This window comes from Dermacentor silvarum, chromosome 3 (genome assembly GCF_013339745.2).
Source record: "Dermacentor silvarum isolate Dsil-2018 chromosome 3, BIME_Dsil_1.4, whole genome shotgun sequence".
In the NCBI taxonomy this organism is placed as follows: domain Eukaryota; kingdom Metazoa; phylum Arthropoda; class Arachnida; order Ixodida; family Ixodidae; genus Dermacentor; species Dermacentor silvarum.
The window spans coordinates 6,906,579-6,978,667 of NC_051156.1; the positions used below are offsets into that span (position 1 = coordinate 6,906,579).

The following is a 72,089-nucleotide window of genomic DNA, read 5'->3' on the forward strand; positions in this document are numbered from 1 at the left end:
GATCAAGTGGTGACGTCATGTGGCAATGTCACGTGACAGGTACGTCGATAAAGTCGACACGCCTAGAATTCTTTCACACTCAATGCACGTAAGAATCCTTAAGTGCCTCTAACTCGTTTGTTGCGTCCTACTGTTCGAGCTTTTGAGGTAGTTGTCCAATTACGGTACGAAACTTCAATTGGTCTAAATTGCCACGAATAGTTAACTATAGCACATTTTGTGCGACCTGTTCAAAAGGCTCAACAACGGCAGCGTGGCTTTGGATGTGAAAAATGAGACTACCTTCCCCCATCTTTCACCCAATAATATGAACCAACTCGCCCTGCAAACAACGTCATTAAGTTACTTTTGTCACTTGAAGTGGAGGTCGTGGTTACAAGGTATCGAAAAAAACTGAATGATGTGCCAGTCGGCCAAGTGATTTGGTTGAAGAATGATCATGTCGCCGAAGCTGCTGTATTCTACGCTAAAGGGGAGCACGCTTTCATCGCCCATCGAGTGCTGGTGGGCTAAGCTTTCGGTAGCACAGCCGTAGTGTATGTGTACGCTTCAGTGATGCCTAGTACCGTGATGCTGCTACATCAGGTTTCGGTGGCGCGAATAGTCTACTTTTCCACGTCCGAAACCACGCTCCGCTTGGCACGTGTGTTTGGAACTGGTCGCATTTAAAGTGCAGCGCAATTATTTACTGGAAGCGTTCTCGGGGAATTGAGATTTTAGAGCGTAATTACTGGGTTGGCAGTTACCCAATAAATAAATAGGACAAAGCGTTTCTGTAAATGGCCCTTTAAAAATGATGATTCTTTTTCTGCATACCAACTCAGACGTAATGGGCAAACTAGGTCAGGCATCTGAGAGCCATGTCTTTCTGGCTTATTGAGAATGAGCGAGTTGCCAGGGCCGTCCCCTCCGTCATTTTTAATGCTAAGATTGAATCCTGTGATTCGCGATGTGTGACGCAGGTTGTAGTTGTCACTCTGAGCAACAATAAAAAATGCATCACACCATCACCACCAGAAATGTTACACAAAGTTGATGAAGTCCAATGTAGTCAAAAATGTTATGCTCACTTAGTAACGATAAAGTTGCATCAATGCCCTCCGTTTTATTGTGTAAATTTCAAAACTTTGTTTTTTTTTTGTTTTTTTTTTTTCGTTTTTTTTTCACCATGGGGACAAACGGGAAAAAAAGCTTATTGCTTTTTCTCTGCCTTTTTTGGGCCGTCACATCGCTACGTGTTGGTTTTATCCCGTGCACTATCGAAGAAGAACGTAAACTTTATTATCAAATCAATCAGATTTGAGTCCGGCGTATTTTTAGTGGGTCTGGGCACCCGCCGCGGACGCGGTTCGAGACCTTGTCTCGAAGCGGCTTCTTCGGCTCGCTGGACGGCCCAGAGTTGTACTGTCATGTTCGACCTGAGCAGTGCGGTCTTCCAACGCGAGCGGAGGCTGGTGGTGGAAGAGACGGAGGTGTCGGCACTGCCCGAATTGTTTATTTTGTCCTGACATTCCCATAACATGTCATTAAGCGTGGAAACCTGGCCACAGGATGTGCATCTGTTTGTAGTGTGCATGTCGGGATACATGGCGTGCATGAGTCTGGGGTTTATGTAAGCATCAGTTTGTAATTGCCTGTAGTGTACTGCTTGCGCCCTGTCTACCCTAGCTTGAGGGAATGGGTATACGCGTCTCTGTAACTGGTAGTGTGTCGTAATGTCGTGGAACCTGGTCAAACGATCCTCCCACGCCCAGACGTTTGCACTACCCCGCGGGTGCTCTTCCTCCGATGATGCTCGGTGAGTGAGGCCTCGAGCAACGCGGTGAGCCGCTTCGTTGGGGGTGCTCAGTCCAGTGTGTGCCGGGATCCATAGCAAGTGCCTTCGGTTATCGACGTCGGCCTCTCCCTGGTGTATGGGATGCCGCTTGAGTATGTGATACGCCTCTTGCGATATGCGCCCATTTGCAAAATTGTGAATTGCCATTTGCGAATCGCAGATCACGTATGTAGCCTTGGTTTGTGTGAGGGCCAGTGCTATGGCCGCTTTCTCTGCCACTTGGCATATGCCGTGTTCACGGTGACGCTCATGAGGTGGTTACCTCGGTGGCTAGTAACTGCCGCCACGAAACTCTTCCTGTCTCGATAACGGGCTGCGTCGGTGAAGACTGCCTCCTTGTCGTTGGAGTAACTTTTGTTCATGTGTTGTGCCCTGGCTTTACGTCTCCACGTGCGGTGTTGCGGGTGCAAGTTGCGAGGCAATGGGGGCACGTATAGTTGCTCGCGCATGGTTCTTGGAATTTCCACTTTGATGCCGTGCTGCGTGTAGTATGTGATTCCGAACTTTTCGAGCACGGGCCTGCCCGGGCGGGTCTTGTATAGGGGCTCGAGTTGGGACACCTGTTACGCCTCCACGATTTCCTCGAGCGTGTTGTGCTAGCCTAGTTCTAGGAGCTTGGTGGTCCTCACTCCGGGCGCAAGTCCCAACGCAAATTTGTACGCCTTGCATATGAGGGCGTTGAGCTTGTTTCTTTCTGCAACCATCCATTTGTGAAACGCTGCCGTGTACGTTATTTGAGAAATAACGAAGGCTGGTATAAGTCGTATGACGTTGCCTTCGCGCATGCCCGCGTGTTTGTTGGTGATGCGTCGGATGAGCTGCATCGTGCTGGTGGCCTCTGCTGTTATCTTGCGAAGTGCTTCGCCATTGCCGCCCTTGTGTTCAATCATCGTTCCTAGTACCCGGATCTTGTCTACCATCGGGATGGGTAGGCCGTTTGATGTAGTTAATTGGATCTCTTCCTTTTCTGGGGGGGGGGGGGGGGTGTAGCCTTTAGGTGGGCGCCCCTTTCTGACCGGTCTATATAGCAGCAGTTCGGATTTTTCGGCTGAGCAGGTGAGTCCCGTGCCCACCAGGTAGTTTTCCACGCACTGGATGGCCTGCTGTCAACGTTGCTCGATCGCTCCGTCGCTGCCCGTTGTCGTCCAGATCGTAATATCATCCGCGTATAGCGTGTGGTGTAGTCCTTCGATTTGTAGCAATTGGTCGGGTAACCCCAGCAGGACGAGCTTGAAGAGCACCGGCGAGATGACCGAGCCCTGCGGGGTGCCCTATCGAGAACCCGCGCCTGTAACGACACAGCCATCATTCCACATGGCACGAACCCTCTGAGACGCCTTGGAAACTACCAGGGTGCTGTTCATAGCTGCTTCCAGTCGCACCTTTCGTGCTGCGTCGCGCGATGTCCACGTGCTGTCGGAAGCTGAAAACACCGTGCGACCAACTTGAACGCCATGCTTAACCTTTCTATCGCTTACAGTGCGTCGCCTTCGGGAGAAATTGGCGATCTTTTGACTGCGTAATTATACGAACGGGATGGTTATTATGACTTCTGTCTAAGGAGAAATCTCACACATAATATAAACACGCCCAATAAAGTATGTAGAAATCCAGGTCCTGTATTCACCAAAATGCCTTGAGCTATAATTATTTTAAGACAAACATTCTGCCAGTCATGATGTTTGACACGACAATATTGAAGCCAGCTGACTAATGGCAAAGAGCAGTTACTAACGAAAGACTTGGCGAATTCTGCCCCATTACTTAAGCAGGATTCACACGACGTACCAAATTCCGCGGGCTGCGTGGCTTAGTGCCGCCCAATTGCGCCGCACACAAAGACGAAGCAGATAAGCTGCTGGCGGAACAATGTGTTGTTGCTTAACCATACGTCATGCTTGTCTACGGAGCTTGGTCCGTCGTGTGTATCCAGCTTTAGAAAATAAGAGCTCTTTTATACGTTTCTTCTCCAAATTTTCGACTCACGACAGCATCAAGGTGGGAAACATCATTGCCCGACAAACGAACAAGATGAACATTAGGGAGTGTAGATCGAAAATTTGAACATGATTATATTCATTCAGCTTTCTATTCGCAGTTCTGTCGATCATTGAGCAGGCCCCACGATAATACTACTCGCTGCGGTAGCGCAGTAGCGATGGCGTTGCGGTGCTAAGCTTGAGGTACTAGGATTCGCTCACGGCCTTGGAATCCGCATTGAAATTTGGACGAATCGCGAAAACGCTCGTGTGCCAGATTTTGATACACGTTAAAGGACTCCAGGTAGTGAAAATTATTCCGGAGAGCCTCATAACCATATTGTGGCTTTCCCTAGCTTCTATATCCACGAAGACAGCACCTGGAAACCTGCAGTAATTAGCGCAAACAGAGAGCGAGAAAACAAGTGTTGATAGTTTTACAGAGGACGTGTTTCTTGACGAGATGCCCAATTTTTAAAGCATGGAGTGTGGGTGTTTCCAGCCTCTTTCGTGGGCCGATCTTGGAGTTACTGCCGTCTAAACACTCGCGCAACTGTGGACAATGGGTATGTAATGACGATGATGTTTGTGAATATGATTACGATAAGTGATGACGAAAAATGGGAAGGTGATCGATTTACCCTCTTTAGGTAACGTCGTTGAAACTGTCGCTCCAGTGCGCCTCTCTTAATAAATAATATGGTTCATGCATCCCATTCTCAACCACAACTCACTCGGGAAAATTTTGTCTCTCATCATTGTAAACTAGAGGCTGAATTGCCATCATTTTTTTAACTTTTGAACGTAACGCCCAGGGCTAGGATTTGTTACCTTTGTTTTGTTTTTCTTTGTTGGGGTGATGTGGGATGAATAACATGACTTTGACCTGTTTCCTTTATTTCTTCTTGTTTTCAGTTCAAGTCGATCGACTGACAACCGGATTTGAAGAAAACGATATATTTGTCTGTAGTTCAAGGTCTTTTAGGTGAACACCTAAACTTATACTGTGAGGATAAAGTATACTGTAAGCATGAAGCACAGTGCTATATGTGGAAGCAGGCTTTATTTGCCCATTTATATATTTATTGAATCGAAGCTTTTTTTGCTGCCTAGCCCACCACGGTTTTCATCTCTCGGTATCTCGCAGGATATACGTACATGTACACTATGACTACTTTAAATTCTTATGTTTGGCCTACCCCAATTGTTGATTTACTGCTTATGTGCCACTACGTATATGCCCATTCCTGGCCATTCCCCCAGAACGGATATATGCCAGTGCGACACAGGAGTTATAGAAGCTTTAATTGCGCTTATATATCTGCACTGTGACATAACGGGTACATATTACACAGGTGTCGTTCATTACTCTGTATAAACCTCTCCACACCATTAAACCCACGACAAGGATCAAACAACGCGGACGTCTCACACGCTACATCCGCCTCTTCTGGTAGGAGCCCAATTTCAGCAAAGCTTGTGAACAGTGACGATGATGATTTGTGAATTTCATTGGTGCAAGTTGTGAACAGCTGGGCGCGTAAACGTAAACATTGCATGACATCACAGTTATGACATGGCCAGTGCATAAACATTGCATGAAATGACATGTTGCATCAATTGATAACAACGACAATCGTGTGCATTTAGTTGTATGTAATTTTGATTACCCGCTTCACGATAGCTTCGCTTCATATAGATTACAACGAGCCCGTTGGATTTGGAGTTTTCTCTGCTATTTATTTATTTATTTGTTTATTTTCAGTGCGATGTAGACGCAATCGCAATCAACACATGGTATCATGTAAACAGTGCCAGGATACCCTTCTTTCGGCAGCTTGTCCTTCAAACTCACGAGTGTGTGCCTCAGTTTTCGCACAGGAACGTGAGCAACCTCAACGTCATATCAACGCAGCACGTGTGGTAAGGTCACGCTTATCCCGGGCACGTAAGGAATGTGAGCGCGTTTCTTCCGATGGGCACTGGCAGGCTGGAAAGACCAACGGCGTTCCACAGCATTCAAGAACTCGGGGTGAGAACCGCTCGTCGAAAGATCCTTGGCGATTGTCTGCACATCGAAATTCAGGTGTACAGATTTCGTGTAAATGCTGCTCGCACGGCCCAACAGGGAGGCAACTATATTCACCTCCTGTGAGTGTCACGATAAAGAGAGGTGAAGGTTAGGCACCTGCCAGTGCCTGTATTTTTTCTGAAAACGTTGAAAGAAAACGCACCATTGCTATTCTTTTACCAACTCATCCAAAAAAGGCAGTTTATGGCTTTCCTCCATCTCCGCCGTGAACTGAATGGAATCCGCTTGATTGTTTAGACGCGTGGTGAAAGCTTCCAAAGCACAGCGCTTGATCACGCAAAATGAATCGTCAAGTAGCGAAGCACGCGCGCGACTTTCCAGCCACTCCTAGTCATATTCGCAGCGGTCACCGAGACAGAGGCACCCATTCGCGTGCCGTGGGGTTGCCGTGGGGTTGCTTGCCTGATCAAAACCGAAGTAGGTGCTGCCCAAGCAAAAACTGAGGAGCCTCTTCAAGTCGGCGACATCAAATGGCGTCCTTTCCGGTAGAACCGGATCGGCGTCAAGAGCAGCAGCACACGCATCCACAGTCATGTTAGTGGGAATGGAAGTAAACAGAGACACAGCGTCAAAGGAAACCATCAGCTCTTCGTCGTCGAGGACCAGACCGCGAACTCTTTCAACAGAATCGGTGGAGTTGCGGACGTGCGTGATGCCTTTTCCGACGAGACGAGACAATATTCGGTGCAGAAAGTCGGACTTTGTACAGGGGGGAACATGTAAAGTCCACTATGGGCCGCAGAAAGACAACAGCTTCATGAATCTTCGGTAAGGCATAAAGCTCAGGGGGCGCACCAATATGACATAGAAGCGAGTAATAGATGGACTTGTGCTCAGGAGAAACAAGGTGGAACGCATCCGGTAGGAGTTTGTGTACTTGTTTCTGTACCTTCAAGGTAGGTATGCCCACATCAGAGCGATGTGGATAACAAAAGAGTAGTGTCAAATGCTTACGCACAGCACTTAGCAACGACTGATCGCGCAATATAGACGGGTGAACTCCAGTCGAACCAGCCAGGAAAGAAACTGGAAGTCACGCCTGTACATGGAGTCCATCGATATGCAATCCACAGGACACACGCAAAATCGAAACGAAAGGAACCTTCCCTCCCCCCTCTTACGCGTGGTGCTTGCGTCAAATGCTAATACCAACTTAAAGAGGTTTTTCTACTTTTTTGCCCCATTGTGAACAAGGCTTCCGAAGGGAAGCCGAAACGTCTTGCTTTTAAAGCTTTATTAGGTCGGCGTACGCCTGTCTTCGCAGGTATCTTTAGTAATGGATCAAACATGTCGGGACGCGCAAAGTGAATGTCAGAGCATGAGACATCCACAACTTGAACATTTCACTGTCACAGGTCTATAGGACGCTACCACAGCAATGGGCGATCAGGTATACGACTGCTGAAGGAAACAGAAAGCTAGAAAGTCCAACAACAGACTGCACTCGTTCTCTAGGCAATGATTGTAATGACATAATATCTAAGAGTCGCGACATAAATTTCAGGTTTATTAAAGCTACCAAGAACTATTAGTATATCCTTGCTATCGGAGATTTCCTCATGGAATGAGAAAGAGCAGATATTATGTGGTTCATAGTAATTTCCAAATAACAATTTTTCAAAGCGGGCTAGGCTCATTTCTAGCCGACTCGACTCCTGTAAAGTCTCACTGTGTTTACGTCGAACACATCTCAGTGAGCTCTTAACAGCAGTCAGTGCACAGCTATATTTTTGTATAGATCCACTGCAGTCTCGGCAACTGCGGCCGACGTTGTGGTGCGCGCAACAAAGTCTCAGAATTGAAATATAATAACGATAGTTATTATATAAATAAATACATAAACCACTTAACTAAACAAACACACGTTTAATATAGGCCCTAGGAGCAGCTAACAAACCTTTGTACAGGTGCACTTACAGAATATCATCATTATCATCGTCATCGTCATCATCAGCGTATATTTATGTTCACTGCAGGACGAAGGCCTTTCCCGGCGATCTCCAATTACCCCTGTCTTGCGCTAGCTGATTCCAACTTGCACCTGCAAATTTCCTAACTTAACTGCTACTGCGGGTTCCGAAGGGCCTCCAATAAAGTTTTTCCATTCCATCACCCAACCTAGTTTTCTCATGGTATCCATTTTGTAACTGTAGTGGTCCACCAGTTATCCATCCTACGCATTATATGGCCTGCCAAGCTCCATTTTTCTCGCCTAATGTCAACTAGAATATCGGCTATTCCCGTTTGTCCTCTGATCCACACCGCTTTCTTCCTGTCTCTTAATGTTAGGCCTACCATTTTTCATTCCATTGCTCTTTGTGCGGTCTTTAACTTGTTTTCAAGATTCTTTGTTAACCTCCAAGTTTCTGCCCCATATGCCAGCACCGGCAGAATGCAGTGTACACTTTTCTTTTCAATAACGACAGTGGTAAGCTCCCAGTCAGGATTTGGCAATGTCTTCCGTATGCACTTCAACCCCATCTTATTTTTTGTAAATTTCTTTCTCATGGTGAGGGTCTCCTGTGTGTAATTGACCTAGATAAACGTACTCCTGTACTGACTCTAGAGGCTGACTGGCAATCCTGAAATATTGTTCTCTTGCCAGGCTATTAACATTATTATTGTCTTCTGCATATTAATCTTCAACGCCACTCTTAAACTTTCTCGATTAAGGTCCTCAATCATTTGTTCTAATTCGTACCCATTGTTGCTGAATAGGACAAAAGTCATCTGCAAACCAAAGGTTGCTGAGATATTCACCGTTGATCCTCACTCCTAAGCCTTCCTTGTCTAAGAGCTTGAATACTTCTTCTAAGCGTGCAGTGAATAGCATTGGAGACATTGTGTCTCCTTGCCTACCCCTTTCTTGATAGGTATCTTTCTACTTTTCTTGTGGAGAACCAATGTTGTTGTTGAACCCTTGTAGATATTTGCCAAGATATTTACGTATGCCTACTGTACTCCTTGATTACGCAATGCCTCTATGACTGCTAGTATCTCTACTGAATCAAATGCTGTTTCATAATCTATGAAAGCCATATAGGGAGGTTGACTGTACTCCGCAGAAGTCTATATTGCCTGATTGATGACATGGATATGATCCATCGTAGAATATCCCTCCTGAAGCCAGCCTGTTCTCTTGGTTGGCTGAAGTCAAGTGTTGCCCTGATTCTAATAGAAATTATCTTGGTGAATATTTTATACAATACTGAAGCAGGCTAATGCGCATATAATTCTTCAATTCTTTAACGTCTCCCTTCTTATGAATGCGTACAATGTTGGCGTTCTTCCAGCTTTCTGGGACACTTGAAGTCGTGAGGCATTGCGTATAAAGAGCCGCAAGCTCTTCAAGCATCATATCTCCTCCAACTTTAAATAAATCCACTGTTATTCCATCTCTCCAGCAGCTTTCCCCCTGGTAATGTTTTTCAAGGCCCATCTAACTTCATCGCTAGTTATAGAAGGATCCTCTGTATCCAGTTCATCACTAACTACTTCGAATGAAAGTATCTTGGCTGCTCTGGGAACAGTACTGGTCAATATAAAATTCTTCCGCTACTTTTACTATGTCATCGAAATTGCAGATGATATTACCCTGATTATCTTTCAGTGCATACATTTTGTCTTGTCCTATGCCCAGTTTTCTTCTCACTGATTTCAATGCTGCGTCCATATTGTACAGCTTCCTCCATCTTTTACACGTTATAATTTCGGATATGCCTTACTTTCTTCTGTTGATCAGTTTCGACAATTCAGCGAATTCTATCTGATCTCTCTTGTTTGACACTTACATGTTTTGCCATTAATTTATTAGGTACTTTGTTACTTGGGAGAGCTTACCTACTGGTTGCCTTGGTGCCGTACCTCCCACTTCGATTGCTGCTCATGAGTTCAGCTTAGTTACGATTTCATTCATTACCTCTATGTTGTCTTCATCTTCATATTCTAAATTGCATATTTGTTTGTGAGCGACAGCCTGAATTGGTCTGCTTTTAACCTTACTGCGTCTAGGTTGGCCTGTTTCTTCTTCAGTAATTTTGATTCTTTCTCTCCTTAAATTGAGAGAAATCTTAGACCTCACTAACTATGGTCACCTGCACTTTACCCTACCTAACACTTCTACATCCTGCACTATGATCGGATCAGCAGAGAGTATGAAATCTATTTCATTCCTTGTATCTCCATTGGGGCTTTTCCAGGTCCGCTTCCTGTTGCTGCGCTTCCTGCAGAAGGTATGCATTATTCGGAGCCTATTCCTTTTCGCGAATTCTACCAACATCTCTCCTCTAGTGTTCCTAGAATCAATGCCATAGTTGCCAATTGCTTGCCCACCAGCCTGCTTTCTCCCCACATTTGCATTGAGGTCGCCCATGACTGCAGTATACAGAGTTTGCACCCCCTTTCTCGTTGCTAATAAACATCTTCGTAAACTGGTCTTCTTCATTATCGTGACTGGAGGTTGGGGCGTAAGCTTGTACTACCTCCATTTTATACCTCCTATTCAGCTTTATTACGACGACTGCTACCCTCTAAATAATGACGTAGAATTCATCAATGTTGCCCGCTATGTCATTATGGACAAGAAATCCTACTGCGAATTTTCTCGTATCTGGAACACATTATCTGGAACGTTGCCAGGTTCAGTTTCCAGTGGTGGCCTGTCCTGGACCCAGAGATTCTGAGCAACCTCTGCTGCGCAGCAAGTCTGACCGCCGCCTTGGTCAGGTGCTCCGCAGCCGCTGGGGACTGAGGGCCGTGGCTTAATTATAGGAGTCATGAGGGAGGTAGTGGCTGAATACTGCACCAGGGAGGCCAATTCCTGTTCTGGTGAGGGAGTGACTTTGTTGAAGCTTAGTGGACCTTCCTAATTTGGTTGCACCTGGACTAGTATAGCCCCACTAGCTCTCGGAGATATTTTTTGCCGGTGTCAGGCGCCACTCCATGCGCGAAAATGTAGTGGACTGGAGGAGGATTCGAACCTATGACCTTCAGATAAGAAGTCGGGTGTTCTACCTCTGCTCCACGCCACCACCCTAGCAAAGCCATGCACATGTGCAAAAGTGCAGTGAGCGGCAGGGCAGACGCACGGAACTGGCAGCCGAAGCGATAAGAGCGAATTCGCTGCCATTTGGCGCAACAAATGAAGAGACTAAATAAAGATATAGGACGCTTAAAAAGAAAATAGCCGAAAGTACATGTTATTCCTACACATAACTGCATCACTTAACTAACTATCACTACCTAACTTTAATTAACATCTCTAACTAAAGTTTACCTGCTATGAAGGCTGAAAAGATAAAGCCACATCCCCGTGTCGTGCCCCGCGTCGCAAAAAAAAAATCGATGTCGGCGTGCCGCGTCGTCGCGGACCATCTTGTGAGCGAGAGATAATTCCCAACCACGCATACCGAGCCCCTTAAGTGATGGCTCACACGCCCGTAAATACGGCGTCCCCATTAGGGCGACACAAGAGAAGTGAAATTCTACGCTGGAATGATGGGCAGCAACGGAGCCAGCTGTAGAACAAGACGACGTTCGAGCCACTGTTGATGATGATTAGTTAATCATAATGATGAGAAAAACTTGACGCCTAATTGTCCCTTTCCATAACTAAAATTATGCTCCCATATCATATCTATCCTATACAACCCTTATCTTCAACCATTACCTCCTTTTAGATGGGTTCTTACTATTCTCATAAAAAGTTGGGTTTAATTATTCTCTTAAATAAGCGCAGCTTCACTGGCTTAACGTCGCGAATACTGATTAAACAGCGGAGCTGGTCGCTTCAACTTGGCTTTTACTGTAGCTTTAACTCGACTCTTTTCTGAGCTTGTAACTTGGCTGTTACTTAGCTTTAACTTGTCTTTAGCTTTACAGTATGTGGTGGTGGTAGTTGAAGCCACCAGCTCCCCTGTTTCATGCTCGAGCGGCTTCCCGTCATCTTTCCTGCTGAGCCGCTTCTTCTTCCGGAGGCAGTTGCTTCTTCGTCCTCGCCATACTCGTCACCGAACGTCCGAATGCTCTGCGCCGACGGTGCACGGTATACTGCTCGGTAGACCCCCCCCCCCCCCCCCCCCCCGCTCTATTTCCCCGGTAAGCGTCGCGCCGCCACTGCGCCGGCCGTCTCTCTCTCCTTCGTAACCACAGATGATTCCGTCAACAATAGTCAGCAGGGGGCGCGACGTCAGTTTTTACACAAGTGATACAAAAAAAATGCGTACATGGAGGTGATATGTTTTGTATTCTCTTCAGATTTTGAAACTATTGAAACTAGCAAAACGCTGGACTCACTCATCTGTACGGACACAAACTCAGTGGTGATAGTAACGACTCCAATGGCTTTAACAACCTGCCGGCAAGATGATGTTTTACGCGGCTATAAACCTACATTTACGTACTCCGAGAGGGTGGAACAAACTTGGCCACTAAGAAGGTTCCGTCCCACGTGGTGATGGCAGACAATGCAGCAGTTGCGCACATATTTATCCGCCGACTTTTAGTCGCCGATAATAGGCGACTGAACGGCGCTCTTTGCAGCCATTTTGCGCCCCTCTCACCGGGCCTACAACGAAGGAGTCTCCATCGGTTACAAGAGTATTCTAGTGTCTGGAGAATTCCGGATTGTATAGGCTGCACACAACCACTTGGTTATATCAAATATAACCCGTAACGTCATCAAACTGCACACAGCGCGACGTCAAAACCGACCAGTTGCATCCATCGCTAAATAGCCTTCATCCCTAAGGCTTGCCGCTTCAGAACGCCCACGACAATATTTTGCAGGAAGACAATATTAATTGGCGCGCGGCACTTCAGTACAACCGCTTGTACTTTCTGAAATCGGCCGTAACTTTCGCAGTGCTAGGATTATTGCTGATTGTAACAGGTGACTATGCGAAGCTATAACGTTCGCGTTACAATCCTTCCGCCCTCCGTTTTCCCTGTTCTTTTTTATCTTTGCTATCACGCTTATTATGAGCTTATTAACGCGAAATCGCGAGACTGCATTGACACGCGATTTCGCGTTGTTGCTGATACAGCGCGATCGTACATATGCTACCTCACTGCACAACCACCCGACGGTTGGCATGTCCTCATTGTGGGTACGTGCCAGGTTGTCGGTGCGGGTTATCATCATCATCATTATTATTGCGCACTGACAACGAAGAAGCATCGCGCCCTGAGCACGAGCTGATCAGCAGTCTGGCGAGGACGAAAGCAGGTAGGCCTACATTTTTCAAGCACATTTCTTTTAAACCTCTACGAATGTGCGTCGAAATTCCTATCACAACGGAATAGTGAGGCGCTGTCACCTATCTACTGTCGTCAAGTAGCAACAGTGTGACGCTAAGGCAGTGGTACAGGACTAGCGGCAGTTCAAGTGCGCATCTTCGTTCTCCATCACTCTCAGGATTCTTTGTCGTTGCCACAATAACTGTCTACTTCTTCAACTAGAAGTCCACAAAGCTATGAAACTCAGCTCCTAGCGTATACGTGCGCTTTCGCTTTTGTTTGTGTCTCAGGGCAGAACAGTAGCCACAGTCAGTGAAAAACGAATATTTACTTAGCGAATCAGTTATGACAGTAATAAGGATTGGGACACAATATAGACATGTAGAAATACCGCTGAAATCACTCCTTCTTAAGTAGTAGTTTTTACGGACATAGCGCTTTCTGTCAACGGGCCGTGGTTGTTTGAAATGCACCGAATGTCCGTACTAGTGTTTTCGTGCACCGCTATCGTCCGAAATGAACCTCCATTGCAGAGTTGAAAGGTGATCTATTAAGCTGGGGGAGCTAGTAGACGTATGTGTACTTCTAATTGTGGAATTTTTTCATTAACCGCAACTAATTGTTGTAGGAGTAATTTTGCAGAGTTGAAAGGTGACCCTAAGCCTGCGTAAAATTATGCTGCTGCTCCGCCTCAAAAGAAAAAAAAAGCACGTTCTCACGCCTAGTGTCTCGTTGCATCTGACCAGGGTGGTAAAGCCGTGCCTCACCACTCGACGAGGGAGGAGCATCGGCGCATGGTGCTTGTTTATACTGGGCTTGGGTCACAAAAGACATGCTGCTGCTAGCAACCGTGCTGCTCGCCCTCAACTGCGCTCACCTGCAACAATGCGGTGCGTTCGCCGGCCCCGCGCGGTGGCGCGTGAGCCCCTTCATGGAAGCAGAAGAGTCGGCCACCAAGTAAGTCACCTGGGCATCGTTGATCGGCGTTTCGTAACCGCGCAGGCATTAGTTACTCATCTTTGCTGGTATCGACACGCACATGCACACACACACACACACACGCACGCAGAGACAGACAGACAGACAGACAGACAGACAGACAGACAGACAGACAGACAGACAGACAGACAGACAGATAGATAGATAGATAGATAGATAGATAGATAGATAGATAGATAGATAGATAGATAGATAGATAGATAGATAGATAGATAGATAGATAGATAGATAGTACAGGGGAGAACTCGAGGGAAAAATTCAGTACCATTCCACTCTGTGAAGGTGGATGACCAGCGAAGCTGTGTATGCGATCATTGACGGTTGCTCCGGCGCAACGTTCCAAGTTTGCGGGATCGCGGCCACATGGACAGTTCGCATTTCTTTCCGCCTCGCGGTCCTGGCGCGCAGCACGCTTACGCTTGGCGTCCGTGGCCCGCTCATCGTTGGTGGTCTTCCACCGCCGCGCCCATCCCCTTTTGTGTTCACGCCGTCGTTCTTGGTAGGCACGCTGTTCTTCTTCGAACCATACAACACGCGGCCTACCCATTTCACAGTCAGAGCAGAACTGAGGAAAGGAGCCTACGTAGAGCATGACGTCATGAGGCAGAAGACACTCAGATTGCTAGGCACTAGTTTGAATGCGCGGGATGGCGTACACGTGTATGATGCGAACGTATAGACATGACCGACGCTGGTTAAAGTGTGGTATCTGTTCTTATCAGCTTAATATCCTTATCCGCTTAATATCTGACACGGGTTCTATTTTGACCCAAGGTATTAAACTTATTTTTGCAAGTTCGCAGAGTGCTTGAAGCCTGCTTCACCTCCACCGCGGGACGGCCGGTATCTTCGGGATCGGCCCAATTTTTTAGTCTACAGACATCGATCCACTAAAAGCTAGCGATATACAGCTTCGCCGTAAACTGTAGCCACGGACTGGCTGTGTTTACCGAGGCTTTGCTTCCCGCAGTTGAGAAAGGAAGTAAGCAAGCAAGTAAGGGTGAAAAGCATCGCCAACGAAAACAATAAACGCTCACAAAAAAGATGCCCGTGCCAGATTCGATGGACAAATGAAGTGATAAACAAAGTATGAACAGAATTTACTAAATGCTAACGATGTTATCGTTCTGGCGTCGACATCGTTATCTTGGACAGTGATCAGAGCAATCACCTGGCCCTGCTGTTGCTTCTACATGGTCGTCTGGCTGATCGCTGCCGAAACTGCCACTGCAGCCCGCTTTTTTGATCGCAATCACGCATGTCTTACGTTGCTTTAAAAAGAGCTAACATGTTAGTCTTCGTGGTATTATCGACAAAAAAATGAGGTGGCAACAGCATTAGCATCGCTTCTGTTGGCATCACAAAGAAAGAAGGGGAGTATCGCAGTAAGAGGACGAATGGCACGCTTACGCGATAAAAATAATGTACGTTTTGTGGTTCTTGCCTAAGTTGTCTTGTATTAGGTAAATTTCCGTTGTACGCCAGTGTCTTTGGTGTCTGCGTCTCCCCTTTTGTCCCGTTCCTATGGCGCTGGTAACATGAATCAATCACGTAATCGATTATCCCGATGAAAAGAACTATTTATCCCAAAATTCATCGATAACCTAAGCACAAATGGACGAGATGTGCCCATGAAAGACTGTTCCCTTAATTATTCTACTGGCCGCACTACGGCCGTGGGAATTTTAGTATCTAAAGAGTACAAGGCCAACACACACTCCCTACTGTGGAAGAGCGCACCGCTGCCCCAATCGATGCTGCTGAGTGTAGGACCACGGGTTCAGATCCCGGCCGCGGCTGCCAGGTTCAGATGGGAACAGAAGGCATGGACACTCGCGTACTGTGTTTCGCGTGCCCAATAGGAAAAAAAAACATGCACTCAAAGTAAATGCGATGTCGCTCATTACGGCATGTCTCATAAATGCGTGGTGATTTTCGCAATTAAAACGACAACGTTTTTTGAGCGCTGTCGCCCCTCCTGCACTGACAGTCTGCGCATTCGTTTACCGACAAGAAAAATAAATGTTCTGAAGTTTCGCAGGACTAGAGATATCACAGGCATATAAAGTTACAGCCGAAAAGAGTGATAGCACCCTGACGGGGACGACGTGTAGTAGAGATAGACCGCCGGTCTCCGGTATCGTGATCGTTATTTCGAATTCCCATCCAAATCGCAGCATTTCGCAGGCTTCCAATGGCTCTTGATTAGTGCAGACAGAATACCTGCCACGAGCCTTCAGGGCAAGGCGTGTCAGGCCCAGTCAGCTACAGAAAGACTCCAGGACGCCAGCTAGCTCGCCCCAATTGACTGGCCCACTGGATCTTGCCTCGAGGGCCAAAAAACTTCGCGGGTTTCAGAGTTCCGAATACTGACGTGGGGACCTGTGATGTTCTGGGAATCGCGATGGGCTTACGTCCGGAGGGTCAGCACCTTCAGTGCGAGTGTCTGCGGTAGTCAAGAATAGGAGGGTCGAATTTTGGTGCCGCTTCCGCTGAGTTGCAGGAGCGCTTTGTAAGTAAGCTTAACATCGGCGTCAACTGCTATTGTCCTATTCAAGTACACCAGTGAGCCAAAGTATACGGACCACAGGGTCGCCGAAAAAACTGAATTTCTTCGTAATTAACAAGCATAAACTGGAATTGACGAGTGCACTGACAAGTTCTCAATGCCAAATTTAGACTACAATACTCAATTTCAAGTTGCATTCCAAGGCAGAAGGAAACAATCAGCTTTATGGAGCAACCGCTGGTCCGTATACTTTTGCTCACGGGTGTACATGCGAAATGCATAAACCCGCTTAGTAGAAAAGGTTAAATGAGTTGAACGAAATTCGTCTCTTGTATCAGCCGGATCAAGGAAGTGTAGTATTGATTTAGATACTCAACATTAAAAAAATTCAAAAATAAAAACGTAAATTCAATTGAATTTTGACGTTTTATGTCAATGCACGATATACGAGCATTTTTGCACTTCGCCCCGGTTGAAAATTGGCCGCCGAGGCCTGCATCGAACCCGTGACCTCCAGCTATGCAGTGCAACGCTACCGCGGCGGGTATTGCCCAAATTGAGCAATTTAAAAAAATTACGCGCAACGTTTATAAATCTATAACTCAGTAGCAGCAACAGATATCGCTGTTCTGCATGCTCCATCTGTTATTGCATCTCTTAGGTCAATTCATATAGGAGTTTACAGCTTACGTTAGTAAGCTGTAAACGTTAGCAGCCAACATATATTTTAGGGGATTTGCACACCTCATCGCGAGTGAGGCTAGCTTAGCAGGACTATTTGAAGAATTATCAGGCATTGCCTGGGATATTATTGGCCTTAGTGAGGATAAAAGAACTGCTGAGGCTTACACAGTGCTGACTAACGGCCACGTCCTCTGCTACAGAGGTCTTCCAGACAAGAGAGAATCCGGGGTAGGATTTCTAGTTCATAACAACATAGCGGGCAACATCGATGAACTCTACAGCAATAATGAGAGGGTAGCAGTCGTCGTAATAAAGATGAATAGGAGGTACAAAATGAAGGTAGTGCAAGCCTACGACCAAACCTCTAGTCACGATGATGAAGAAATAGAACAGTTTTATGAAGATGTTCAATTAGCCATGAGAAAGGTGCAAACTCAGTATACTGTAGTCATGGGCGACTTCAATGCAAAAGTGGGCAAAAAGCAGGTTGGTGAGCAAGCAATTGGCAACTACGGCATCGATTCTAGGAATACAAGAGGAAAGATGTTAGTAGAATTCGCGGAAAGGAATAGACTCCGAATAATCAATATCTTCTTCTAGGAAGCGCAGCAACAGGAAGTGTACCTGGAAAAGCCCTAATGGAGAAACAAGGAATGAAATAGATTTCATGCTCTCTGCCGATCCAAGCACAGTGCAGGATGTAGAAGTGTTAGGTAAGGTAAAGTGCAGTGACCATAGGTTAGTGAGGTCTAGGATTTCTCTCAATTTGAAGAGAGAAAGAGTGAAATTAGTCAAGAGGAAACAGGCCAACTTAGAGGCAGTAAGGGTAAAAGCAGACCAATTCAGGCTGGTGCTCACAAACGAATATGCAATTTAAAATATGAAGATGAAGACAACATAGAGGTAATGAATGAAACCGTAACTAAGTTGATCTCAGAAGCAGCAATTGAAGTGGGAGGTAAGGCACCAAGGCAACCAGTAAGGAAGTTCTCCCAAGAAACAAAGGACCTAATAAAGAAACGTCAATACATGAAATAGTCCAACTCAAGAGATCAGATAGAATTCGCTGACCTGTCAAAACTGATCAACAAGAAGAAAGTAAGGAATATTCGAAATTATTGCGTTGGAAAGATTTGGAAAGCCGTTAAATATGGACGCAGCATTAAATCAACAAGAAGAAAGCTTGGCATAGGACAAGGCAAGATGTATGCACTGAAAGATAAGCATGGTAATATCATCAGCAATTTCGATGACATAGTAAAAGCAGCGGAAGAATTCTATACTGGCCTGTAGAGTGCCCAAGACAGCCAAGCTATTTTCACTCGAAATAGTGATGAACCGGATACAGAGGCTCCTTCTATAACTAGGGATGAAGTTAGAAGGGCCTTGAAAGACATGACCAGGGGAAAAGCTGCAGGGGAAGATGGAATAACAGTAGATTTAATCAAAGATGGAGGAGATATGCTTGAAAAGCTTGCGGCCGTTTATACGCAATGCCTCACAACTTCAAGTGTACCAGAGAGCTGGAAGAACGCCAACATTATACTAATCCATAAGAAGGGAGACGTTAAAGAATTGAAGAATTTAGACCCATTAGCTTGCTTTCAGTATTGTATAAAATATTCACCAAGATAATTTCCAATAGAATCAGGGCAACACTTCACTTCAGCCAACCAGAGAACAGGCTGGCTTCAGGAAGGGATATTCTACGATAGATCATATCCATGTCATCAATCAGGTAATCGAGAAATCTGTGGAGTACAATCAACCTCTGTATATGGCCTTCATAGATTATGAAAAGGCATTTGATTCAGTAGAGATACCAGCAGTCATAGAGGCATTGCGTAATCAAGGAGTACAGGAGGCATACGTGAATATCTTAGCAAACATCTACAAGGATTCTACAGCTACCTTGGTTCTCCACAAGAAAAGTAGAAAGTTGCCTATCAAGAAAGGGGTCAGGCAAGGAGACACAATCTCTCCAATGCTATTCACTGCATGCTTAGAAGAAGTATTCAAGCTCTTAGACTGGGAAGGCCTAGGAGTGAGGATCAACAGCGAATATCTCAGCAACCTTCGGTTTGCAGATGACATTGTCCTATTCAGCAACAATGTAGACGGATTACAGCAAATGATTGAGGACCTTAATCGAGGAAGTGTAAAAATTTGGTTGAAGATGAATATGCAGAAGACAAAGATAATGTTCAATAGCCTGGCAAGGGAACAAGAATTCAGGATCGCCAGTCAGCCTCTAGAGTTCGTAAAGGAGTACGTTTATCTTGGTCAATTACTCACAAGGGTACCGAGATCACGAGAAAGAAATTTACAGAAGAATAAAATTGGGTTGGAGTGCATACGGCAGGCATTGCCAAATCCTGACTGGGAGATTACCACTGTCGTTGAAAAGAAAAGTGTACAATCATTGCATTCTACCGGTGCTAACATATGGGGCAGAACTTTGGAGGTTAACAAAGAAGCTCGAGAACAAGTTAAGGACCGCACAAAGAGCGATGGAACGAAAAATCTTAGGACTAACGTTAAGAGACAGCAAGAGAGCAGTGTGGATCAGAGAACAAACGGGGATAGCCGATATTCTAGTTGACATTAAGCGGAAGAAATGGAGCTGGGCACGCCATGTAATGTGTAGGATGTGTAAGCGGTGGACCATTAGGGTTACAGAATGGATACCAAGAGAAGGGAAGCGCAGTCGAGGTCGGCAGTAAACCAGATGGGATGATGAAGTTAGGAAATTTTCAGGCGCAATCTGCAATACGCTAGCGCAAGACAGGCGTAATTGTAGATCGCAGGCAGAGGTCTTCGTCCTGCAGTGGGCATAAAATATAGGCTCATGATGATGATGATGATGATGACACATCTCATCCATGAATTACTGCTTACTGATTAGCTGCTCCAAAACCCGGGCGATGCTTTTTCGCCCCCGACAGACAACATGCACCTTATCTTCTCCGTTGGTGATCAATAATGTTTAAATTAATTTATCTTTTCCTAAACCCTTAGGTATGTTCTTCCATGAACACATGTTACGAGAGCACCACAGCGCGAGTCTAAAGTCGAAATTATTGAAAGCTGTAGGAGTTCATAAAATTGCGAAAATTTCTTAACGGTTAAACAGAAACTAATTCTATACAACAACTTCGACTCACACTTACATTATTACCATTTAATCTGAGGCAATGGTACCAAAAGATCCGCAAGTGACCTTCTGGTCTTGCAAAAAAAAATGCGTTATGGGTCGTTCCTAATTTATCTTATAACAGTATTGTAAAACTAATTTCACACTTTGAGTATTAATTATTGCATTCTTTAAGGATTGAAATCGGTAATAACCCAGATAACCTAGGATCTACCGGAAAACTAAAAGTCAGTATGTCACTACAAGACATCGTGAACAATGGTTTGTTTCGGGGTCATGTACACATTACGGTTTCCGATTGTGGTCCTCCGCTGTACAAAGTTCACTCAATAATTTTAACCTAACCGAGTCGGAATTGTGCATCCTTTTAAACACAGCCTTATACAATCTGCTTAATTATTTATTTTCTTCAATTTTGTGTTTTTAATAATCTATGTAATTTTCATGTTTTTTAAAGCTAATGACTTGTGCATTTGAGATTTTTTAATTGTTATTTTTAAGACCTCTCATGCCAACATTTATGGCATATAATTAACATCTACTAGCTACAATCCGTTGATTTCGTCATTTCCCTTTAAATGCAACAAGCGTAATCAAATTCGTTGCGGGAGATGCCTAATAAAACAATTCGGATTTCCCTGTTCCCAAGTTTTTCAGATAACAGTGCATGACGCAAGGCCCCCTTACAAGTTAAGCGGGCATGAGGGTCATTGTTATTGAAACGAAACTTTGGCGTTGATTTCAAGAGCGTTGAAGCTGCCGGAATGTAATAAAGCAGTAGCTATGACACAGCTAAAGTGGATAGATTATATACTAGTTGAGAGTAGGATGAAGACACGGAGTTGTGCAGGTCATATATTGTCCGGAGCGGACAACCGGTGGTCTGAGTGCGAGTGCGAGATGAATCCAGTGGAAAGTGGCAGTGTATTAGGTGGTGTGATATCGGGATGTCTGCTGTAATATGATGTCTAGACGAATAAGTGACATGTGACAGGGCCAATTGGAAATCACAAGGAATTGGAATTGGAAATCGTCTTGGTCTTATGATGATGGCATTTTACGAGACGTTGACGCCGCTAACGCGTTCTCTCGAACATTCTCAGGGCTTTGCGAAAATCATGTCTGAGCCGCTGTGTGGGCTGCTCGTTAAAGTTATCAAACCAAACTTTCATTACGCCTATAATGCGACGATTTTATTGTTGGAACTGAGGATGTCGATCGAATTCACGAGAAAATTGTTATGCTAGAAATTTTCGTAAGAAAAATTCCAGTAGAGCCTGATCTCCTTCGACATTAATGCGATTGGCATTCAAGCAATGTATCGAAACATCATCATCATCAGTCTATATTTATGTCCACGGCAGGACGAAGGCAGGACGATGTCCAATTACCCCTGTCTTCCGCTAGCTGAGTCCAACTTGCGCCGGCAAATAGTCTAACTTCATCACTCCACCTATTTTTCTGACGTCCTCTACTGCGCTTCCCTTCTCTTGGTATCCATTCTGTAACTGTAGTGGTCCACCAGTTATCCATCCTACACATTATATGGCCTGCCCAGCTCCATTTCTTCCGCTGAATGTTAACTAGAATATCGGCTATCGCCGTTTGCTCTCTGATCAACGCCGCTCTGTTCCTGTTTCTTAAAGTTAGGCCTAACAGTTTTCGTTCTATTGCTCTTTGTGCAGACCTTACCTTGTTCTCGAGCTTCTTTGTTCACGTCCAAGTTTTTGCCCCATATGTTAGCACCGGTAGAATGCAATTATTTCACACTTCATTTCAACGACAGTGATGAGCTCCCAAGCCAGGATTTGGCAAATGCCGTCTATATGCACTCCAACCCATTTTTATTCTTCTGTAAGTTTCCCTCACATGATCAGGGTCCCCTGCCAGTAATTGACCTAGATAAACGTACTCCTTTACAGACTCTAGAGGCTGACTGGCGATCCTGACTTCTTGTTTTCTTGTCAGGCTATTGAACATTATCTTTGTCTTCTGAATATTCATCTTCAACCCGACTCTTACACTTTCTGGATTAAGGTCCTCAATCATTTGCTGTAATTCATCTCCATTGTTGGTGAATAGGACAATGCCATCTTTTGCAAACCGAAGGTTGCTGAGATACGCGCTGTTGATCCTTACTCCTAAGCCTTCCCAGTCTAATAGCTTTTATACTTCTTCTAAGCATGCAGTGATTAGCATTGGAGAGGCTGCGTCACTTTGCCTGACCCCTTTCTTGATAGGTATCTTTGTACTTTTCTTGTGGAGAACCAAGGTTGCGGCGCAATCTTTGTAGATATTTGCCAAGATAATCACGTATGCCTCCTGTACTCCTTGATTACGCAATGCCTCTATGACTGCTGGTATCTCTTCTGAATCAAAACACTGTAGACTCTATAAACACTGTATAAAATACTCTGTATTTAGAACCTCTAGTGGTCATTGTGAGACTTGTATTCCTTCGTCTATATGCATTATACACTGCCACCGGAATTTGCCCACTTTGCTATGACACTCGCCAGGATTGGTCAGGATAAAGATTGCATGACGGCGACAGTATGACGATGCCGCAGTAACGACGATGTAATGACGACGAAGGAATTACGTCGATAGAACAACAAACTCGACATGAGAATGACAGCATGACGTCAATGGGACGGCGATTTTAAAATTATGACGATGGTATAACGATGACATCGTGACTATTGTGGCGTTATGACAACACCATGACGACGACTGATGAAGACAATGGCGTGAACACGATGGCATGACAAGAGTCGGATTAAGTTATAACGACGACAATGCATCAACCATAACGGCATCACGACCGCGAGCACCAACTATAGTGGCTCAAGCAAGCAGACAACTTAGGTCACTTGGTCAGCGTATGAGGCTAGATAAATAGGTATATGTGAGTCACAGTGCTTAAAGTAAGTGAAGAATGCTAATCGCAGTAAAGTTTCTCAGCCAATGATCATATTGGACGCACCGTTTTCGAAAGCGGCATGCCAATGGCGAAGAGCACTTTCGAACAAAAAGCTTCGCCAATTCGGCTCCCGTGCTGTTAGACTACTAGGAGCTTCGGCCGAGAGCCCCAGCTCCGAATGTTCTAACAATTCTCGTTAATACATATTTCTCTGGGACCTCTCACCTAACAAAACCGTTTAATCTGATGCAGCACTTTTCGCTTATAGCTTATGTTCACGGCTTGATCAAATGGAAGCGCGCAAGATGCCAGGCATACGTTTTTGTTTCTTTCTTTCTTTTTTTAAACTGTATTTTTGTATATCCTGCGCTGTCGAAAGCGACAATGATCCCTTTTGGCTTGCACCAGCAACGTCCCAATCTACCAAATATCGGCGGCACCACTTTTTCTGCGAAACAGCCAGAGTCAAAATGACGGCAATAACCGCCAAAGCTGCTCGCCTCGCCATTCTATCTCAGCAAGGCCTGTACCACAGGGCAAAACTTTTTTCTCTCCTTCTCTCACGTCAGCGGGAACCAGGGTCTCGCGCGTTCGCGAGGCGTATCTTGCCAAGGCGTAGTGGACACCTCTCGGATGTGCGCCGTCTTCTGCGAGCATTTCAATTGCAAACCGAGCGGCGAATAACGGCGTCCCGGTTTGCTGACTCTGAACGAAACGGACCAGCTGTCCTTTCGCGAGGAGGCGGCCGAGAGCGGCGGGCTCCATCTCGAGACGATGTCTCACCGCGCGCTTTCTTTTTGAGTCATCCGCTTAGGGCGCCTTTTTCTGGCAGGGCCTGCGCATTTCAAATGCTGCGCCGTTCAGTTCCTGCTTGCTTGCTGCTTGGCACGCACGGGAGAGCACTTGTCCTGCGCGCCTATGCCGGCATCGATCGCATCGTATGTGCATGCATGATACGTGCGCACCCGTGGCTGGCAATCCAGCATGCCTTTACTATCGCGCCTCACTCGGCGCGCTTTGTGCCACCAATGAAGTCAGAAGCCCGAGAAATGAGGCTAGCTCGCAAGGAGTCGAAATAAGTGCGTTTCTGGCGATGCTGAGTGGAAAAATAAGCTACCAAAAGTGCGCCAGCGTGGCCATACCAGCTGTTCTGCTTATTGTATCATGCGTAAGAGTATATACGTCTTTTTTTAGCTCACTGTTGCACTTTACATGCTCACTATTGCCATAATATGCTCACTATTGCACTTTATGCCACAGTATTAAAGCCAGTTATTGCGAAGCCTGCATTCTTCCTATTTACGGATGGAAAAGCGCCAGGCCCTTCCGCAACATCCTCAGACATGGCGGTATCATGAAAATAATGGATTCGGGGAGGCCGCTTTTCGACGGGGGCGAAATGCAAGAACGCCCGTGTACCGTGCATTGGGCGCACCAGGTGGTCGAAATTTATCCGGAGTCCCCCACTACGGCGTGCCTCATAATCAGATCGTGGTTTTGGCACGTAAAACCCCACAACCTAATAGGAAATAATGTATTGTGTACATGGGCGGTAAATCGACGTAAAGAACTGTTAATTCTGCTTACATTGTGAAAGCTATTTTTTGTATCATGTGGATTGGCTTTAGCACTGGCCCTTTATACTACTTTCGGTATGCTCACTGCACCCCGCTTTCTCGTGCACACAACTAATGTTGATTGATTTTTTTGATTCATTGATTGATTGATTGATTGGTCGATCAAGGCGACAAACAGTCACCTGACCTGCTTGAGCTATGCAGGCTTTACTACGTCCATTGCAGTCAGAAACTTCCGGTCACGTGCCTCATCGGTCTTCTGAGCGGGAATAAAAAAACGCGTTTTAAAATTGTTTCCATGTACGGAAAGTCCCTTTTACGTTCTCAAATAAAAGAACGGCGCATAATGCCTCCAAACTAATACTTAATTTTTTTTCGTATAACTAACTGGAAACTGCACTTGAAAATTACGGTTATGTGGAGGGTAAAAGTGTTGCACATCTGCGGGCTTATGATTTAGCGCACTCCTGCTTCTTTTCCAGTTAAATTTAGAAGCTACGTAAACTGGAAGCCGTCCAGAATCAGTGAAAAGGGTCTATGTCCGGAATGTTCGAATAAATCATACAAAACTTTTCTCATTCTGAGCAATATTGAGTTTGTCTGATTAGAACCGCAGTATAAATTGTCAGTCTTTTGTTTCTTTTGTTTTCAGGTTCTAGTTGGTCCGAAACAAAATGTGTCGTAGCTTGAGTATTCTGTCAGTTTTTCATATTTCTTGTAGACATGTTCTCTTTCACCAAAATAATATTCTGTCTCGACTCTCGCGACACTCCAGTTGATTTCGGTATGTTTGTATGATACATGTTGCTGCGTACGGCCTGCGTGCCGAATTGTTGTGGGAGCAGAAGCCTTTGTCAGGCCACATGGCCTTTAGCTTCTGCTTCCTTTCTGTTGTAAACAGGAGAAATAAACTCATTCATTCATTCATACATTCAAGCGGCAAAGATGGGAGCGCCTGTTAAATCGCTCTAAATGACGGTCGCAGGAGTGGCGGTGGGGACGCCTCCGAAGACGAAGTGGTCTCGACAACCGAGCAGGCCGCTGCCACCCATCCGGTGCGGGCGCGTGGCCGCGAGGCAGCGGGTGGCGGCAAGCGGCTGCCCATGTCGGCGCCGGGACACCGGCGATTGCACCGCCAGTGGCCAGCTCCTGGCGGAAGGCGTGGCGACGACCGAGACTTCGATGAGGGAGACCCCTTCTACAGGCGCCTCTTCAACCGACGACAAGCACGCGACGCCGACGTTAACAGTACGTGCACTCTCTCGTCCCCTGTCCCACCGAACAAGATTAAACTGCGTAAATTCATACGAGCCACATACACTGTGATTTTTTGCGCACCATTTTGACGAGAAAGTTCCAAAATCAGTTTGCAATTTGCGTAGACCAAACTATAGTATCACGTCATGCCCTAGGGTTCGTGCAAGTAGCTTGCCTTTCAGTGATAATGATGGAGAAACAACACAAAACTTTAGAATTTCTAAAAAAAGTCCGACCAGGCTAAACTCCATTTGGCATCTACGAAGCATTACGTAGCTCTCACTATGTAGGTGGTTGTTATGCTACCCACAGACCCAAGTTGGCGTCGAAAAGACTCATTGAAAAGTGGCACATATCCAGTGTCCCCATGGCGCATATTTTTAGACAGTACTATTTTCGGGAACCGCCCAGAAAAACGGCCAGTTACACTGCAAAAAACTAGGTTGACTCGGCCAAGAAGTTTTGCGATTAAATCATTGCGTTTTAGTTGTAAATTCAGCGAAACGTACTTAGAACGAATGTTGACAGATACAAAGCTAAGCATAAATATTAGGTCCCCGAAGACGAGAGGAAGAGGAAGTACATTATCTACCTAACTTTAAGCTACAATTAAAAGTATTCGTAACAATAGAAAATAGTGTGGCCACTGGAGCAGGATTACTTCATCACATGCGTGTGGTCAGCTTGAAAAGCTTGCGGAGCTCGGTTTCGGCATTAATTTGAATTTTCATACAGTTCCGCAGCCAGTAAAACATATTACAATATGCCAGAATAACGACCTAAATATGAGGCACGCCTTAATGGGGGTAATGCGTTATTTTTGACCACCGGGGATGGGTTCTTTGACATGCATCTAAACCTATGTACAGTCGAGTTCAAAATTTTAGACACCACGGGAGTGGCGACTAAACTGCATCGCTGCGCCTTCTAATGGCAGCGCGCCTAAGTTCGAGAGCGCGTACTGCGCACGAGCATCCTTTTATCTGCCAACCTGCTCGTTCGGTCGCTTCAACCGCGCACGCACCGGAACGCGGGCGAGAGCGCAAGGTGCCACTCCTGCAGTCGCCGTGGGGTCGTAGAGCGCAAAAGACATCGCTGCTTTCTCACCTTATCACATAATTCGATTTCAGAAAAAGTGACTCAAAGCATGTGTTCCGCACCGCGGAACGTGTAGAAGCAAGGCACAGAGGGCGGCGCGCTCCCAGCGCTCCCAGTACAAATGAAGTGTTTTCGTCGCAATATGACAATATCATCGTTCCGGCGATTCCACGGCGACATCAGAAGTGGAACCTTGCGCTCTCGCCCGCGTTCCGGTGCGTGCGCGATTGAAGCGAGTGAACGAGCAGGCTGGCACGTAAAGAAGGACGCGCGTGCGCAGTGGGCGTTCTCGAGCTTAGGCGCGCAGCCATCAGAAGGCGCATCGATGCAGTTAAATCTAAAATCCCTATGTAAGAAAAGTACCGCCATCTTCTCTTTCCTCCGCCGCCTCCTCTCCTAAAGCTCTTGCTTTTTTTCTTTGCTTTTTGCTTGCGAAAGCTAAGTCGATGGTGGCACACCTAGAAAGTCCACGTTGAAGCTTTCAGGCCGGGCGCGGGCCGCCGCCGCCGTCGGCGACTGCGGCTGCGCAGAGGACTTTCAACATGGCTCCGAGGAGGAAAAAAAGAAAATATAAAGAAGTGAAAAGCGCGCGCTATCATCGTCCAATCGGACATACAGGAGAGAGAGAAGCGGCGTTTATCAAAGGATGGCGGTACTTTTCTTATATAGGGATTTCAGTTAAATCTTAAATCTTTCTGTCGCCATATTTTGAACGTATGGGCTTCTATGGAAGCTTCGCTACCAGGTGTATTTACCTTGGAAGAGACGGCAGAGGAAAGACTGGATGGCGGTACTTTTCTTATATAGGGACATTAGTTAAGTCGAAAACCCCTATATAAGAAAAGTACCGCCATCCTTTGATCAACGCCGCTTCGCTCTCTCCTGTATCTCCGATTGGACGATGATAGCGCGCGCTTTCTCTTCTTTATATTTTTTTTAACCTCAGAGCCATGTTGAAAGTCACTCTGCGCAGCCGCAGTCCCCGGTGGCGGTGGCGGCGGCGGCGCGCGCCCGGCCTGAAAGCTTCAACGTGGACTTTCTAGGGCCGCCACCGTCGACTTGCTTGCGCAAGCAAAAAAAAAAAAAAAAAAAAACAGGCGCTTTAGGAGGGGAGAAGGCGGAGGAAAGAGTAGATGGCGGTACTTTTATTATGTAGGGACTTTAGTTAAGTCGCCGCTCCTGTGGTCTCCAAAATTTTGCACTCGACTGTACACGAGAGTTTTTTTTTTTTTTTTCATTTCCGCTCGAAACAGAATGCGGCACCCACGGCTGCTATCGAAATCGTAACCTTTATCTCAAAAGTGCAGCGTCATAGCCGCAACGCTATTGCGGCGGCTAGCCCGCAAAACTGTTCCGCACTATAGTTTAAAAAAAACAGTGGTGGGCTAGCTTGTATTGCATTACGTGATGCATAGCGCAAGGGGAGCTCGCAAGACGTCAGACATGTTGAAGGCATGGCGCGAAGGCAAACCGCCTTTCTTCGCCTTTTCTGTCGCCTTGTTTGCCCCGTTTGCGCTGCGCATGACTCTATGCAACACAGTGTTTATCGCCAACGTTAAGAAAAAGTGTAACTACTAGTACCGGACTGCTTTCACGGGTTGTATAAATATATGGCTTTTCTAAGATATCATCTCATGCCTAGCCAACGTTTGACGGTGATAGATAGCCGCAACTTCAGTAACCGAAATTGTGGCTCTCTCGGCTAAATGGCTCACCTTAAGTGCGGCGTTACTTAAACCTTGCTTCAAGAAAGTGATCGAGAGTAGGTCACGATCTGTAGGGTGGTTATGGCCGTAGGCCCTGCAGCGAAGAACGAGTGTGTTTGCTACATAAAGCCACCGTCAATTGGGAACATCAGAAAAGTCGAGGCCGTCTAGAAGCTTTATGCGAAAGAGCGCTGCAAGGGCTTACGAGACACGCAACTGGCACACGAACACGAACGACTGCGAACATCTTCCAGTTGCGTGTCTCGCAAACATTTGCAGCCTGTTTTCTTGATAAGTTTCCAACTAGCCCAAACGCAAGCCTTATTCTAGAAAACTTTCTTGTTTGCACTAATCATCGTCCTAGAAGTTTGAGGTGCTCACGCATACTGGCTGCCTAGTTGGTTCATATACTGTTCAAAAACCAAGGGTGAAAACAAAAAATACCGTCGTCAGGGCGCTCCTATCGGGGAGGATATCAGAGGCTGCTCGCGTATGCATAGCAACCAGCTTTGTGCGAGTTTTCAAGGGCTGCTCAAACAAGTTTTTTTCTTTTTTTAAGGATACAATAGGCGGTCAAAGTATGACTGCAGTTCGGCACCGTTTGTGTGTCATACTACTAATTCGTGTATGATCCTTAAAGAGACTCTAGAGAGAACAATAATTTGAACTATATGATTCCGCTACCTCTCTAGAATTCCAAAAAGTCACACTAACCATAAGACATTAAGTGGAGGCTTGGTAAGCTAGAACAGACGCGAAAATTAACCATAGTTAGCGACGTCTTCTTGAAGCTTTGCTACTAGCTCGCCGTGACGTCACGTATTTGTATATTTGTAATACGACTGCTCGTGTCTAACTTTTTTATGCGATAGCAATTATATGGACACTCCAAGCACATTTCTGCCGTCGGCATCGCCGTCGCCGTTAGGTTCCGTATAATGTCCAAGAGCGATAAAATCAGTCGCCGCGCGGCGTATGCTCTATGGGCGAGTGAAAACGTGTGAGGGTGAGCCGGCGATCAAGAGCTGGTGAGCCGGGGGCAGGAGCTCAGTGGGGCCGGCCGGGATTGGAGGCCTTGTCAGCCGGTAATAGTTGAGAAGGAAGCGGGGAGTAACCGCGCCATCTTCTGTTGCGCGCAAGGTCCCGGGGGGGGGTAGGAGGTGGGTTCGCGTTCTACTTCGGGCAGCCCGAGGCAGCCGCGTGCGCCCGCCGGGCTGCACGGCTCCCGAGGAGGGTAGGAAGGGGGGCACGTTCTACTCCGGGCGGCCGCTGTATCTTGAAAGCCATTTGCGACGGGGACAAAATCCACCCTCCGCTGTCTTTTCGTGGCTTAGTTCGCGTTGATACGAGCGGCAGCACGAAGGTCAACTTGCTCGTTGCTGCTGCCGCGCTTCCTCATACCAGCGTTTTGACAGCGAGTGTGCGCGGTTATCGAGTGAGATGTGTTCATGTTTCCTTGCGCGCTCGTGACACCATGCTTGTCAGTTTAGTTAGTATGCCTATGTTACCAGTTTATACGGCCGATAAAACTACTCTCCTTACTTCGTATAGCTGTCCAATAATTTTCTATCGCAATCGATGCTTCGCCTTTCAGGCGAAACTGCGACTTTTTTTTTATTTATCAGTCCCGCTGCGGTGGCTTAGCGGCAATGGTGTAACGCTGCTAAGCACGAGGTCGTGGGATCAAAGCGAGGCCGCGGCGGCCACATTTGAATTGGGGCACATGTTGTAGTGTTCCCAAATTGCATGGCTGGCTTTCGTCGAGATCGCTCATCAATAGATAGTGTTGTTGATCTGGCTACGTATGTCCAACATCAAAAGTCATGCAGAAGATTATGTGCAGCTTTGTTTCTGTATGTCAAGGGGGCATACGATAACGTATCTCACGAGACTATCCTCAATGCTCTTGAGATGGTTGGCTTAGGTGGTCGAGTTTTTCAATGAATTTCTCATGAGCTTTTTATGCGATCGTTCTTTGTGTGTACCGGCGATGGATCAAACCGTACGACACTACACCTACCGAGGCGTCCCTCAAGGTGGAGTACTAAGCCCCACCCTATTCAACCTCACACTCATTGCATGGTCTCGTTGAACATCTGCCAGCAGCAATCAAGATATCAATGTACGCAGACGACATATGTATATGGACTTCAGGTGTGACACGCCCTCAAATACGTGCAAGAATTCAAAAAGCTGCTACACACAAACAAGGTCTTGAAATCTCGTCAGACAAATGTGCATTGGTAGCATTTACCTGCAAACCAATGAAACCCTACGCCATCTCTATAAATGGCCAGATAATTCCTCATGAGAACACTTACAGATTTCGTGGCATAATCATTGATAGAGATCTCTCATGGAGCCCGCACGTGACCTACTTGAAACAGCGTTCGACAGCAATCTCCCAGCTTTACAAGTTTCTTGGCGGAAATACTTGGGGAATGTCAGTACATGCAATGTTGGAATTGTACGGGGCTCTTTTTCTGGGCTTCTTGAGATACAGTTTGCCCGTACTGACCAACACTTGCCAGACAAACCTTCGTTCTCTACAGGCTATTCAACCTCGGGATCTAAGGGTTTGTCTTGATTTTCCGAAATGCACATCAACAGTGGCGACTATTGCAATCGCCCGGTACCAACCCATACGAACGCACATAGCGGTGGAAGTGTTGAGAGTGCACATTAGGCACTTTGCCCGGGCCCGTTCCCATCATCTGGCAACACTGCCATCAGAAAGGCCGCAGGCATCATTTTGCACTATGATTTCGGAGTATTACACTCGCCTTCCATCAGGCTTCTCCCCCGCAACTATGCCATCGATTCCGCCATGGTGTTTGGATCGCCCTGCAGTGCACCTCACCGTTCCAGGAATCAAAAAGAAATCTGAGCTGTCATCACCTGCTCTTAAACAACTCACTCTGCTCCTTTTGCACGAAAGGTACGCCGACCACGTACATAATTATACTGACGGATCGGCAACTCTCCAGTATTCCTCTGGAGCTGTGGTATTCCCAGCGAAAGCCATCACCATCAGTTTCAAGACGTGTCACCCCACGACATCGACGGCTGCGGAACTTGGAGCTCTTCGCGCTGCACTTCGTCTCGTCAGCCAAGAACAACCTCGAAGATGGTCAATATTCAGTGATTCAAAGGCAGCACTGCAGTCTTTGCTATCAGCCCTGCGACGTGGGCCACAAGAACAACTTGTATTCGAGATTAGGAGAACTAATCCATACCTTGACTGAGAAACGACACCACGTGACACTTCAGTGGCTTCCAAGTCACTGCGGCGTCATAGGAAACGAACACGCCGATAACGCTGCTCGGACGGCTCTTCAAGGCGACAAAGAGGAACCAATACCGTTATCAAGGACAGATGCTGCTTGAAAACTTCGAATGCTCACCCGTGATATCACGTTCTCTCTGTGGAACGCAGGAAGTTTTCAAAGCAACCGGCTGCACAACTTAGACTCCTCCCTACGCCATTTGCATCCCAGCTGGACTCTGCCGTCGAGAAGCTACCCTACTTTTTCGAATATGGCTAGGAGTGGCCTTCACTAAGTCTTTTGCATTCCGAACCGGATGGGCCGACGACGCCTCGTGTGATGACTGTGGTAGCGAGGAGACTCTTCAGAACCTTCTCTGTCACTGTCCTCGCTACAATTTACAGAGATGATCGCTCGTACACGCGATAGCACGTTTTGACCAAAGACCTCTAACAGAGGAACTTATTTTCGAATGCCGACATCACAAGTCATCGCAACGGAGGGCGACGAAGGCACCTGTTGCAGTTTTTAAGGTCAATAGACTTGGACAAACGGCTGTAGCCCAGAGAGATGTTCATAGTGCTGCAAGTGCTACAATGCTGTGCCACCTGTGACCGATTGTGATTGTGTATCTGTGCTCCTTTCTTTCTCTATCTCTACTTTCCTGTCACTTTACCTCCCCCCCCTCTCTCCTCAGCGTAGGGTAGCAAACCGGATCTTCCCATCTGGTTAACCTCCCTGCCTTTCCCCTTCCTTCTGTCTCTCTCTCTCTCTCGCCATTGGGGCGAAATGCAAAAAAAGCCCGTTCCCCGTGCATTAGGTGTACGTTAAAGAACCCCTGGTGGTCAAAATTAACCCGAAGTCACCCACCACGGCATGCCTCATAATCAGATCCATGCCCGTAAAACCCCATATTGAATTCAATTCAAACAAAAATGCAGTACAATGAATTCTAAAAAATCCCAAGGCTGAACTTGCCGAGTTTCAGGAACTTTTACTAAAACCGCTAAAATACAGAAAAGAGACTTTGAAACCTGTGACGTCACACTGACGTATCGGTACTGGGGTTTCGGCGGGAAATTCAAATTCTGCAATCTTCATTTCGCCCTTCTATTAGTCAGCCTACTGCCGCGAACGTACGAGAGTAGAGGTTCGAAAGAATATACTTCACCTGATCTAGCGTTTCTCTTTAGTGTGACTTTAACACGTCTAGCCACTAAGACATGTTGCAAGGATAAGTGACCAGAATTACAGCAGCGTGACTGAAGCAGAGGTGGCTCTTTGCATTAACGATACTGATTACACCGGCACGCAATGCAAGTTTGTGACAAGCGCGGCAATAATACTGCTAGGTTCCGTGTTAGCAACACGCGATAAGAAGTATAGCGGTTGTCTTTGATAGTTCTGAGTATTGCTAAAGCAGAATATATATATATATATATATATATATATATATATATATGTGTGTGTGTGTGTGTGTGTGTTTGTGACATGATATAGTGAGGATAAAAATGACTATTTTATAGGTACTTCACGGCTTCTAATATCGAAACATTGGGTAATGAAGGTTACGTATTTTTTTTACTAGAATCTGCGCAAACGTTATAGAGTGGAAAGAAAACATCCAGGAAACTTCCTTGTTCGTTAGGTAGTATATCAAGGGGGTACAGAAAACGAACCATTACACAACGCAAACGGCCCCTAAACCACCACTTTAATTCAAATCATAGTTGCGCGTTCCCGGGTCGACTTTTCTGGTCCACTCATCACACTTCATGCATTTGTGCCACCAAAATAAAAGCTGCCGACAGGTCTATTAGGAAGGACGTCAGTTCAAAACTGTCAGCTTCCAGGCCTTTTTTGTGGAATCTTACGAGCACTCGCTCTTAGCGTCTCGCTTGCATGTCGTGGGTCACTTTTACCTCGTGTTCACTGCGCATGCGACAGCAACAGCGTGTAGCCGAAAAGCGTGGACTCCTCATAAACGAAGGTTCATAATGTTATGAAGCAGAAAAAGCGCGCCCACCTGACAGTTGGTGCTTACGCAGTGCCCGCATGTCTTCTAGAAGAGTAAGAGGCGAGGAGGAAAGAGCACTGCTGGCGAGGGTCGTGAAGGCGAGAAAGTAAATGTGCTCCTGCCTTTGACGTTAGAGTGAATTATATAGGGGCCCTTTACGCCCCAAGCAGTGCTTATTTATTTATTTATCACAGTACCCACAGCGCCATTTCTGACATTACAGTGGGGGGGGGGGGGGGGGGGTGAAGAAGGAAAAGGTGCGCAAGGTACTACCGCGCTCAGGCGGAGAAAAAAAAATAACATTGAGATAGGAAAAACACAAACTTACTAAACATAAAAATTTCACAGCAAGGAAGAACATGAGTCATTTGATGTTATGGACACTCAGGCAATTTGTTCCAGTCAGAAATTGTTTTGGGAAAGAAAGACATTTTGAAGAGGTCAGTCCGGCAACTGTATTCTTTAACTTTGAGCTAATGGTCTCTTCGGACGGACACATAATCCGGGCTAAATATATCTTGGGTTTGGTCAATTCCAGTTCCTGAATGAAATATGTTATGAAAACATCTTAACCGAAGAACTTCCCTACGTTTTTGAAGTGTGTACCAGCGCAAAGTGTTTTTCGCACTTGATACGCTGAAAAACCTACCATAGTCATTAAAAACGAAACGAACGGCCAAATTCTGAACTGTTTCTAGCTTTTGAATGTCAAGCAGAGATTTCGGGTCCCAGACTGTGCAAGCATACTCAAGTATGCTTCTAACATTTGATATATATAACAGTTCTTTGGTTTTTACAGGAAAATGTTTGGCGTTACGACGCAGGAAGCCCAAAGCGCGGCAGGCTTTGGCAGTAACAAAATCGACATGGCGGTGCCAAGACATTATACTGTTTAAATATACACCAAGAATTTTAAATTCTGACACTGACAGCAGTTTGCTACTGTTAACGTTATACGTGAAATCATGAGGAGTCTATTTTTTATAGTGAAACACATATGTACAGACTTTTGTAAACTAATATGCATACCCCAATCCTCACACCATTGAGCTACTGTACACAAGTCCTGTTGTAATGCTTCGCAGTCACCTCGATCGTTGATAATGCTATACAAAACGCAATCATCCGCGAAAAGTCGCATGCGTGAAGAAATACCTGTGACAATGTCATTCATGTAAATTATGAACAGTAAAGGACTAGGACGGATCCTTGAGGCACCCCTGAGGTGACATCAACGTCATGCGACTGTTTCCCGTTGGTAACAACTCTCTGACGCCTCAGGCTCAAATACTCCTTTATCTATCTAAGAACGTTCTCATTTATGTTGTACCAAGACAATTTTTCTATTAATAACGAATGTGACACAACATCAAATGCTTTGCGGAAGTCAAGAAATAAGCAGTCAACAGAATGCCTTTTATCCAGTGCGCTTGTTAAATTATGCACGAATTTGGTAAGCTGGGTGACACACGAGTAACCACTGCGAAAACCATGCTGGTGGGTATTTAATAATGAGTATGCACTAAGATGGCTCATAATATTAGTATAGAACACGCTCTCTAAAACTTTACATATCACACTGGTTAAAGACACTGGTCGATAATTTGAAACAATATTTCTAGTTCCAGATTTGTGTATAGGCACAACGTTTGCAAGTTTCCATTCATCAGGTAGAGATCCATCCTGTAATGAATGCTTGGTGAAAAGAATCTGCAGGTACTTTGACAGAGAGAACGCACAAGAAGAGAGCAGGATCGTGGGTATGCCATCTGGTCCAGTGGCACTGTTTTCTTTCTAGTGTTCTAAGAGCGACACAATTCCTCGCTGATCAAATACAACGTCCGCCATGGGCTCAGCACTGATAAAGTCAGCTGCGACATTCGGCACGGCTAATGTTGATTTCAGCAGTTGAGCGATGCAAACATACGAATAGGGAAATAAGAAAGACGTTTAGTTTTAGGAAAAGCCAGCATTCAGTTTTTTTCTGTTGGTTTGGCGCGCGGTAAAACAAGCTTGTTAAGTAAATAATAAGGAAATATTTATTTCGGATGGAATAATACCTGACGTTCACATCATTCGTCATTTTCATTGCAATTTTTGTGCCAGGAAATTGAGTTTAAAGGTTATTGTGCCACCGCAGAGATGCAATAAACTGATTATTGTGAAAATGGTGGCAATTTTGAAATGTTCTAACAATAACGAGTAATAAATAAATGAAATATATTAGAAATGTCATGTTTTCTCTATATATATACGCAGTGATCATTTCAACGTTTCACCAAATTTTAAAGTCACTTCGGACCGACAGAATAATTTCATTCCTTGAACTGGAATATTCAAAAAGGCGGGCATTACTTGCACGCGAAATAACAATAATAATATGAATTTCTCTAGGTTGATCGCATACAAACCGAGGAAAAGTGGCAAAAGGCGCTACACCACCTACTAAAACATCCGCTTCCTATATAACAAAAAAAATCGCATGGCAGTTGGACAAGCCACTGCATGTTTTTCAGCTGCCTTAACAAAACTGGTATTGCATGGTAAAGCCAAACCTGTCATTCTTAAATGCGCAAAAGCAGAAAGCGACAACAAGCCTATTGTCAAAGTAAATCAGTGCAGTAGACCAAATAGAAAGTATGCATGATCAAAATACAAGAAAATGGAAACACTTCATAGGTACATTAACACAGCCATAAAGTCTAAGCATGATCGCTGCAGTAAAAAGCTGTGCACAAAGCAGAAATGACTACCGCAGAAGAATGAAGGAATATCTGTAGTTGTCTAAGCACACCAGAGAAAATGAGTTCACAGTAACGTGCGGAAAAAATCGAAAACCGGCGATTCAGAAATGTATACTTTTAAGTAGTATGTCTTGTATACATTTCTTAAACTTAAGGGGTGTGTATATATTTCTGAAACTTTATATACTACCTTAAACTTCGAAACTTTTCAATTTCGAAAATATCTGGGCGGATATTTTTTTTTTTTTTTTTTTACCACGGGTAGTTTAAAGGTAAGCCTTTGGATGCCATAGTTTATTCTGAGTCGGTTTGGCATAGAATAGGTGTATCTAAAGTTGTAAGAGGTATGTGCAGCTAAGTACGAGGGTCGATCGAGATATAAGATCGAGAATCCGGCAACACCGCTGAGCGCGGCAGTTCCCCCGCTCTCGATTCCGCCCAGCCGCGCTTCGCTGCGCCGCTCAGTCTTGGCTCAGCACCCGTCCGGGATGGAGGTGCCCATTGTTGCTCCCGCCAAGTGCGAGATTCGTTCCGTAATTCGCTGTTTGCACGCCAAAGGGACTTCACCCGTGGATATTCATCGTCAGTTGACTTTGACAGAGGTGTATGGCGACAAGTGTATGTCCATTCAACACGTCCGAAAGTGGTGCAGGGAGTTTAGTGCCGGTCGGAAGGGCGTCTACGATGAAGAACGGAGTGGAAGACGGAGGCGATTATGGAGATGGTCCAACGCGAAGTGCTTCAAAACAGGAGGATCACCGTTCGTGGATTTGGTACTAGGATTCCTGGGAGTTTTTACGGTATAGTGGAAAGAGCTTTGACTGAAAATTGGGGTATCACAAGTGTTGTGCTCGATGGGCACCACGTCTGTTGGCAGCAGAACACAAGGAGAAACGCTTTGCCTATGCTCGCCAGTTTCTTCAACAGTGTCAAGATGACAAGGAAGGATTGTTGGACTCCGCTGTTACGGGAGACGAAACGGGGGTGTTTAATTTCACTCCTGAAACGAAACAAAAGTCCAAACAATGGCGCCACTTAGGCTCACCAGTCGCAAAGAAGTTCAAACAAACTCCTTCTGCTGGAAAAGTAGTGGCCAGTGTGTTTTGGGATAGTAAGGGGATGCTGCTGATCGATTACATGAAACCTGGGAGAACAATCAGCTCATACAGTTATTGTGCAACACTAAGAAAACTTGGGCGAGCTATCGAGAACCGCCTGCGAGGACGACTGACAGCTGGTGTAACGCTGCTTCACGACAACGCCCGACCTCACGTCTACCGTCAAACCCAGGACCTTTTAACAAACATTGGGTGGACTGTCATGCCCCACACACCCTACAGTCTGGACCTCACGCCCAGCGATTAACACTTGTTCCCCAAGTTAAAGGAATACTTGAGTGGCCAACGTTTCCGGAGTGACGATAAAATCAAAGAAGAGGTGAAACGCTTCCTCAACGGGTTGGCGGCAGAGTTCTACAACATTGGGAAACTGAAATTGGAGCGCCGTCTACAAAAGTGCGTAGCAAAAGATGGCGATTATTTCGAAAAATAGAGCAAACTGTCTCCTTCCCAACGATGTACATTGCTATGAGAATAAACAATGTTGTCTATTTGTAACATTGATGGGAACCTAATTTCTGGATCAACCCTCTTTGCGCTCAAATTGTTGTTGGATTTTTTTGTCTTTGTTAAAATGGATAGTATATAAAGAGCTATTTTCATTTGATATGCGGGACCAACACCCAACAACCGATACGTTTTTAATAGAAAGATGGAACTTTAACTGAGAGGTAAGTTTTCCATTGCCCTGATAGCCCGTTTCTGGAGGTTGAGAATGCCAGAACCGAACGGCACATGTGACCCCGAAACTAAGAGCCGTAACTGTAGGTTATAGTAAACTATAGTCGGGTACAACGAAAGAAGTCAGGAGAAACTCTGCCAAGATGACCGAAGCGCGGCAGCCGATTGCCTCCGCGACTGAACAAAAAAACAATGTCCCGCTCACGCGACTCGGCCCAGTTCGAAGCGCGGGCTGCCGTGTTCTCCGTCGGCAGGGTCACTGGCCGTCCGGCTCATGACGTCAGCCTAGAGTGCGCTAATTAGTGGATGGTCGTGTGCATCCGCCTTCGAGGTGCAGATGCCACTGCCTTCTAAAGTTGTACCTGACTATAGGAACTAATAAATTCTTTAGACAAATAAAAATTATATTTAGTGCGCAAAACATAGGAAGGAAGGAAAAAGGCGAGAGTCACACCTACGTTTTGTTGTACACTAAACCGTTTTATTGCGATAGCAATTATATGGACACTTCAACAGGATTTCTGCCGTCGCCGTGAGGTTCCCTATAGATAATATCTTCGCCGCGCGCCGTATGCCCGAGCGGAAGCGTGCGGGGACGCGCGCTATCACGCAGAGCGAACGCACTCAATCACCCACGCGCAAGCAAGGAAGCGGGAAGCCAGCGCCGGAGGGAGCGCGGGGGAGGGGGGGGGGGGGCACTTCTACTCTGCCAACAACCGCGCTCGTCGCTCGCTCGCCCGCACCGTCTCTTATCTCCACACGGCTCTGACCTTTATGCGCCGTGCATTCGCCGCTCAGTTTCCGTTGAAGCGATAGACCCCACGTACTTTCGCCCGCTGCGGCGTATGCGCTCGCTGCCAGCGTTTTGACAGTCGTTGTCTGCAGTCATTCAGTGTGATCTATTCATGTTTGTTTGTGCGCGCTCACACCACACTTGTTCATTCAGTTAGTAATAGTCGGGCCACATTTTACAACGCACGCTACACATGCAATGCTGCCCGGATCGGCAGTGCAGTACTACAGGTGTGTCCCTTCGCACGCGCTGCCCACGGGAAGCGCTTCTCATCAACACCACCGTTTCACACGCGCCTTCTCGTGGTCATCGAGTCTCTCTTCATGTTGGTCTACTTACGCCGCAGCACACCTGCTTACTTAATCAGCTCATGTTTACTACAATTCATATTGCTACCAAAGCCGCTCACCTTACTTCGTATGACATTGCTGTGTTGCTATCGCATTCATTTCTTCGCCCTTGGGGCGAAACTGTGACATTTTTTTTTGTCTAAAGAAGGCTTCACCAACTAGCGCAAGCAGCTACCCTTTTGGAATAATAAAGATACATTTTCACTGTGGCTGACATCGAAGTTCTTAGCCTCTTCAATACACCAACAGAGGGGGCTATTTTTTGGACGTATGTATCGGATGTTCTCTGACCACAGCATATGTTCATCATATACCACACCTAGAAACTCCGTTCACTGTTCTCTAACTAGGATGGTGTTCCGAAATGTAAGATTGAGAGAGTATCCCACAGTCTTCTTCTTGGCACAGTATAGTGACACATATAGTGGCACCAACCCCGACCGGGCGGGCCGGGCCTTTCGCGGGGCGCAAGGCTTTAGTGGACAAAAATTGAATTTCTTAAAGCAAGATCCGTCAGAAAATTCGTAAAGTACGACTTAACCACTACCTACAGACGTGATAGCGTCGGATTTTCATTTGAATATACGAGAAAAAATTCATATGAGCAGCCAAGGATCTTTGAATGCTATCGCGTTCCACTCTTAAAGGCGAAGCTTAAGCGTCCTCCAATTCTGATGGTGTTTCACTGTAGCTTGGTTCTAGGCAATATTGAGGGAAATGTTGAAAACCGTGTCTTTCTAAATTTTGATCGGGCCACATGTCGCAGAAATTACGGTGTCGGTGTCAACGGCGTCCCATACCGCGATCGCGTTCCACTCTTAAAGGCGAAGCTTAAGCGTACTCCTTACTTGTTTTTACGGCACACACGTCCTGCATCCGCTTTTCTTTTTTTTTTTCACGTGTTCAATCCCCCGGGCGCTACGGCCGCATTCTGATGGGGGCGGATTTCAAAAACGCTCGTGTTTGGTGCCCATTAAATTATCCCATGTCGTCATTATTATCCGGAGACTCCCTATATGGCGTGCCTCACGAAAAGATTGTTGTTTGGGCACGTAGAAGGGAGGAGGGGGCCCACAATTTGAATGAATAATTTTGGCGCTTTCTTCTGCAACTTTATATCTTTCTCCTGGGAACCATTTAGTAAGCGTTTTTGGAAAGTTATATTCTTATAGCAGCCATTTATGCTTGGAAAATTTGTTTGCAACCAGGTTCTAAAAAAATCCGCCTCCATTCCACCCTGTGAAAACGGATGTACACCGAAGCTGCTGCCGGCGGTAGACAAGCACCACCATCACAAGTGGCATATGTCACGCGCGCACGCAGGTATGCGAAAGTCCAGCATACGTCCTCATCTTACAGGCCCTCCGGAAAGCGCAAGTGCGTCATTGAAGCAAATGAATTCTTCGAACTAAATTGCGTCAGACAGTTCGTAAACTGCGACTTACACTCCACCTGCAGGCATGATAGCTTGGGATTGTAGTTCGAGTACAAGAGAACACATATTTCTGTTACGCGGAAACTCAAAGACAAAGCCCTTTCCCAGCTGCCGTTTGAGGTCTGTCTGAGTGGCCGCGGTCACTAGGTGGTGGTACTGTTTTTGGACAGTGTTTTCCATAAGGTCGATTATGGTCGCAGAGCATGCTGTGCGACAGATTCGACGGACCGAGCGCCCACGCATCAAGGACAGATACATTGTGTGCACGCGTTTTTCATGCGCGAGCGCATGCTGGCGTAAAGTGATTATGTCATCACGTCAAACGTTACGTTACATGATAACGGCATCGTCACGTGACGAAATCGCGTGATGACGTCATCACGTCAAATGTGACGACACGCGATGACGTCTCCGTCAAATGATGATGTCACCTGATGACGTTATGTGATGCCTCTTGGAGAAGCAGCACACTGTGCCTTCCCGCTTCTTTGCAGTGTCTCTGGGATTGGTCCACATTTTTGTGCGAGCACCGCGCACCCAGACACGAAAAATCACCACCAACTAGAAGCTAACAGCTTCGCTGTTAAATCTTGAGAAGCTCGACATGTGCCTTGCCCTTTCTTTCGTCCTTGTATCTTACGCGCATTTACGCGCCTGCAATATGCTGAACTAACACGCCACACTAGCTGTGTTGACCAACTTGGGAATCTATTCGTGCAGTTTCCTTTAATGACGATTATAGTGATCTTGTGCTTGAAACTGATGCTTTTGACCCTTGCAGTTAGGTTTATTTTTTGCACTAGTCCCTACAGGGCGTGGTATCTAATTATGCCGAAAAAATATTTTGGCTGTAAATATATGCGTCTGAGTTTATCTATTCGATATTTGATTCGATATTCGATACCTACACTACGCATTCAATTCGCATTCGAAAAAGCTTATATTCGTTGAAGTCTAGTACTTCCATTCGGGCGCGCATGTGCGCGTTCGTTCACATGCAATGTATCTGCTCTTCCTTGCACGCAAAAGACATTGCATGCTATGCATCATATGTATCCAATAGGTGTATTGCATAGCGTTCAGTGGATGCCACATGTACAGTGGATATCCACCGCGAACATTGTGCTGCATACCGATGCGAGATATTCTCGGTTGCACAGAAACCATACACAGTACATAAACAACACATTCAAAAACCACCACCTGAAACTATCACAGGCAATAACAGCCAAATAATGGCCAATGGATATTCCATCGACGCCATCTATCCGAGTGCTGCATTAAATGAACTTTCCCTGGATGTTTTAAGGGAAAATGTATGGCTTTGAAGGCCCCTTAGAAGTTTCAGAAAAAAAAATGAGGGCAGCTTGCACTAGTGGTGCAGGGCTGAAGAAACAGCGTAGCTGGGGGTCGATTAAAGTTTACGAAGCTCTGCCAAGTTTTTGCTATGTATTACTATGTTATGTCAAGATTTTACCGAGTTTTTGCTATGTATTTGTATGTTATGCTAAGGTTTTAACGGAGTTTTGCTATGTTATGCCAAGACTTTTGCAAACCTTCATCTCTCCGGTGTCGCTTTCGGCGGGAAACGCTTCGCGCAACACTTGCACGGCGACATTGCGCTTCTGAATGTCTTGAACCGAGTTCAGAGTAGACAGGTTGACGTCAAACCACAGCCGATCGCAGACGCGGCAGCTGTGACCAAACTCGACGTTCAAGAACTCTCGCTAAAATCGGCCATTCGCGCCACCCATGGATTTGCGGGTTTGACGCTGGAAGTTACGCATGACACTGTAGCCAGGATCTCTTTCTCGGCGCTTGCGATCACTCAGACAAGAGCGTTCCCTGCAAAGGGCGAGGTACTGGGGATCTTCCGCTCTTCGCTGTCGCTTTGACGAAGGTTCACCTGCACGGTATTCCGGGTTTGATCTGAGTCGTTGCATTCGTCCACGAGCAGCGGCGCGACGGGCTTCCCGTCGAGCACCTTCTTCCTCGGGGGTTACGTACCTCTTCGGCGGACCCATGTTTTTAGGTGCTCGGCGCAGAGACACTAGGCAATGTGCCACCGTCGCGGCGTCACGGAGCTGTCGTGGATTTTTTCTTTTCTCCGCCTACTCGGCTGTGGAAGCTTGGCGTTGCACGGAAACTGCGGTGCAGCGTGGTGCGGCTGGGCGCACACATGCCAGGTGGTTGCAAGGCTTCGCATAGTGACGTCGGAGCTAGGCGCAACGCGAGCCAGGCAGAACTGTGCCAAGTGGTTGCTAGGTAACACAGTGACGTCATAGTTCGGCGGAGTTTCTGCGAACGATTTGTAGCCCAACCTCGAATAGCTGTTTAAAACTGCAAGTTTAACGTCTGCAGGACGTGGCCTTTTTTTTTTTTTCACGGGACGGTTCCGGAAACATTCGTAGTATGTTTGGGTTCGAGTTTAGTTATCTTCATGGTACAAAAGAAAAGGAACAAACTAAGTCGGGGGTTCCATGAGCTGGAAGCTCATGGGGGTTCCATGTGCTGGAAGCTCATGGAACCCCTATGGAAGCTAGAAGAAAAGCGCAGGCAGCAGAAAGCAACCGTACACAAGCGAAGGCACATATGGCCTACACATCCAAGTGAGTAAATAAAAGTTTGAAAATAATAATACAAAAACCAACTAAAACATAGTAAATAAAATAACACTTATAAATAATACCAACATCCAACCAGATCTTTATAAATAGCACATTGAGCACTTAAGTGAGCACGCAGTTTTAGACAGAACCCGTGAGCTCTCAGGTGTAAATTACCACTTGCTAAGTACACAACTTTAGGCACAGCGCAAATTTCCACTCAAGACGAAAGACGAGTCGAAGACACAGCGAAGACCTGCGTACCCACTTGCGCTATACCTCAAGTTATGCAATACCAGCTAGACCACCAGTCTGTTCTTTTTTTTTTTTTTTTTTTTGGGGGGGGGGGGGTACATTTCGAAGACAGAAACGAAGAGTTTGAAGTCAATAGTTTCAACAAGTACCATATTTTCTCGCATATAACCCGCACCAAGAATTGAAAAAAAAATTGCTTAAAAAGTAGGGGTGCGGGTTATCTGCGAATATTCGCGAAGGGAGGGGGTGGGGGTCGGCTTTACGGCAACGCGCGGCCTGCCGTGCAGAGCCCGCATTGTCCGCATGCCTATCGACATCGACGTATGTTAAGCCAATAAGAGGCCAACACAGATTATAGCCAGATCCACATCCATAGTCTGGTTAGACACTTTTCACACCGTTTTGCAACGAGTCAGGTGCCGTTTCTTGTACGCCCAGTTTGCACAGTTGGCCAGCCTTGTTTAGGCATCATGAGTGTGTATCGGCGGCAGTCTTTCATTGTGCTTCAAAAAATGTGCCATAAGGGACAGCTCAGATGGTTCCGAAGATGATTACTTCCTTGAGAGCGGCGATGAAGCCTCGGATGGCAGCAGTGAATCGGACAGCACTGGCAACGTTGCGGCGGTCGTTTTGAAATGTGTTTTGAAAATGAAATGATGACTGCGTGTAGTTGTAACTTCCTAGTCCTCATTTTTGTCTGATAAGCGTGCGGGTTATACACGAGGTTATTTTTCTTTTCGTGGAGTTCCAAGTTAGGGGTTATACGCGCGAAAATACGGCATATGGCACATACTAATTTTCTGTATGTCGAGTAAGGCGACAGGCGGGATTAGTTTGCTTATCAGCTAAAGTACGTATGAATCTGCTGCCTCTGTATATCTGATGTCAAAGCCGACAAAAGCAGGTATGCATAAGTATTGTCGACTGTCAAGGCTCTGAAAAACAATTTGGAGGTGCGCGCGATGTAGGGGACAGCTGCAATAGATTGTAGAACAGGCTTTTGTAGTATGCCCAAAGTATTTAACACTGTCTTAAGAGCCTGCGGACAAATCCAGATCAAAGTATTATGAATGAGAAGAAAACGGAGCATTATACAATAGGAAATTTTGCTTTACAAATACTATAAGCTGGCACGTACGCAATATCCCTATAGTTTTGCAAAGTTCGTGACCTGTGTCTTAAGTATGCTAATCCCATTAGCTATATTCGTGAAAGACAACACCATGAGTTTGAATGGTCGGGGAAAGTTGACCTTCAGTATTGTTATGGGTTAATTTGTGAGACATTTCACATGATTTTCATTTGGCTATAGGGACAGTAGAGCCTTGGTTTTAGAGCAGTTTATGTCTAGGAAGTTTAGAACAGTATATATACCCACATGTTTTATTCAGTTCATCGTTGGTAGATACAACGAGGTCGTCAGCCATTTACCGAAAAAAAAAAGAAGACCAGCATCATCCGCATAAATGAGAATCTACAGAGCTGTCGACTCTTACGGTATCATTACTACAAATAATGAATAAAATGGGCCCCACTATTGTACCTTGTGGTACGCCATTGCTAACATTCATGGATAAAGACAACTATTGATTTGTCGGTACACACTGGTGCCGATTACATAAACAAATTTTTATTAGATTTATAAGAGCACCGGGAAAGCCGTAACAATAGGGCTTTTCCAACAAGGTATCAAGAATAATTCTGTCGAGCGCCTTGGAGAAATCTAATATCCCTAGGCTAAGCTTCTTTTTGTTCTTTTGGTATACCAAAGCAATTTTCGTTTAAAAGCCTGAGTGAATGTCATATTTTGACTATGTAATGACGTTGAGCTGCGATCCTCGAGCCCCCTCCCGAACTTTCCCGGTGAGCAGAGGCTATCTCATCCGTGTTTCCTCACTTCAACATTTCACAAAAATTTCTGCTGAGAACACCATGCACAGACACAATATATTTAAATGTATACATATGACAAAGTTTATTATATTTTTTAAAGAGGAGGTAGCCAACAAGACAGATAGCCAATGCCCAGAGAATGAATATATTGACGTATGTTCACCTCATTTCAAATTACTTTGCGTGCTTTTTTGACCCTGAAAAGACCTGCGGAGTTCAATGACCCCTTCAGCAGATTCTTCCATCAACGGCGTGTGAAAAGCACGTGAGTGATATATGTCTCAATATTGATTCTCTTTCCAGTAGGGCTAACGACTGGCGACAAAAAAGAAAAAAAAGCTCTTATAATTATTTACAACATTTACGCATTAGGGATGGAAACATCGCCTCTTGCATTCAGAGGCCATAAATACGAGGTGTTTCAGCAAACACTATCAAACAAGTTTTAAAGGTTGCCTGTGGCAGATAGCACAATTCTAGTTCATGAGCTGGTCTACTCGAAGAGGCGGACATTACTTGCACAAAAAATTGAAATGCATAATCGACTAATTAACAAAAATTTACTAATTAAGTTTTTAACATATTAATTTATGCCCATGTTGCAATTTACTAATTAGAGCCGTGGAGTTCGCAAGGTGCATGCACTAAGAACTAATTCTCAGGATGGCGCCAATATAATTCCCGAACATTGAGGAAAAATGTACAAGTAACTCAGCACAATAAAAAAGACAGACACAAGAAAGGGAGAAACAAGGACAAGCGCTTCTCCCTTTCTTGTGTCTGTCTTTTTTATTGCGCTGAGTTACTTGTTCAGTTATGCAGAACCAACTAGCCCAACAATCAACTATTCTAGAGGAGAAATGGATTGGCGTTCCAGTTACTTTCGTGCTTACCCGGCGTGGTTGTTTGGTGGCTATGGTGTTGGACTGCTAAGCACGAGGTCGCGGGATCAAATCACGGCCACGGCAGCTGCATTGTGACGGGGGCGACATGCTAGAACACCAGTATACTTAGATTTAGGCGCGCGTTAAAGAACCCCAGGTGGTCTAAATTATTCCAGAGTCCTTTACTAAGGCGTGCCTCATAATGAGATCGTGGTTTTGGATCGTAAGACACCATAATTTATATAGCTATTCATACTTTTGTGCTTCGATGCATTAAACGATGTTTTGTTAAGAAAGTGACTGGCACGCAAAGTTAGAGAATTAATATCTCGGCACTGGTGTCAGCCTGAGAATGAGTTCCAAGTGGATCCGTACTTACAGCATGGGCCATAAGGTAATTAGCTAAAAACTTAATTGGTTAATTTTATTAATTAGTAGATTATGCATTTCATTTTTTTGCAAGTAATGAGCTTCATGAGCTCGTCGAGTAGACGAGCTCATGAACTAGCATTGTGCTATCTGCCACAGGCAACCTTTAAAAACTTTCGAAAGTGTTCGCTGAAACACCTCGTATATAAAATTCACTCAGTTACCGAAATGATGCCAAGCCGGATTCACTGGAAATCAGAATAAATAGAAGTGTAGAAGTCATGCGCAGCAGCGCTTCTACTCGGACTCAAAGTACCAAAAATATAAAATAAAAAAGAGTGCAGTTTGGCCGGGAAGGTGAAGCACTATTAGTGATTGCGAAGTAGAAGACAATTACACGAAGGAAGATTCTTACCGTGTAAATCCGTGTAAGGATTGCACCCGTGTAAGTAGCGCACCCCCAACTTGACAGTCAATATTAAAAAAAGACATCCAGTCGAGAAGCAATCGCGGTCAATTGGCCGCGATTGAGGTCAATTTAAAAATGAGGTCAATTGGCCCGGTCCCACGAAAGGGCCGTCAAAATCGCGACAGAAAAGTGCGGCCCTTACACGAGTCTATACGTTAGTTATAGTGGCCATATAAATTGTAGCAAACATACACCTAAAATTAAAATAGCAAGCATAGCGTAATGCACGAACCATCTAAACTTGTAAATACCTCAATGGATGACCTCGAGCACTCGCTCTCACAACGCTAGCATTATGAAGAACGCCGGCAGTGGACGCCAATGGTTCGTACAGCCGCGCGATTCACCGCAACTCCGAAAATTAGATTCATCATCGTTACCTGCCTATCTTTATGTCCACTACAGACGGCCTCTGTCAGTGATCTGCAGTTACCTCTGTCTCTTATCTCTGCAACACTAGGGGCACGGAAAGACAGCCCGGCAAGGTAGACAGGGCACATGAAGTTAGCAGCCATCCCTGCTCGCCCTTTATCATTGCACCCACCAGTGATTACCAACAATTAGATATACCACGCGGGCCGCATAAGAGTCAACCGCGCACAGTCATTCACAGCTGCGGCAGGGCTAGAGGAGAAGACGCGTGCTCACCTTCCCATTCGCGTTTCATTACGTGACCTAAGATAATGCCCATCAATTCCCATCAAGCCGTCATCCTTTGCGGCTCACTGTTCCCTGCTTTTTCCCGTACCCACAGTGTATGGGTCGCTCATTTATATGGCTTTCGGATTTAATACGGAACATCTCGGCGACGACAATGGCGAAAATTTGCCAGGACTCTCGATATCATTGCTTTCGCCATAAAGCGAGAAATAGAAAAATGTGAGCACAGGGTATATATATATATATACATGGGTACGTTTCGGAAAGCTGCTGGCCGAGTGGTGACTACGTATTGATATGAAGAAACGTCAATAGTTGTCTATGCCGATCAGTTATATATGAATTTAATTCACATGGACTAGAAGGCATTGCAGTTTATCACAACCAAAAATTCAACACAGACTCAAGATTAGATTTTGAGCCAAATCATAATGACAAGTGACACGCAAGACAGAGGTCTTCTCTGCTTTCCGCGTGAAAATTCTGCCGTGTGACACCCATAAATATTTTTTACTTTTTTTCCACGCCTTGCTTGTTGGGCTTTGATGAGAGAAATCTTCATTTCGATGCAAAGATGCTCTTTCACATCAGGTTTTCTTGTTGTGGACAACAGTTTGTTTCGCGCAGTTCTAGAGAGGAAGATCTGATGACCACATTCGATTTATTTTTATATTTTCAGAATGCGCGATGCGCAATGCCAATGTCTTATCAATGACATCATTTTCTAAGCATTTGTCAATGTTTACGACGGTTTTCCTCAGGTCCTCACTCGGGGTTTGCGGAGCATCTTGGACCTCGATATTCATATTTCTACTGTACTGCTTAAGCTCCACAATGTATTTCCTGGCTTCCCTCAGGTCCTTCGGCAATTTATCGATTTCTCTATCGTACTGTGCACTCTGAGCGTTTGCCATATATTCTGACGTATCCTGAGTGTAAATGTCAGCGAGCTTTGTGGGAATATTCATTGGTCATCATAATGTCCGGAATCGAATGGCCCACACACGTTACTCGAATATCTGCGGCCCAATGGATATATACGCCTTTCCGAAAGATTGGGAGAGACGGAATAACACTGTCAGAGCATTTAGGGCCGCTTCGATTTCAGTCAAGCGCACGCAAGTAGCGCTGCGGTCTCGCGTCGCTCACCGTTGTGACCAACTTGGTCGCAGGGGGACCGCTGACGCAGCACCGGTACCGTCCCGAGCGGCACGAGCGGTGCGACGACGATCTGGACTGCCGGGTGTCTCCCAGCCAGGTGTGCGTGAAGCGAGCACGCGAGCCATTCGGCCGCTGCCAGTGCCCCTTCTACCGGCCCGTGGAGATCACCGTCAACGCCGTCGTGCGATGCGTCACCGGTGAGTGGCCGTCACTCGCACCAAATCATCGCCAAATCGGCTATCTATAGTATCGGCAGTTTATTTAAACTGTCGATAGTATCGAAAAAAACAATGTATAGTGTTACAGTATTTCGCTATAAAACTATTGATAATACAGTGTATAGTATTACGATAGTTCGCTATTTATGGTGCTACCAATATGTGTGCAATTTTTGGGTAGTGCTATTACCGCAAATTTTGCGATAACTTACCATCAGTAACACACAGTTCATGCCTTTGGGAACAAGGAAACGTTGCCAAGTTTATGTTGTACTGTTTACCTGCGGTACGTCACGTAATTTTGCATTATCGAGAGTGCACTCTCAATAGTGCAAAAATATCGATAGCGCGCTATCGATGATACAAAATGTATATAGATTTCGTGGTATCAATAGTTCGACCATGACAACCATCGATAATATCAATAGTACAATCGATAGTTTTTGCAACGCTGTGACTGCTACTCATCCGCTGGACCACTCACTCAGATACCCCTCGACACTCAAGACGCTAACCATGATTTCATTTATTCATTAATGAGGGTTTAACGCCCAGAAGCAACAGTGGGGCTATGACAGACGCCGTTGGATGGCGTCGGATTAACCTCGACCACCTGAGGTTCCTTATTGTGACCTTGAACTTCGCCCCCGTTGTAATGCGGCCGCCACGGCTGGGAATCACACCCGGGACCTCGTGTTCAGCACCACAATGCCAGCTAATTCGCCACCGTAGTGAGCCCATAAGATGCTAACAACAGTTTAGTACATTGATCACTTAAATTAAATTTCATTCTAGAGTGTTACGTGCCAAAACCACGACATGAATATGAGACACGCTGTAGAGCGGGGTGCCTGATCAGTTTTGACAACCTGGGGTTTTTTTTAACGAGCACCCAATGCACGGTACGCGGGTGCTTTTGCATCTCGCCCCCATCGATATGCTGCCGCCACGGCCGGGATTTCCTCCGGCGCTCTCCGACTTAGCAATGCAACGCCAAAGCCACTACGCCACTCACGTCAGCACGGCGGGTAATCTGGTGGAGTGACCAGCGGGTGCTTCGAGCCGTGGCTGCTCTTAAAGTTCGCGCTTCGTTCGTGGCGCAGGAAGCTTTCTGCATCTCCGATGACCCGTTCATGCAGCCATGCCTGTACGGCATTTGCGCCGGATGATAATTCCTTCTTATATACTCTTGTCACGGAATCGTTAGAAACACGTAACGCCGTCGTGAATGGTTCGCGTTCATTTGAACTTATGTTGCGTGCAAATCTCACCGGCAACTCCCGAAGATATACAGGGTGTTCCAGCTAACTTTTGCCAAGTATTAAAAATACAAACATAGGCGCTATGCGTGTCATATTGGTGCAGTATTGTTCTGAGCCGTATGGAGCCACGGCATGATATCTTTTGCAATCCCCCAAGCTGGGCAATTAGCAAACATTATTTTTTAATTTTTCAATTATTAACTCCAGCGAAAAATTCTCGGTACAAAAGTTGTAGCGCTTGTTCAGAAACAGATGATTTTTTAATCTCTGCTAAGATAACTGCCCTATTAAATGTTTTTCCAGCGTTTCTTTAAAGTGCGCGAAATGTAAAAAATACCACGTGACTTCCGGCTAACGCGCCACGCTTTTATCGCCCTCAAAAGTAAGTTGAACGAATTAGCAACGGCTGCTCCGCGCACAGAGGTCCATTGAGCAGGCTGTCGGTGGCTGCGATCGTGGTTTTTATCTCCGTCGTTCATCACACTGTCTTCCCTCTCCCCCTTTATTGCGTTTCTTCATTGGTCCGAAAAAAAAAAGAAAGAATGCCGGCGCTGCGTCAAATGCTGCCTCCGGTCCCGTATCGCATTTGCATGTGGCGGACACGTTTTCGTTGATTTTTTTCTTAAAACGGTAGGCCCCTTTTGTCATTTAATGTCCATCACAGTCACCGACAGCCTGCTCGATCGAGCTCTGTGTGCGGAGCAGCCTTTGCCAATTCGTTCGACTTACATTTGAGGGCACTAAAAGCGCGCTGCGTTAGCCGGAAGTCACATGGTATTTTTTGCGCACTTTAAGGAAACGCTGGAAAAAAAATTTATCAGGGCAGTTATCTTAGCAGAGATGAAATAGTCCGATGTTTCTGAACAAGCGCTACAACGTTTGTATTCAGGATTTTTCGCTAGAGTTAATAATTTTTTTAATGTGGACAGCTTGCACTAGTGGTGCAAGGCTGGAGTCAACAGCGGAGCTTCTGATCACCTAGCTTCTTCGAGCTTTTACATACCTTGACGAAACACACACACACTAAACGCCTCCACACTTGCCGGAGCTTGGCTCGTCGAAACCTGCTGAGCCGCCGCCAGAGATGCCGGCTGCAGTCACGGACATGGTGTTAGAAGTATTTTAGGTGAACCAATGGCGCCTCCGGAAAGGTGGAACTTCGGTCCGCGTTTTGTGCAGAGGGCCCGAGATGGCGCCACGGTATCCGTGGCCGATGCGAGATGCGAGGTATCATGCATGCTCACTTCCGGGCCGCGAACACCGCTCGAAACAAGCAAACTCAGCCTTCACGCTATAACGAGCGTAAAATGATAAAAACGGCGAACAAATACGAGATTTTGATGATACAGCCATATGCTGGTATATGTTGGTATACAGATATATGTTGAATATGTTTAATTCGCCACCTCGAAGGTTCGCGATAGGAGGATGCCTTCGCATTCGGACATGTCAAATCGTGCATTCAAACATATGACACTGAAGTCACGTTGAAATATGACAGAATTTAGCTCTGTTTGTTGAAGTAATGTTGACCTAGTTATACAAAAATAATATTTAGCTATAGTATTACAGCAGCAAAATGTACTGTCGATTGCTGTCGGGAACATTCCAACCAATTAGCGGTCCTTGATAACGCATAAAGAATGCGTGATGAATACAACCTTTGTTAGCGCTAGCTTGTCGCACATATTTACAGTGAATTTTAGCGAAGTGCCAACAGCTAAGTTTCAGGCACCGATGACGCTTTAGGGCATGAAAAAACATCCTGGTTTGGTACCGAGAGAGGGGAGACATATTTACAGTGGTGGGTAAGTGTTTCCAAATCTTCTCTATTCCCACCCGAGTGATATATTTCACTGTCTGTGTCTTACGTAGTTGCCCAGAGACAGCTTACGACTTGATCATTTAAGGAACACGTCCATTTGGATGTTTGGAGCCTTTACGAGGGTAGCCAGTCCACCGCGCTGGTACAGTGGTTACGGTGCTCGGCTGCTGACCCGAAAAGGTCGCTGGTTCGATCCCGGCCGCGGCGGTCGCATTTCGATGGCGGCGAAATGCTAGAGGTCCGTGTACTGTACGATGTCAGTGCACGTTAAAGAACCCCCGATTGTCGAAGTTTCTGGAGCCCTCCTACGGCGTGCCTCATAATCATATCGTGGTTTTAGCATGTAAAACCGCAAATATTCTCATTGTTACAAGCGTAGCTCTCGCACGGGGAGAGAAGGACGGCACACGCAGGTAGGGATGGTTCATAGAAAACAACCAACTCATGGCGTGGATGAACTCAAAAACGGCGCCTTTTATTACAGTGATGTAGAGATGCATTCATTCGTGATCAGATTGCTTTATTTTAATCCAGTTCTTAGCCACAAAAAGAATAAGACAGCACTTCAACTCAAAAGAAAAGCAGTATTGCCATGATGTCTACTTCATGTTCCTGACATGGAAATGGCAGGTTGTAGTTATCTAACACAAAGTCAATGGTTTTCTGTCTTTGTCAAGTGAGCAGGGCCGTCGGGAAACTTCGTCGGCACGGCGTCTTTTGCCAGAGCCTCCTTTCGTGGTGCACTCACGAGAACATGTCCTTTGTAGACTGCTTCCCACGTCTTCGTCACTTACCTCGGCTCGAAGTGCTTCACGCACACGTAGTCAGTCGACTGCATCACGCGGTCCTGGCGCGGAATCGTATGGCGCCAATCTTTAGGCGGCCCGCTTCTCCGGGTGCAGCAAAATGCGACACTTTTTCAGTGCAGGTCTTGTAGCCATAAATTGCACCATGGCACAAAACACTTCATGCCCATTTCACAGCTTGCCCACACGAATAGCAAAGCTTGTCATCTCACAAAAAGAATGAAAACAAGGGTGCAACGTGGCGGCCACTGCTTCGACTAGACGGCGACCGCTCGTCCACATGTGCAATATCGGCCGCCTCGCCCGGATCTCGGCCACGCAACCGCTCCTGCCATCTTGCGGTGTGATGGAGCGGAGGTACCAAAGTTGAACCCAGTGAGTGCACGGTGGCGGCGCTCCGTCGTTCCACCTGTACTTGTAACAACACCATGGTCACGGACGCCGCGCGCGTTCGGCGGGAACGCGGGGAAACGTGGGCGGCGTCGGCAGTAGTAGTAGTAGAAAACGTTTATTCACACAGAGAAAATAAATACGGAGGAAAATGTACATCGAGTGGAGCCTTCATTTCTAGACCCCAGTGGCCTTCGCTGCCGCTCTCGCCTGGATTACCAGTCCGCGCTGGGTCGCTAGGTCGGGGTTGGACAGAGTGGCCTCCCACTGCTCCTCCGGTTGTTGTGTTTGTATGTCTGGGGGTTTGGGGCCTGTACACCCCCACGTGACGTGGTAGGCGGTGGGTCGTTCGTTGCACCATGGGCATGCGTCTTTGTAGTGTTCTGAGAAGATAATGCTGTATTTGTGTAAGTTGGGGAAGGTGTTGGTCTGGCGTTGTCTCCAGTCCCGTGCTTCCTGTGCATTTAGCCCCTTGTGTGGTGGGGGGCAAAGCTGACGTTGTTTGCGCAGGTGTTGAAGTCGCGCGCCGTAAGCTGCGGGTACGGGGAGGGTAGTAGTGGGATCGAGGATTGTGTCCCTAGCCTGTCCACGGCCTCGTTACCCTCCAGCCCCGAGTGTCCCGGAGCCCACGTGATCTGATGTTTGAGCGATGAATTTGTAGCCAATGAATTAGTCGTGAATCTAGCTAATTTCTGAGGTATTCTGCCTGCAAGAAGGAGCCGACACGCCGCTTGGGAGTCGGTTATTAGTTGAAGTTCTCGGTTGGTCGCGTCCCCGTACTGAACGGCCAGCATGATCGCCGCAGCTTCCGCCTCTGTGACGGTGCAGTGCGGGATGGGGATGCTGGAGACTTCTTCGTAAGAAGAGTCCACCACCACGGCTGCTGCTGCGTTCGATGTATCCTTATATAGGGCGGCGTCCACGTACACCGTCCTCGGGCTCCGTCCCACTGTGCGTTTGAGGTAGTCCACTCGGGCATTTCTTCTGCCTTCGTTGTGGGATTGTGACATGTTTTTTGGGAGCGGGGCCACGTGTACTCTGGCCCGGTACGATGTCGGAATGTTTGTGGTCGACTGGATGGCGTCAAGGTCCGCCGGGTAGCCGATGCGCTTTAGGATGTGTCGGCCTGTCGCTGTGGACAGGAGGCGGTCTCACTGGGTCAGGAGGACCGCCTCCTGAATTTCCTCGAACGTGTTATTATTGCGATAGCAATTATATGGACACTCCAAAGCAGATTTCTGCCGTCGGCGTCGCCGTCGCCGTTGCCGTGAGGTTCCGTATGACGTCAGTGGAGATGAAATCGTCACCGCGCGCCGAACGCTGTATGTGCGAGTGAAAGGGCGCGAGGGGCGCGCGCTTTACACGGGGAGTGAACGCACGGCGAAGAAAAAACGCGCGTTCTGCGCCGTGCTCCCTTAAGGGCTGCAGAAGTAGGCGTCTCTTTCCTCCTTTACAATCACCATATATGGAGAACAAACGCGCCTTCTTCCGAAGCGCGAAAGGCCGTGGCGGGGAGGGGGGGGGGAAGGGGGAGAGAAGGGAGGCGACGTTTAGCTGCGGCATCAAGTGCCTATACGCTTATGTATAATAAACACCTCCCCTATTTATATCAGAGGCTCCGGCAACAGTCACCAACGCCGTACGCATTTTGTGCGAACGCGGGCAAAACGCCGACGGCGTCGACAACAGTTCTGCGTGTTGCCGGTGCTGCTGCATGTCCAAGGTTATACACCTGATAAAGCTACTATCATTACTCCGTATAGCTCTCTACAAATTTGCTATCGCAATTGATGCTTCGCCTTTCAGGTGAGACTGCGACAACATTTTTTTAGTCCCAAAGCTTCCAAGCTGACGTTGGATGTGTACGATGGGAGACCGAGGGCGTTCTTGTAGGCTACGCGTATCATCGCATTGGCTTTGTTGAAGTCTGCTCGGAGCAGGGTGAGGTAAGGGAGCCCGTAGGAAAGGCGGCTGATGACCAGTGCCTGCACCAAACGGATCGTGTCCTCCCGCATGCCTTTTCTGTTTCTGGCCACCCGGCGGATCATCTTAGAGATCTGCTGTGTTGTAGTCTTGAGCAGTTGGAGTGTGTGGTTGGCCTTTCCGTCGCTCTGCAGCCAGAGGCCCAGGATCCGGATGAGTGGTACCTCCCGGATTGGGACCCCATGTAGGAGGATGTTTAGGTTGCCTGGCGATTTGTAGTGGTGTCCCTGTATGCGGATCACTTCGGATTTGTCGGGGGAGCAGTGGAGTCCGCATCGAATGGCCTCTGTTTCGACACAGATTGCTGCCGCTTGGAGTGTGTCTTCCTTCTCGGCTAGAGATCCGGTGTTTGTCCAGATCTCAATGTCGTCCGCATACAGGGTGTACCGATGTTCGGAACCTGCTGCAGAGCCCTTGCGCCGCCGATCATGGCGACGTTGAATAGGAGCGGGGAGATGATCGATCCCTGTGGTGTGCCCTTGTTGGGCATGTCTTTAGGGTCCGATCTCGTGTCACCCATTCCTATTGTTGCCGTTCGGTTGGACAGAAAAGTCTTGACATATTGGAAGGTGCGCTCGCCATAGCTGAGATTGCTGAGCTCGGAGAGTATTGCCTCGTGAGACACGCTATCAAACGCGCTTTTGAGATCCAGCTCCATAATGAGGTGTTCGCCACCCCTCGGGATGTTAGACAGTACTTCCTCCTTCAGGAGAAGGAAGGCGTCTTGTGTCGACAGGCCAGACCGGAAGCCAATCATGGATGGATGAAAAAGATCGTTATCTTCTATGTAGTGTTCAAGGCGCGTCTGGACGACTCGCTCGTAGAGCTTGCCCAGGCACGATGTGAGAGATATAGGTCGTAGAGCTTCCACTGCCGGCTTCTTGCCCGGTTTCGGGATTACTATGATATCCGAGTGTTTCCACTCGGAGGGAATTTCATTCTTCTCCCAGAGCGAGTCGTTCAGGTACTTGGTGAGGTCCCTGATCTGTGCCTTGCTCAGGTTGCGGATCAAGGCGTTGTTAATTTTGTCCGCTCCAGCCGTAGTATTTCGGGTGCACAATCGTACTGCGGCGTACACCTCGGCTTCGGAGATGGGAGCGTCGAGTGCCGGATTTTCCTCACCCTGATAGGTCGCAGAGTAGGGTGGCGTGGTGCTGGTACCGATGTATTTGTCCCTTAGAGCCAGAAGTAGGGCTACGTTGTCTCCCGGAGAGAGGTGAGCAATACGCTTCATGATGCGTGTAGATTCAGATTTTGATTTAGAGGGGTCGATGAGGTTCTGCAGGATTGCCCACGTACGGGAGGTTCCCAGTGTTCCCCGCAGTGACTCACAAAACTGTTGCCAGTTTTGCTGTGCTAGGTTGGTGGCGTATGTCTGAGCGCCCTCTGTGAGGTGTGCAATCCGCAGGCGGAGGGATCTGTTTAGCCGTTGCCTTTTCCATCTTCCCACGAGCCGGCTGCGCTTTTCCCATAGCTTGAGAAGGTGGCGGTCTACCTCTGGGGCTTCAGGTGTACGGTGTATTGTTTCTGTGGCTGTCTTGTATGCCTGTCTGATGTCCTCGCTCCAGACGTGTATCGACTGGATTGGACCTGACGGGACGGGTGCATTGCGGAATTTGGGCCAGTCAGTGATATGGGCGGCACCCAGATGTCTTCTAATTTTGCTAGATGATGTGGACGTGCTGAGTATACAGTGGTCGCTGCCCAGGGTTTCTCCTAGGTTCGTCCACGTGGACTCGGTGACGTTCTTGATCAGGGTGAGGTCGGGGCAGGAGTCACGGGTGACACTGTTGCCTTCCCTGCTCGGATATAGAGGGTCGGTAAGGAGTTCCATTCGTAGGGCTTCTATTGCTCGCGCGACTGTCACTCCTCTTGCTGAGTTTGACTGATACCCCCAGTCCCGGTGAGGGGAATTGAAGTACCCGACTACAATAAGCTGGTTTGCTTGCGCCAGTCGACTGGATTCGGAAAGGAGGTTGGTGAAATCGGCCTTCGCCGGCCTTGGTGGCTTGTACGTGTTAACCACGAACGTGCTCTTTCGGCCCCGTTTGTTGGGCACGATCTCTATGGTTAAGTGCTCAACCTCCGGTTCTGACAACGAGTGCTCAATAACAGTGATGTCTTTTGCGACGAGGATTGCAACCTTCGCCATGTGGGGTTGGTGGATCGTGTAGTAGCCGGCTAGCGTAGGGGTTCTGTCGGCTCCTATCTCTTGCAGGCAGATAATGTCAGGTCTTGCGGGGGTGGTGCAGAGGTATTGCTTCAGGAGACCCTGTTTTCTTCTGAAACCTCTGCAGTTCCACTGCCATACTTCGATGTGTTCAGTAGTGTTTGGCTTATGGTTTGGGGCCATAATGGGGGACTAGGTGGGCTGGCGGGCTTGAATCGCTCCCGATGGAACTGGCACGGCGGCGATTGCGGGAGGGGCCTTGTTAGCATGACGAGGCGCGTTTTCGGCGTTGAGTCTGGAGCGCCTGTATGGAGTTGGAGTGTTGGTTCTGTGTAGCAGTTACCTGCGTGAGGTTGGCAGCTATGTTCTCGATTTTGGCTTGAAGCGCGCTGAATACTTGGGTGACATTTTCGATGAGAGAGCTGACTAGTGTTTTCTCCATGTCCTGTAGTGTTCGCTGTAGCGTTTGGTGTGTCACTACTTCATTGGGTTGCTGTGGGGGTGTGGATGGTGGCGGCGCAGTGTTGTGTTTAATTACTTGTTCGAGTTTGGCCATAAGCGCTGTGAGCTTCGCGTCTTGTTCTGCTATCTTAGCATTTTGCGCTTTTAAAATAGCTTGTAATTTAGGGATTCGGGGGTCTGTTTGAGGAGCAGGGTCCTTGCCCTTGCCTTCCCAGCAGCAGCTCTGCGTGTTGCCTCGTTGGTGCTGGTACATTTTATTTCTCTCTATCTCTCTCTCTCGTTCTCATTTTCTCTTTCTCTCTCCCGAGAATAGCGCGAGCCGCGCGCATGCTCTCCTTCCCTCTCAACGTTTCATGTCAAGGCAACATGTGCACGGCACAAAGTCGACGAGAGTTCTGCTGCCCACGCGGCAGTTTCGAGCTTTATCTCCTCGGTGACGTCACGGCCAAGCTGCGCCTCCACACTTGCCGGGGCGTGGCTGGAGCGTAGGGAGGTAAAGCACACGCCGCTCCGTGAGGTGGTTGCTAGGCAACGTGCGGTGGCGCCATCGCCAGACGCAGTGTTTTGATCGCACTACGCTGCCTAACCAAGAGCTTAAACAGCTCTGGTGTTACAAGTTAATTGAGTAATCTTTGTAAAATACCCAGCGTGGCGGATTGAAAAAAAAATATAATGACGTGCTCCATACGGCTCAGAACAATACTGCGCCAATACGACACGCGTAGCGCCTCTGTTTGTATTTTATTGCGATAGCAATTATATGAAGACTCCAGGCGGATTTCATCGCCGTCGCCTTGAGGTTTCGTATAAAGTACAGGGACGATAAAGTCGTCGCCGCGCGCCGTAAGCTGTATGTACGAGTGAAAGCGCGCGTTCACGCAGAGCGAACGCACGTCGGAGAGCAAACGTGACATCTTCCGTCGTGCGAAAGGCCGTGGGTGGATGGGGGGGGGGGGGAAGCGACGTTTAGCTGCGGCACCAAATGCGTATCTTGCGACCGGGCGCGAGGGGAACTGGCGACTCATGCGAAGTAGGAGGAAAGCGGGAAGGCAGTGCGGGAGCGAGAGGGTGCGGCTTGTACTTTGCCAGCAACTGCGAACTTCTAATTTGCGCGGCTCTGGGCTGTCGCACGCACCGTATCGTGCAAGCGATCTCCACACGGCTCTTATCTTTGTATGCACTATGATTTTGCCGCCCAGTTTCCGTTGAAGCGATAGACCGTCCGAACCTTCGCTCGCTGCTGCTTGCGCGCTTGCTCACGCCAGCATTTTCACAGTGGTTGTCTGCGATAATCAAGCGTGATGTATTCATTACCGTGGCGAGTTGGGCGTGTTGGTACAGTATTACGAGAACTGCAGCGCAACAAAACACAAGGACAACACAAAGAAACGACCACCACGAGCACTGAACATACAAGTTTTATTGGAAATAATTTTTTATATATATGCACTGTCCCACACAGACCTCATTAGCTGCGCATGCGTAAAAACGCCATCGATACAACTCTCAGATAAAGAGATAGCGTTTTTACGCTTACGCAGCTAATGACGTCTTTGTTGAACAGTGGATATATATGAAAAATTTGTTCCATTAAAACTTGTTGCAAGTTCAGTGCTCGTCCTGGTCGTTTATTTGTGTCGTCCTTGTGTTTTATTGCACTGCAGTTCTCGTTGCGATATATTCATGTTTGCTTGTGGGTGCTGACACCAGCTTGTTAATTCAGTTAGTAAGCGATTGTGTCCAAGTTTATGCAGCCGATAAAGCTACTGTCCTTACTCCGTATAGCTCTTTACTAATTTGCTATCGCAATTTATGCTTCGCCTTCCGGGCGAAAACGCGACTTTTTTCATTCTTGGCTAAAGTTAGCTTAAACACCCTGTATAATTAAAATACCCCATATTCTCAAAGAAAGTCCAATACCGAAGATGAGTTGCGTGAAACATTCTCGCAGCACGACGAATGATTCGAGGCAGATAAAACCACAGATAAAACCAGATCCTGGCACTGCACCTCCCAACCGGCATCAGTAGCTGACCAGCTGCAGGACGGAGCTGTACAGTGACGTCACCTTCAACGTGTAGCCAATTGGCCCGATTTGGCATGGATTTTTCCAACGCCTTCGGCTGGTAACTGATGGATAATAGCTGCGACGGACTATCTCATCCGCTATACTGTGAAACAAAGCCATTTCAACGAGGTACTGCTAGTGATGTCACGAACTTCTTCATTCATGCTATCGTCCTCCGGCACGGCGCACCTGCAGGCTTTATTGAGGTACGGCCTTCACCGCCCAGATGCTGGAAGAAGTCATGACACTCAGTGGCGGCCTTCATCGCCATGCGATTTCTTACCATCACCAAACGAACCACCTAACAAAGAGGTGCTCAACAACACCATCACTGATAAGCTTTTAATGTATGCTCACGTCGATCACATCAACTGGGACAGCGTTCTCCTTCTCCTAACCATCGTGTATTACACCGCTGTTGCCACCGTAACACCGCCAATACGCCGCGACAATTTTAGAGGCGAAGCTTTTACCTGACACCTTTACAATCACCAGAGGATTCTGAACAATTTATTAAGCGCGCTGGGGAAGCTCGCCAGCTCGCTCGGTTCTTAATTCGCTCTCAACAGTGCAACAACGTTCATCATTACAACCTGCGTCATAGGTATGTCATTGATAGCCAATAACACGTACATTCAATGCATTTCCGGTGCGTTGGGCAACGACAGTGCGCTTCAACTTTTGGTGCACACCATGGACGCTTCTAGGAGAAACGACGACGAATACGTTCTCCTTAGCAGAAGCTGTTCTTCTTGGCCGGAGCTGTTCTGCTCTGTGCCCCGTTGTTACTGTGACAATACTATATAGTCATTGCACATTTATGAGCATCATTCTTCTTCCTGTGCTTGCGGTTTATTGACAGTTTATCGTAAAAAAAATAATCAGCACGAGCATGAAATATCGTTGATCAATGTCAGGGACAAAGTAGAATGCATAGCACGAAAAATGAAAATGACCGATTGCATACAGGCGCTCGTGCCTGTCGTAGCTTTGCACGGTTTTATATCTAAGTGCGCGTTAAAGAACCTCAGTGGGCATTTTACTATACGGGGTCTTTCGGACCTTAAGCCCCATGAATATATTAATGAATGAAAGAAAACAAAACGGAGTGGCCATATTTTTGTTACAACCGATATTGAAGCCAAGGAAACCACGGGGGAAATTATTTGTAGTTATATTTAAAGTGTAAAAACGTAAGCTAAAGGGAAATGAGAGCGGACGGAAAACATGTTGCCGCCGATGGGAGCCGAACCCTCCACTTCCGCATTACGTGCGCCTTGCGCTAGCAATTGTGTTATGACGGCGGTTGTTCCCAGGTCCACATTCTGGGGCATTGAAGCATGTGTAGAAGATGAAACTCGGGCAGTGTTGGCCAGCGCAATTCGTAGCAGTCATTTGCATTTCACGTGATGCGAACGCAGAACAACACTTCACTGAATGCACCGAAAGGTAGTGTTATTCGCCAAAATTTGACGACTGGGATTGCAGAAGCTGCTCGCCTGTTTATGTATTTGGACGTTTATTTGCGCTATGTATGTGCGCATGCGAGGACTCCTCGGTTCCATGTGTATCCACTTTCCTTATTATTTACGTGTGGCTATGCATACAAAGTTCACTCGCACAGCGTAACGCAATGTGTGGCACATCCCGCGCGTGCAGCCAAGGACCTGTTCGACGAGTGCCGTGCCACGGAGGAGTGCACCGCGGTGAACCCGTACCTGCGCTGCGTCAACCACCTCTGCGTGTGCGCCTCGCCGTACGTGCTGCACGAGAGGGACCAGTGCCGCCCCGGTACGTCTCCTACACGCGGCAGGTGGCATGCAAGGTGATCATTCGACATAGGCGGGATATCAGACCCAGGCAGATTATCGGCGTTTTCTTCACTAATGTTACGTGTATTAAGGCTCGTTTTAGTTCGTCCTAGCCTACGCGTTTAACGAACGCCGGTCAAAGTCCGTCACGGGAAGCGTGCGGCGGATTAGGCCGTGTTTAACGTGAAATATTTTTTTTTTATTCAAGGAACCTTGCAGTCGGTAAATAGGCCGACTGCCGGCCACTGCCTCGCCTTTGACTCCCAGCACAGTGGTCCGGTGCGCTAACCATTTGGGCACACCATTTCTTGCTTTATTTTCTTGTTCAATATTGAGCAGAACCTTCAAAGTATAGGTATACAAATTAGTGACACTCTGGTCGAAATATGATTACCATTTTCTCAAGTCTTTCAGCAAATCAAGGAGAGTAATCTTGTTTGATAATTCAGACTGGTTTCTAAGCACCTTTCTAAGTTGCGCAACACTTTCTGTGAAGTTCTCTGGTAAAGATCTAACATTCTCATCCGTGTTCCGAAGCTGCATACATGTTTTCAACAAACCATGGAAGCCTAGGATCATTATGAGGTCATCTAGTGTGTCCGCTCAGTCGTCTCCTGCAGTAGGAATTTTTTGCCGCAGTGGTCTATAGTAGCAGTTGTGTCTTTTAGTCCGCTTAATCACATCCCAATGAAGTATCACATCCCAGCAATCTAAAAACACATCTTGGATAGTCTGTTTTATTGCGAAAGCTTTATATGCCTCAGGACGCGAAAATTTCTCGCATTCGCCGTGACCGAAATTGTACCAAAAGATTAAAAACACGCCAACAAATGCTTGGATTGACGTGAAATTTCTCAGGGTGGTTCCTGCAAACAAAGGAAATGAATGGCTTTGAAAAAAAAATTTGGCACTTCTCGATCTTGGTGGGAATCGAACCCGAGCTTGCGGGGTGCAATACGAACATGCTTACCCGACGCCACGGTGTCTCGACGGTTCTGGCTGACCAAAGGTGTGCCTAGTGCGTCATCGCGCATGTCACGTCGCAGCAATGGGGCTCACTAGGTGGCGCCATGGCATGGGAGTATAAAATGAGCGCGTTCATGACGTTCCGAGGTCTACAAACGGTATAATGCTAAACACAATGACGCCTAGTAGTACTTGAGTAAGCCCTGCCAACGCTACGCTAAAACTTGGCTGACGGACATGTTGACAAGAACAACTGATGACCATCATTAGACTTTCCCAAAAGATTTTTCGAATTTTTTACAGTAAGACGAAGGATATCTACTGATGTAAATTATTAATTAATGAGGCAGGGACACCAGAAAAAGGTTCATATTGTCGGATAGTGAAACACCGGGCCAGATCTGAACAATCCGATTTTAGGAAATAGTATAGTATGGCAATAGTGTAGCATAGCCTGACTGGTCAACAAGCGCACCACGTGACATAGTCAAACTTCACTGCTTAAAAAATTCAAAACGATGCAGAGCATTTAAATAATAAGAGTTATTGAAAAAGTGCCAGAAAAGCTGGCCGCACATGGATCTTGAGAATGCTAGCTGCAGCAGCCATAGCAGGTCAGGCTGCCCGGGGTAATTTCCCTGCGTAGGAAAGCACTGGCTGCCCACAAAAATTTGGTGTAGTACAAAGTAGGCCACGTGTGAAGGTTGTTGTAGACACAGGCAAGGAAAATCTGCACACAAGAGGGAAAAAATACGCAGAAACGGCTCTGGGAGTTGTCTAAGTATGCGTGAGCATTCCACCACTCGCTCATCTCAACGCAGCCCGGTGTCATTATTAATGTTATGAAACTTGATCCGACCAGTACAAACGACAGCGTTGCGGCGGCACAAACTGCTGCGGACGGCGACGCAGGTTAATTGATGACGCAGGTGTGCTGATGGCGTTCCGACCATTTTAAGCCGTTATCGCTCTTTAGCGCCTTACACATCCTCGTCGAACCATTATGAACCGCGATCAACCGTACTCCGGTGGCGGCTGCGTCTGGCGCGATCGCACGTGCCGGATCTTGAAAGCGATCTGCTATGGTGACAGAGAGCGCCGACTGGTGACAGCTTTGTGTGCGTTGTGTTCTCGCCGCAACGTTCGCGTTGAAGAGATACGCGCGGACCCCTATCTTTAGAGCGATCTGCGATGGGGGCACAGTGCGGCGAGTGCTGACAGCTTCGTGTGCTCTGTGTTCTCGCCGCTCCTTTCGCGTTGAAGTGAGAGGCGGCATGAAGGTGAGTTCACTGGCCGCTCCGGGCGCTATCTTAAAAACGATCGTCTTACTGATGGACGGACGGACGGCTTTTCCTCCTTGTGTAAGCATAGAAATCCTTATGCATTTAAAAGCAAGAACGAAAATTAAATTGTGTAAATTGGAACTTCATAGCAATAAGTGCCATTAAAGAAGCTTGGCTCATTAATTATGAAAATAAATTTAAGCACTTCTTTTTCTTAGCCCATTGAGGCCTAGAAATATTTTGCAGCAAGATTTCGTTGATGTTTGGTAGACAATGGTCTTTTAGTATTGTAACTGCATTGTGAAAATTTTATGAATTGCACTTTATTATTTCAACATTTCACACTATCCAGTTTTCGCCTTTATTTCATACCTAAAGAGGATATAATACAAGATAAGGAGGCGCCATACAAAGGACTGTTGATAAAATATAACAAAACAATACTTCTGGGGCTGTATGCTGGGTCAATCACTGCTGTTGATATCATTTCAAGCTGACCCTAATTGGCTTAAGTCCATCACCTGTAAGGCGTCACACTAGGTGATACGTCATACAAAATTGACAGTACCTCATGACCTGATGAAACTAGCATTTTGCCTCATGTCCTGGCAGTGATTACTTGTTGGTTGCACCACAAAGTGTGAAGTAATTTATAGAGGTTGCAAACTCATCAGTGCATCTATAGCCTCAGGTAATTTTTAGCACCTCCATCAACTATAAGCCCCCTATTGAGAAACCACTACACACCAAACAAGTGATGGCTCATTCTGAATAATTGCACACCCAGAGAAAGGTACAACGCGGCAGCCTAGTCAGAAAGCCCACACAAATAAATTAATAAACTTCGATAACACTTCTAATTTATAATGTTGAAATAGATTACAACAGCATCGCAGGAAAACTCAGAGTTAAGACAAAATTTTGCGATGCACCTCTGCATACTATTGGAACAGGTATCGTCATGCCTATTGAACATGTATTTTTTCCACAACGCAATTTGTCTCTCAGACGCACGCACTTCCGCGTATCATTGCGCAATCTCCTCACAGAGTCTGTTCGTTTCGCCTGCACCACCTGAACCAGTTAACAGGGTAATGCACTTTGTCAATCGTTTCAGTGGGGCTAAAATGGCGCCCTCTGAACAGCGTTGTTCGTTTCAAAAGGTGCAGGCAAGATGCAGGGCTGATTCACGACGTTGCTTCACCATCTCTTCTGTCAGTGCCGAGCTGCTGCAGACAGTACAGGTGTCAAGCAGCAGCATAGTAGTTACTGCACACGGGCGACAGCGCCAATGAAACCCCACTCAATCGCGTCAGCTGTGTGCCTACGCAACCACGGGATGTATTTACGCCTCGGAATCCAATCACACCTTTGGTTCGGGACATCGCAAACGTATGCACTCGGTGCACTGTAGTCGGACAGAAACATAACGCCTGCACCGCTTCTGCAGCTCGGCATTGTTTCGGGTGTCGCGTTGTGAGTGCACCGCAGAAATCGATCTCCACAATTTCTGAACACCTCGTACACCGCCATGAACTGCTTCACAGGGGTGCAGGCGAATCAAACGGACCTTCATTAAGGTCAAACAACAGTCTGCACAACATACCTGACGGAATTTATTTGACAGGTGTTAATTAAATAGTGATGGGGGTAGATCTCCCAAATGAAGGCTCGTTCTTCAATGGAAACCCTGGCCCACGTTCTATCACTCGTAGCAGCAAAGCAGACACGCTGCTGTACACACAAAGGCGCGAGATTAGACTCCATGCTGATGCTGTACTATAATTTACTCTAAAGAAGAAAGTAGAACGCAAAGGACATATTAGAATACGGAACTTATTACATGATGACTCGAATACACTTGTGCATCAGGGAAGCCAGGTACAACATATACACTGTTGTAGCAATATTTTTGTTCTTTAACGGAACGCTGGCAAATGGTGACACAACACAGCTGATTTGTGAGTTCATAAATAGAATTTACTGTTATAGTTCTTAAGTTTTTAGGGTTTCGCAAAACATCGCAGTAGTAGACGACCATCCCTCGGGCATATGGTGGCAGCTCATGAGAAAACTGAAAAAAAGTTCCTCTTTGTAAAACACTAACTAGCTTCTTTACCATAAAGTAATCTCTCGTCCTTATCCATTTATAAAGCAGTGCGAGCAACATAGGGGGTACATACAGTACATTGGCATACGATAATCATAATCGTGAGTTCCCATCATCTCGGTAGCACCATCCGACAAAATAGGCAGCATGAGCCGTCTACATAGTGAAAAGAACGAAATATGAGAGCATCGATTCAGTTAAAAGGCAGATTTGCAATTACAGATGAGCTAAAACACAGCCTTTTAACAATAAACGAGAAGACGTTCTTGAGTGCTATCCCAGATGAGGCATCTGCTGCAAGCTTTGCACCTTAATTAACGTAAGAACCAACGCAGTTTCTACGTCAACGACCATTGAATTGGACGCGGTACGAAAAATAAGCATTCTAGTAATTTTTTTGCTATGAAGTGGGCGAACGCTAGAACACACAGACACATGCACGCAAAACTGCAACCCATGCAAGAAAAAAAATGACTGAAATAGGACGAGTTGACTCAGGTTCATGATTAACGGCGTGCGCCTCCTCTTGCAATTCACTCCACTGGTTGTTTTGTGTTGCGTTAACCATAAATGAGCACGATCATCGCACAAGAAAATAATGATGCCGGAAAACGACAGGGCAGAACAGCGCGACCAGGAATAACTGTCGTGGTTAACCTTTGAATTATAAAAGTCGCAGTTTCGCCCGAAAGGCGAAACATCCATTGTGATAGCAAATTAGTAGAGAGCTATACGTAGACAACATAGAGGTCATGAATGAAACCGTAACTAGGTTGATCTCAGAAGCAGCAATTGAAGTAGGAGGTAAGGCACCAAGGCAACCAGTAGGTAAGCTCTCCAAAGGAACAAAGGACCTAATAAAGAAACGACAAAACATGAAAATGTCCAACTCAAGAGATCAGATAGAATTCACTGAACTGTCAAAACTGAACAACAAGAAAGTAAGGGATATTCGTAATTACAACGTGGGAAAGATTGAGGAAGCCGTAAAATATGAACGCAGCATTAAATCAGTAAGAATAAAGCTTGGCATAGGACAAGGCAAGATGTATGCACTGAAAGATAAGCATGGTAATATTATCAGCAATTTCGATGACATAGTAAAAGCAGCGGAAGAATTCTACACTGACCTGTACAGTGCCCAAAACAGCCAAGCTACTTTCATTCGAAATATTGATGAACCGGATGCAGAGGCTCCTTCTATAACTAGCGATGAAATTAGAAGGGCCTTGAAAGACATGACCAGGGGAAAAGCTGCTGGAGAAGGTGGAATTACAGTAGATTTAATCACAGATGGAGGAGATATCATGCTTGAAAAGCTTGCGGCCGTTTATACGCAATGCCTCACAACTTCAAGTGTACCAGAGAGCTGGAAGAACGCCAAAATTATACTAATCCATAAGAAGGGAGACGTCAAAGAATTGAAGAATTTAGACCCATTAGCTTGCTTTCAGTATTATATAAAATATTCACCAAGATAATTTCCAATAGAATCAGGGCAACACTTCACTTCAGCCAACCAAGAGAACAGGCTGGCTTCAGGAAGGGACATTCTACGATGGATCATATCCATGTCATCAATCAGGTAATCGAGAAATCTGCGGAGTACAATCAACCTCTGTATATGGCCTTCATAGATTATGAAAAGGCATTTGATTCAGTAGAGATACCAGCAGTCATAGAGGCATTGCGTAATCAAGGAGTACAGGAGGCATACGTGAATATCTTAGCAAACATCTACAAGGATTCCACAGCTACCTTGGTTCTCCGCAAAAAAAAGTAGAAAGTTACCTATCAAGAAAGGGGTCAGGCAAGGAGACACAATCTCTCCAATGCTATTCACTGCATGCTTAGAAGTATTCAAGCTCTTTGACTGGGAAGGCCTAGGAGTGAGGATCAACGGCGCATATCTCAGCAACCTTCAGTTTGCAGATGACATTTTCCTATTCATCAACAATGCAGACAAATTACAGCAAATGATTGAGCACCTTAATCAAGAAAGTGTAAGAATTGGGTTGAAGATGAATATGCAGAAGACAAAGATAATGTTCAATAGCCTGGCAAGAGAACAAGAATTCAGGATCGCCAGTCAGCATCTAGAGTTTGTAAAGGAGTACGTTTATCTAGGTCAATTACTCACAGGGGACCCTGATCACGAGAAAGAAATTTACAGAAGAATAAAATTGGGTTGTAGTGCATACGGCAGGCATTGCCAAATCCTGACTGGGAGCTTAGCACTGTCGTTGAAAAGAAAAGTCTACAATCATTGCATTCTACTGGTGCTTACATATGGGGCAGAAACTTCGAGGTTAACAGAGAAGCTCGAGAACAAGTTAAGGACCGCACAAAGAGCGATGGAACGAAAAATCTTAGGACTAACGTTAAGAGACAGGAAGAGAGCGGTGTGGATCAGAGAACAAATGGGGATAGCCGATATTCTAGTTGACATTTAGCGGAAGAAATGGCGCTGGGCGGGCCATGTAATGCGTAGGATGGATAACCGGTGGACCATTAGGGTTACAGAATGGATACCAAGAGAAGGTAAGTGCAGTCGAGGTCGGCAGAAAACCAGATAGGATGATTAAGTTAGGAAATTTGCAGGCGCTAGTTGGAATACGCTAGCGCAAGACAGGGAGATCGTAGGGAGAGGCCTTCGTCCTGCAGTGGACATAAAATATAGGCTGATGATGATTATTATTATTATGATACGTAATAAGGGTAGTAGTTTTATCGGCTCTATAAACTTGGACACGTTCGTTTACTAACTGAATTAACGAGCATGGTGTCAGCCCGCACAAGCAAACATGAATAGCTGACACTCGATGACCGCAGACAACCGCTGTCAAAACGCTGGTGTGAGCAAGCTCGGCGGCAGCAGCGAGCGAAGGTTTCTGCGGTTTATTGCTTCAACGGAAACTGAGCGGCGAAAGGGCACAGCGCATACAAAGGTAGGAGCTGTGTGCAGATCGCTTTCAAGATACGGTGCATGCGACCACTCGCAGCGGTGCAAAGTACAAGTGCGCAGTTGATGGCAGAGTAGAAGCCGCACCCCCTCCCTCGTGCGCTGCCTTCCCACTTTCCTCCTTTCGCGTGCGAGATTAAATCGCCAGATCCCCTTGCGCCGGGTCGGGAAATGCAAGTTGGTTCCGGTAAAGGTTCCGGAGCACAACGGCGCCCCCCCTCCCTTGCTTCCATCTCCCCATGGCCTTTTGGGCGACGGAGACGTCGCGTTTGCTCTCCGCCGTGCGTTCGCTCTCCGTGAAAGTGCGTGATGGGCGCGCGCTTTCACTCGCACATACAGCTTATGGCGCCCAGCGACGATTTTATCGACCGCCGCGCGCCGACTTATACGTATAAAGTCCGCGCCGTGGACTTTATACGGAACCTCTCGGTGACGGCGACGACGACGGCAGAAATCCGCTTGGAGTGTCCATATAATTGCTATTGCAATAAAACAGCTGAAAAGAATTCAGACAATACTGCCTAAAATTCAAGTTCAAAAGAATTTCGCTTACAGTAAAAAACACCGCATATCCACGAAGTGAATGATGATGAGTGGGCGAAGCACCGGGGGATCATTCGGGCAAAATGCCGGAAGCGTTCTCCGGAAGCCGGGAGCTGGCTTCCGGAACCAGAAGCCGACTTCCGGTTCCGCTTTCACTTCCGGTTCCGTTCCGGTATATATATATATATATATATATATATGTATGTATACCCCGCCGTGGTTGCTCAGTGGCTATGGTGTTGGGCTGCTGAGCACGAGGTCGCGGGATCGAATCCCGGCCACGGCGGCCGCATTTCGATGGGGGCGAAATGCGAAAACACCCGTGTACTTAGATTTAGGTGCACGTTAAAGAACCCCAGGTGGTCCAAAATTCCGGAGTCCCCCACTACGGCGTGCCTCATAATCAGAACTGGTTTTGGCACGTAAAACCCCATAATTCAATTCAAGATATATATATATATATATATATATATATAGTATATGTACGTCAAGCTCAGGCTTCCGGAGCCGGAAGCCGACTTCCGTTTCCACTTCCGGTTCCGTTCCGGTATATATATATATATATATATATATATATATATATACATACATACATAGCGGCCTCCATGCCAACCTTAGCTACGGTCTACGAGGGACAAGGCTCGGCCCTAAGGTGCTTCGCCCTTAAAAGTGCTATTAGAGCGTGCGACGTACAAAGAGGCATCGAGCACAACGAAGGTGGTTAGCGCAGATCCCGCTATTATGGTGGTGAGTCATCGGCGAAAACGTCCAATCCAGCCGATTTCGCGAAGCACTGATGCAAACTACACGGCAAACAGCTTCAGCAAAGCTAAATGACGACGGTTACTACCCAATAAATGCATAGAACAGCTAAGAATGGTGCACAAGAAGCACAGCGTACCTAACCATACCAACGATCCAAACACCGAGACGTTGCGCGCGCCAGTAGCCGTCTTTTTTATTTCTTTTTTTAAATTCCTGCCTGCAGTGTTTACAGCGCGCAACAAGGCGCCTGACAAATTGAGAGCTTGTCTACTTGAATCCCACCGAAGCTAATCAACTAATCGAAGCGGTATGGGCGCAGTGTGCCACCGGCGTTTCACTCCTGCTGTCAGCCCCTGCTGCGCGAGCATGGAAGAATGGTTTCGAGTTGTCGTGCGCGCGCTCTGGGCTGAAGACATGAACTTACTCTTGATTGTTGATACAATTAGATTCAGCTGTCACCCGCTTTATGTGGCTTGTGTGAGGTCGTTTTGTCTGTGGCGCCTGTTGTACATTAACACCGACGGTCGCCGTACATATAGGGTGTTTTTTTAGCTGCACCAAATTTTTAAAATTATAAAAATGTAAATCTTGGTCACGTTATCTTTACCATTCGAGTGTACGGATTGGCGGCCTCTAGGTGCAGAGCAATTTCCGCACTTCCGTGCGTAATTAGCGAAGTTACGCCAATTAACTTTCTAATTATCAACAATAGG

At 46.6% G+C, this 72,089-nt stretch overlaps 2 protein-coding genes and 1 non-coding gene across 3 annotated transcripts; 2 read left to right on the forward strand and 1 right to left on the reverse strand.

Annotated features, from left to right (window-relative positions):
* The first annotated feature begins 13,901 nt into the window (after nucleotides 1–13,901).
* Nucleotides 13,902–51,967, forward strand: LOC125944177 (uncharacterized). Its single transcript, XM_049664485.1, has 4 exons — nucleotides 13,902–14,101; nucleotides 25,976–26,238; nucleotides 49,764–49,949; nucleotides 51,897–51,967. Exons 1-4 carry the CDS (start codon nucleotides 13,977–13,979, stop codon nucleotides 51,965–51,967), a joined length of 645 nt encoding a protein of 214 aa, XP_049520442.1. The 5' UTR covers nucleotides 13,902–13,976.
* On the forward strand, nucleotides 14,825–15,012 carry LOC119446933 (U2 spliceosomal RNA). The gene has a single exon (XR_005190856.1). It is a non-coding gene; the product is annotated as a U2 spliceosomal RNA (small nuclear RNA).
* A 2,750-nt stretch (nucleotides 51,968–54,717) lies between the features above and the next one.
* LOC119443708 (uncharacterized) lies at nucleotides 54,718–58,388 on the reverse strand. The gene is made up of 3 exons (XM_037708422.1): nucleotides 56,753–58,388; nucleotides 56,130–56,636; nucleotides 54,718–55,385 (listed from the first exon to the last, which is right to left on the reverse strand). The coding sequence occupies exons 1-3, from the start codon at nucleotides 58,386–58,388 to the stop codon at nucleotides 54,718–54,720; spliced, it is 2,811 nt and encodes a 936-aa protein (XP_037564350.1).
* Between the last annotated feature and the right edge of the window lie 13,701 nt (nucleotides 58,389–72,089).

Bases quoted from the DNA above. Each gene is read 5' to 3' on its own strand.
- LOC125944177 (XM_049664485.1), top strand. From the start codon at position 13,977: ATGCTGCTGCTAGCAACCGTGCTGCTCGCCCTCAACTGCGCTCACCTG. The intron at 14,102-25,975 runs GTAAGTCACCTG...TGACGGTCGCAG, and splicing joins GCAGAAGAGTCGGCCACCAA to GAGTGGCGGTGGGGACGCCT. The intron at 26,239-49,763 runs GTACGTGCACTC...ACTTGGTCGCAG, and splicing joins ACGCGACGCCGACGTTAACA to GGGGACCGCTGACGCAGCAC.
- LOC119443708 (XM_037708422.1), bottom strand. From the start codon at position 58,388: ATGGCGAAGGTTGCAATCCTCGTCGCAAAAGACATCACTGTTATTGAG. The intron at 56,637-56,752 runs GTGACACGAGAT...GCTCTGCAGCAG, and splicing joins AACGGCAACAATAGGAATGG to GTTCCGAACATCGGTACACC. The intron at 55,386-56,129 runs GTCTCCCATCGT...TCCTGTCCACAG, and splicing joins AGCCTACAAGAACGCCCTCG to CGACAGGCCGACACATCCTA.